We start from the raw sequence: 72,089 nt of genomic DNA on the forward strand, positions 1-72,089 counted from the left end.
ACCTCCATCCCACCTCCCCCCCCACCCTCAGCACACACTCTGAGGTCAAACTCCAAACCATCGTCAACACCTTCACTGAAGCGTATGAGAGCATGGGCCTTACACTAAACATCTGTAAGACAAAGGTCCTCTACCAACCTGTCCCACCACACAGTACAGCTCCCCAATTATCAAAATCCATGACGAGGCCTTGGACAACATGGACCACTTTCCATACCTCGGGAGCCTACTGTCAACAAAGGCAGACGTTGATGATGAAGTCCAACACCGCCTTCATTGTGCCAGTGCAGCCTTCGGTCGCTTGAGGAAGAGAGTGTTTGATGACCAGGACCTCAAACCCAGCACCAAGCGCATGGTCTACAGAGCAGTAGTGATACCCGCCCTGCTGTATGCCTCAGAGACATGGACCATGTACAGCAGGCATCTCAAAGCACTGGAGAGGTACCACCAATGCTGCCTCCGCAAGATCTTGCAAATCCATTGGCAGGATAGGCGCACCAACATCAGTGTTCTCGCTCAGGCCAACATCCCCAGCATCGAAGTTTTGACCACGCTTGCTCAGCTCTGATGGATGGGCTACATCGTCCGCTTTCCCAATATGAGACTCCCAAAACAAGCGCTCTACTCGGAGCTCCGACACGGCAAGAGAGCCCCAGGTGGGCAGAGGAAATGCTTCAAGGATACCCTCAAAGCCTCCTTGAAAAAGTGCAACATCCCCACCGGCACCTGGGAATCCCTGGCCCAAGACCGCACAAAGTGGAGGAGAAGCATCCGGGAAGGCGCCGAACACCTCGAGTCTCTTCGCCGGGAGCAAGCGGAAATCAAGTGCAAACAGTGGAAGTAGCACCCAAGCACCCCACTCACCCGCTCCTTCAACCACCGTCTGCCCCACCTGTGACAGAGACTGTAGGTCCCGCATTGGACTCATCAGTCACCTACGAACTCATTTTTAGTGTGGAAGCAAGTCATCCTCGGTTCCGAGGGACTGCCTAAGAAGAGAAGAAGAGATGTGGGTCCACTAATTTGTAAGTAACCAACAATCACCATGCTGAGTAACACATAAATTAAAAACTATTTAAATTTGAACCCTGGGCAGGAGGCTGCCTTAGTCATATGTTTATGGATCCAAAATGGCACTATTTTGAAGAAGAGTAGGGGAGTTATCCCTGGTGCCCTGGCCAATATTTCTCCCTCAGCCAACATAACAAAAACAGATTATCTGGTCATTTTCACATTGCTGCTTGTGGGAGCTTGCTGTGTGCAAATTGGCTGCCGCATTTCCCACATTACAACAGTGACTCCACTTCAAAAGTACTTCATTGGCTGTAAAGCGCTTTGAGATGTCCGGTGGTCGTGAAAGGCGCTATATAAATGCAAGTCTTTCTTTTCTTTTATGTTCCATAGGCAAAAAAATGTCGAACTACACATTTTCCTGCATGCAAATTGGTGATAAACTTTGCTTAAATAATGTCCAAGCTGCCACTTCAGAGCTTTGCTAATCATTCAATTCCTTAAATTTCAATAGTTAAGGAGATAGGCAATTGGTCCCATCATTCACCAAGGTCCCAGATTTCCTGTTGACCTCGCAATTCGCACTTCCAGAAATTTGTGGTGCAAAATTAATTGGAGCTGAAGGCTGAGCAAAAAAATCCAACTCACAGCACTCACTGCGAGATGCCTGCTCCTGCAATTGATGTGCCCAGGTGATCCAATGCACTCAGGTGCAGGACCTGGAAAATCTACCTCATAAGCCCCTAAATAAAAGTTGTGCCTGCCTATGGCATAGGTGCATTTGTACTGGCAGTGAGGAGGGCTGGAAATTGCAAGGCACGCTCCTTCTAATCTTAATAGGCTCCTGCTACTTGGGAAAGGGGTGCTGACAGCAAGGTTAGAAATGGGAGAGTGGAGTGGGTTTTTTGACAAGGCAGCAGGGGCTGCTGCCCACCCAGGAAGGGGCGTGCTGCTTTCTGGATTTACAGATTTTTTTTTTGCTGACACTGCAGTTGAACTAAATGAAAATGTGGGGGGGAAATGTCCCTTTTCAGGAAGACGCATTGGAGCTGCTAATATGGGAGGTGCAGCAAAGAAAAGGAAGGTCACCCTCCTGTGTAAGCTGCATGTTATGCTTTTGGGTGTCTTTAGCTCTAGATACTTCTGGCTGCTCTCATAGGTGAGCCAGCACTTCCTATATCCTCAATCATGTTTACATTTGCCATGATATCTCGGTAAGTTTGATAAGTTGCCCAAGATAATGAACAGAAAGTCTTCTTTTAGATTACTCCTCAACTTCAAGAAGTAGCAGAATTAAACTGCACTAGAAGTTGTTTTCGGCTTTAACTGTCAAACAAATTTATTGAACAGTAAATAAGCAAATAAATAACAAACTTAGCAGATACTTTTACAGTACTTGTTAAACTTTACTGACTCCTCATATAGCAGAATATAATAAATTGTTTGCCACTCTGTCCTAAACTAACTGTAATACACCTCCTTACATAGCAATTCTTCTCCCTTTTCATCAACTTATAGAAGTTATCTACCTTAAATAATACTTTGAAATTCCATATACATTGTCTTCAAAGGCTCCAGACAAAACTCTTTGATTTCAAGTCCAGGTTATTGGATCTTCCACCCCCAAACAAGATTTGTTAAATTTAAATAATTGGTAACAATCAGGCACTTAACTGACAAAAACCTCCCAGCGTGTTTGTATTTGAAATGAGTGGCTTGGCCTCTCCCAAAGACAAACTGCCTGGAGACAATCAATTAGTTGTTCAAATATTGGCCAGGAATTTCCTCGGAGTTGCTCCCGCTCTGCTGCCAATTAAATATTGGGAAGATCGAAACTATCGTCTTCAGCCCCTGCCACAAACTCCGTTCCCTAGCCACCGAATCCATCCCCCCTTCCTGGGCACTGTCTGCGGCTGAACCAGACTGCTCACAATCTCAGTGTCCTATTTGACCATGAGCTGAGCTTCTGACCACATATCTGACTGCATATCCTTTCACAGAATCACAGAATCACAGAAACCCCACAGTGCAGATAGAGGCCATTTCGGCCCATCGAGCCTGCACCAACACATATCCCACCCGATCCCCGTAACCCCACGTATTTAATCCCCCTAACACTAAGGGTCAATTTATCATAGCCAATCAACCTAACCTGCACATCTTTGGACTGTGGGAGGAAACCGGAGCACCCGGAGGAAACCCACGCAAACACGGGGAGAATGTGCAAACTCCACACAGACAGTCACCCGAGGCCGGATTTGAACCCGGGTCCCTGGCGCTGTGAGGCAACAGTGCTAACCACTATGCCACCGTGCCGCCCTTCCATCACCAAGACCGCTAACTTCCATGTTTGTAAATATTGCTTGTCTCCACCCCTGCCTCAGCCCATCCGCTGCTGAACCCCTCCTCCATGCCTTTGTTACCTCCAGACTCGACTATCGCAATGCTCTCCCAGCCGGCCTCTAATCTTCCACCCTCCGTAAACTTGAGCTCATCCCAAACTCTGCTGCCTATATCCTGACTCGCACCAAGTTCCATTCACCCCTATGCTCACTGACCTACATTGGCTCCCGGTTGAGTAACACCTCAAATTTAAAATTCTCATCCTTGTTTTCAAATCCCTCCATGGCTTTGTTTGCCCTATCCTTGTATCCTCTTCCTGCCCTACAATCCTCTGAGAAGTCTGCACTCCTCCAATTCTAGTCTCTTGTGCACAGCTGCCAATGCTGGGGCGATTTCCTTCACCCCACTATTGGTGGCCGTGTTTTCAGCTGTTTAGGCCCTAAGCTCTGGAATTCCCTCCCTAAACCTCTCTGCCACTGGAGTGGGGCTTGAACCCATGATCTTCTGACGTGGAGGTGAGAATACTACCACTGAGCCAAGGCTGATGCTAGTCAGTAGGGTTAATGTAACGAGTCTTGAGATCTACATACCCTATACTGTTGAGAATCCCATCATCAGGTGAAGTTCTGTGCCCTGTCCAGGTGATGAATCCTTTCTATGGGGAAAATGATGAACATGTTGCCCATATCACTTGTGCTACATTTGAGGTCTGCCTGCAGGCTGATCTAACAGATATCCATTGTGGTGGCTTGGATGGATCTGGTAACATAAAAGCTTAATGCTGTGGTAACTTTTACAGCTAATGGAAGAACTGTTCCTGTTCCTGTTATCTGCCAGTTAGCCTGAAGTAGATTGTGTAGCTCAGTGATGTTCTGTGACAGAGGGATGGCATGATGAGGAAGTGGTGAGCAATAGGGATCTGGAGTTTCATTCACTGGAATCAGAGTCTGATGAGGCGCTCATGGACAGCCAGTCTGGAACAGGGATTTTGCTGCCTGCCTCCTCCCTTCTTCCTCTTCCTCTTCCTCCTCCTCCTCTTCCTCTTTCTCTTCCTCTTACACTTCCTCCTCCTCTTCCTCTTCCTCCTACTCCTCTTCCTCCTCCTGAGATCATCCCGGAAACCCTGGTGGCAAGGGCTGCACCTTCATGATGGCCAAGTTGTGGAGCATGCAGCAGACCACCATGGAATGGGACACCCGCTCCGGCGAGTACTGGAGGGCTCCTCCCAAGAGGTCAAGGCAGTGGAACTGTTGCTTGAGCACCCTGATGGTTTGCACAATGATGTTCTTCGAGGCAGCATGGCTGTCATTATATGAGTGCTGGCCACGAGGGGTGGGGTTGCAGAGGGGAGTCATCAGCCAGGTGCAAAGCAGATAGCCCTTGTCGCTGAGCAGCCACCCTTGGGTTTGGTATGGTGACAGGAAGATTGCTGACACACCAGACTGGTGCAGGATGAAGGCATCATGACTGCTGCCAGGATAGCGGGCATTCACCATCATGATGCGCTGGGTGTGGTCGCACAACAACTGCACATTAAGAGAGTGTTTGAAGACCAGGGCCTCAAACCCGGCACTAAGCTCATGGTCTACAGAGCAGCAGTGATACCCGCCCTGCTGTATGCCTCAGAGACATGGGCCATGTACAGCAGGCACCTCAAAGCACTGGAGAGGTACCACCATCGCTGCCTCCGCAAGATCCTGCAAATCCATTGGCAGGATAGGCGCACCAACGTCCCCAGCATCGAAGCTTTGATCACGCTCGATCAGCTCCGATGGACGGGTCACATTGTCCACATGCCCGATACGAGACTCCCAAAACAAGCGCTCTACTCAGAGCTCCGGCACGTTCTCCACTTGCAGCAACACTCGCTGTGGCCTCAGCAACTTTAAACAACTTTAGAAAGCTCCAGAACAGTTGCCGAAACTTAGACAAAGCCAGTAGAACTGAAAAAACAAGTCACCAGCAAGTTGTTGATGATCCCTTTAAATAGCACTGGTGGGGGGTCCTTCCTGCTACTGAACACTTGGTCAGCTGGTTGTGATTAGGAGAGGGAGTTAAATATAGAAACATAGAAGATAGGAGCAGGAGTAGGCCATTCGGCCCCTCGAGCCTGCTCCGCCATTCAATGAGATCATGGCTGATCATCCAAATTCAGTACCCTATCCCTGCCTTCTCTCCATATCCCTTAATCCCTTTAGCCTTAAGAAATATATCCAACTCCTTCTTGAATATATTTAATGAATTAGCCTCTACTTCTTTGGCAGAGAATTCCACAGGTTCACCACTCTCTGGGTGAAGAAATTCCTCCTCATCTCTGTCCTAAATGGCTTACCCCTTATCCTTAGACTGTGAGCCCTGGTTCTGGACTCCCCGACCATTGGGAACATCCTTCCAGCATTTAGTCTGTCTAGTCCTGTTAGAATGTTATAAGTTTCAATGAGATCCCCTCTCATTCTTCTAAACTCCAGCGAGTACAAGCCCAATCGACACAATCTCTCCTCATACGTCATCCCTGCCATCCCAGGCATCAGCCTGGTGAATCTTCGCTGCACTCCTTCCATGGCAAGAACATCCCTCCTCAGATAAGGCGACCAAAACTGCACACAATACTCAAGATGTGGTCTCACCAAGGCCCTGTACAACTGCAGCAAAACATCCTTGTTCCTGTACTCAAACCCTCTCGCTACGAAGGCCAACATACCATTTGCCTTCTTAACCACCTGCTGCACCTGCATGCTTACTTTCAGCGACTGGTGCACAAGGATGCCCAGGTCTCGTTGCACTTCCCCTTCTCCCAATCTATTGCCATTTAGATAATAATCTGCCTTCCTGTTTTGACACCAAAGTGGATAACCTCGCATTTATCCACATTATATTGCATCTGCCATGCTTCTGCCCAATCACCCAACCTGTCCAAATCATACTGGAGTTTCTCGGCATCCTCCTCACAGCACACACACCCACCCAGCTTTGTGTCATCTGCAAACTTGGAGATATTACATCTAGTTCCCTCATCCAGATCATTAATATATATTGTGAATAGCTGGGGTCCAAGGACCGATCCCTACGGTACCCCACTAGTCACTGCCTGCCACTCGGAAAAAGAGCCGTTTATTCCAACTCTTTGCTTTCTGTCTGCCAACCAGTTCTCTATCCAAGTCAATACCTTGCCCCCAATCCCATGGAGCGGCGACGTCCAAAATGGAAGATCTTGCGTCTAATCAGCATTGTACATCTTATTGAAACATATAAGATTCTGAGGGGGCTTGACAGGGTAGATGCAGAGAGGATGTTTCCCCTCGTGGGGGAACCTAGAACTAGGGGGCATAGTTTCAGAATGAGGGGTCGCCCATTTAAAATGGAGATGAGGAGGAATTGTTTCTCAGAGGGTCATGAATCTTTGGAATTCTCTACCACAGAGAGCTGTGGAGGCGGAGTCATTGAATATATTCAAGACGGAGATAGACAGATTTTTGAAAAACTAGGGAATCAAGGATTATGGGGAGTGGGCAGGAGAGTGGAGTTGAGGCCAAGATCAGATCAGCCATGATCTTATTGAATGGTGAAGCAGGCTTGAGGGGCCGAATGGCCTACTCCTGCTCCTATTTCTTATGTTCTTATGTACACTCATTGACATCACGATCTGCTTAATCTAAATATCTGGAACGAGCACCAGAAATGGCAACGCTACCAAGCCATCGCGGGACCCACTGGAAGCGGGCGGAATCAAGTCAGCCGCCATTTTTTCATCAAAACGGGCCTTAACAGCTGGCGGTAAACCCCCGAATTTCACTGCCAAGGTAGTTCAGTTACTTCACTTATTAGCCTTTTCAAATCAGAATGTCACATCTGACTGTGATAAACTTACATACTTGCGAAGTTGTGGAATATGAAATACGGACAAGTGTAGAACATTTTATATTGGCCCAGAAATTTGGGTCGGGGGCTTCCCGCGGGTGCAAGCCCCCAACCTGCACTTACCTAGCGTGTCGGCCGTTGAGCTGTGGGCCCCCGTGGGTTTCCGATCCTGGGCCTCCTCCAACTGCCGGCGCGCAGTGCTTGCGTATCCCAGGGACACAGTTAGTTCGATGCATCCCCTGGGATCATGTGGGCCATGGAGAGCCAATGGTAGCAGGGAATGCTTCATTCATAAGTTTGACAGGAACAGCTGTCAAACCTATAAATACTATAAGCCCCAAAACATCACTAAAACTTCAAATAATTTTTTTTTTAAATCACATTTTTAAGATAACTATAAATTACATGAAATAACTATTTTAAACAATAATTTAAATTTTTGAAAAAATTAATTACAGTTTCTAATGGGGCTAAAAATAAACTTACCTTTCTTTAAAGTATTTAAAAATAATAAACCTGTGGAAAAAATGTTTTAATTTTAATTAATTCACCACTTACCTTGTTAAAAGCAGGCCTTGCGTCTGCTTTTTAAAAGTGTAACTGCTGGAGACTTACCCTCCCGGAGAAACCTGCAAAAAAAACATAAGTTCGATGTGCATGCGCTGCCTCTCCAGCGCACGCGTTCCACCTCTCAACCCCTTCTTTCAGGGGAACCGAAGTGCCGGTTTCCCGCGCATGCGCAGTGCATGCACAAAACCGGCACTTTCGTTGTGCCTACGGGTGAGTACCCCATGCGTACTCACGCATTGGGACCCGAATTTCTGGGCCATTATATTCACAACTCCAGAGTTGTATTTGTAATCAGCAGGTATTAGATACTATGTACATCTAGGTCAGAAACCAAAGAGTAGAAGTCAGAAGATCAGTTCTTATTGCACAAGTGTACATTTTACTTTTTCCCACGCCAACCATCTCTGGCTTGAGTGTGCCAATTTGGTGCCAGACTGTGGGCAGTTTCGCACCATGGGTCCAGTAGGAAGTGACTGGGTCTGACCAAACTCAGCAGATCTTTACAGCCAGCAGAGAGAGGGGAGGAGATTTTCATCTCACCAGCGAGACTTGAATTTGAAAATGTAACCATTATCTGAAAGGGCAACTTAAAAAATTTGCATAAAGTATGTGAAATTTCAGATCTTTTAGTCATTCTTAATGATATCCTTTTTTGATTCTTAATTTTTGCTTATTTAAGATTAGTTGTCTCATATTTTCTTTAATAATAAATGATCATTTTAAAAGTAATTTTTACACTCTCATTTTGATCTATTTGTGTATTACAATTATTACCTCTTACATCAGAAATGTAACGGAGTCTATGTTTCAGCTTTCTTTAGTTTGTATGTGAGGTACTGTGGTATGCTTGAGCAGGCTTTGTTGTGAAATGGAGGCCAAAAGGGCTGATTCCGAGTACTTTAATCAGCTTAGTCACCTATTTAAAAGTGGACCTTCCTCAGTCATGCACCATAATTAATAGCCAACTACTTGGGCTAAACCATTTTTCATCTATTTCAGGGAAATATTTTCATTCTGCTTTTTTTCTGTAGAAATGTTGAATTCACTGTAACAATGTACTTAACTAATCTTTTGTATTTCGTATAAACCATCAGAATCTAGTGCTTTTTCTCACAATATACCAATTTCAACAATAAATGATGAATTGTTAGACAGCCAATCAACATCTTAGTTTTTTTAACTGTCATTTAAGAATGAAATTTAAATCTGATACAATGAGAAAGTACCAATAATAAAAACACAAATAAGAATATTGTATCTACTAAACAGAACCAAACATAGGTTATTTACTGTTAAGTAATGAAACAATACCTCACTAAGTCCGCTCAACTGAAAACTAAGCTCTTCCCAGGGATACCTGAAGGTTACTTGACCTACAAATCTCAGCTAATCTCATGTAATCCTCTGTTACCAAACTGATTCCTCCATGGACTGAAATAGAAGATGTGTAGAAATAGGGACTAAAAGCTTTAGCTTTATTTGTGCCTAGTTTTGTTGACTTTGAACCATGTATCTGATTGCTGTCCTTTGCTTGTTGGCCACAATTTTTACAAAAGTATCTTCCTTCTGTCCTTCCCAGTGTACCTGCATTTTCCACGGTAGAAGTGATGGCTCTGGGACCAGGTAAGTCAATTAAAAATAGACAGCTGGATAGGAATAGTCCTATAGCTAGACAATGATTTGTAAAATGTGAAGTAGTGCACTAAATTTTGAAAAGATATATTTTTAAAATTATTTCTAGTAATCGCTATGTAATGTATATTCTTGATGCTCTCCAACAGTGTGAGTATATATTTAATTTTCATTCAGCAGCAAAGTGTCAATGAAGACAAAGTACATGTTACAAAGTGCTTGCATTGCAGGTTGTAGTAACTGATAGCACAATGTCAATAAGGCAGAAGTATATTTTCAAATCTGAGTGGCGTTGAGAGCACATTTGACTGTTTTACTGTACAGCACAGCCACAAAAAATGATTAAACGGGGAATGCAAACATCTCTCAGGGCTGAGAGTTATGCTGGAGAGGCTTTTTTCAGAAAGCTTGCTGTTACAAATGAGTTCCGTGCAGCCATACCAGTCAATACAATTAGCATTTATACCTCATATATATGATGTGCCATAGTGTACTCTATTTATATCCCACATAAAGAATCTGCTCAAAGGGTTCAGATGATGTCATAAACATGAGATATTAAATATGAAGATTAATTACAAATATATTTACATTAAATTTTTCCATTACTTTAATTTATTTTGTATAAATAGTGTACAGCTCTTTATGCTACAGTACTGTAAGACACGAGAACTAATTTTAAAAGTTGTGTTCCTGGCATGGAGTCTTGTCTACCGGAAGTGCAGATTGGGAATTTGGGCATGTGATCCCCATGACTTTTCCATCCATCAAAATTAATTAATTGAAAATTGTGGGGAGAATGTGTCTGAATTCCCGATTTATGCAGTGAGCAGGCAAAGCTCCATGTCAGGAGCACAAACCCATAAAATTAATTCTAAATTGTTTGCGGGCATCATGTCATTTCTTTGTTTACTGTTTTAGGAAAAATAGGAAAATAGATGAAACTTGTGCTTTTGTTTCAGTGGGGAAAAATCACTTTATTTTCCAGCTTTGGTATGTTTTTTCACACATCAATTTCAGCTTTCAGCCCTTGCTCTAATTCCACGACCCTGCTCTCCCAGCATGGAAGCTGCACTCGGAGGGAATGTGGGTTGGAGATATGGCTACACTGTGGCTCCAATTCTCCAACTAGAGCTCCTTACAAGCACAGCGCCCCACTGGGAGCATGGAAATAGCCTTTATGTATCCATTGGGGAAATCAGAGGACTGTTGTCACAGGGTGCTCGTGTTTAAAATTCTTGGCCGTGAAATTTCACCACTTACCGCCGGCTATTAAGGCCGGTTTTGGCATAAAAATAGTGGCCGCCTCGCTTCTGGCTACGTCGGGCGCATCCCGCTGCGGCTGCCATTTTGGGCAGGTCGGCAGCACTGCTGTTGCCTGCATTTGCAATAAAAATGGTAATGAGGCAGATAGTGACATCAATCAGCGTGCGATGCTGATTTGATGCACGACCTGCCATTATTGACGTTGCCACTCGATTCAATGCCCTCTCCAAAACACAACCAGCTGAACGAGTGTTCAGCTGCATGGGAGACCCGCCACCAGTGGTATTTAAAGGGATCGTCAACAACTTGCAGGTGACTTGCTTTTTGATTTCCACTGGCTCTGTGTAAGTTTGTGCAACTCTCTGGAGCGTTCCACAGTTATTTAAAGTTGGTGAGGTGACAGGGAGTGGTGCTGCAAGTGGAGAACGCCTTGTTTCTGATTTCAAGGTTTCTACTCAGACCACTTGCTCCCAGTAATGCAGGCTCTTTTTGCAGTACCCCTCGTGCTGGAGCATGACAGGGAGATGGAGCAAAGGCAGCAAAGAAGAGGACAAGATGCTCACTGAGGGAGGAGGAGGGGCAGGAGAGCTCTCAGCAGGAATCTTTACCCAACTAGGGTCTTCCGAGAGCACTTCTCCTACCTGCATTTAAACGACGAGCAGTATATTTGGAGGCTCTGCTTCATCAAGGAGGTGGTCACAGAAATAACAACAGAAAATGCTGGAAAAACTCAGCAAGTCAGGCAACATCCGTGGAGAGAAATTTGAGTTGACGTTTCGGGTTTGACCCTTCTTCAAAACTGGAGAGAAAAGGAACTAGATCGAAGGCAGGGCTGCGATCGGACAAAAGAATAAAAGAACCAAAAGAAGTAAAAGAGATTAGAAGCTAGACGAGATGGTAATAGGCTGTGATTAGGTGTAAAGTGTACTGGCAGGGCAAAAGATAGCTGCCAGGTGTGAGAGAGAAACAAAAGGAAAGGGGGGGGGGGGCGGAAAGGAAAGGAGTGGAAAAATATAAGTGAAAATGAAATAGGGGCCGAGGTTATGATCTGAAATTGTTGAACTCGATATTGAGACCGGAAGGCTGCAGAGTGCCTAATCGGAAGATGAGGTGCTGTTCTTCGAGTTTACGTTGAGCTTCCGTGGAACAGTACAAGAGGCCAAGGATGGTGAGGTCCGAGTGGGAATGGAGCGGTGAATTGAAATGACAGGCGACTGTTCCACGGAAGCTCAACGTAAACTCGAGGAACAGCAGCTCATCTTCCGATTAGGCACTCTGCAGCCTTCCGGTCTCAATATCGAGTTCAACAATTTCAGATCATAACCTCGGCCCCTATTTCATTTTCACTTATATTTTTCCACTCCTTTCCTTTCCGCCCCCCCCCTTTCCTTTTGTTTCTCTCTCACACCTGGCAGCTATCTTTTGCCCTGCCAGTACACTTTACACCTAATCACAGCCTATTACCATCTCGTCTAGCTTCTAATCTCTTTTACTTCTTTTGGTTCTTTTATTCTTTTGTCCGATCGCAGCCCTGCCTTCGATCTAGTTCCTTTTCTCTCCAGTTTTGAAGAAGGGTCAAACCCGAAACGTCAACTCAAATTTCTCTCCACGGATGTTGCCTGACTTGCTGAGTTTTTCCAGCATTTTCTGTTGTTATTTTGGATTTCCAACATCTGCAGTATTTTGCTATCGTACTAGTAGTAGGTGGTCACAGAACTCTGCCACCTCCTGCAACCAGACCTGCAGCCTCAGAGCAGGGAGATAATGGCTTTGCCAGTGGCTCTCAAGGCCACCGTGGCCTTCAATTTTTTCACCAGCTGATCCTTCCAGTCTGCAGCAGGAGACACAGCCTACATTCCCCAGTTCACCATCCATTGCTGCATCCGGGAGGTCACAGAGGCTCTGTGCTCCAGGAGAAGGGACTTCATTGTCTTCTCTCTGAACAGAGAGAAGCAGAAGGAGCGCGCATGTGTTCTGCACCTAGCTGATGACTCCCCTCCGCAACCCCACCACTCGTGGGCAGCACTCATATAATGAGAGCCATGCTGCCACGAGGAACCTTATTGAGCAGACCAGCGGGGTGCTAAAGCAACGGTTCCGCTGCCTTGACTGCTTGGGAGGAGCCCTCCAGTACTCGCCGGACCGGCTGTCCCATTTTGTGGTGATCTATTGCATCCTCCACAACTTGGCCACCATGAGGGTGCAGCCGTTGCCACCACGGGTTTCGCAACCACCTCAGGAGGAGGAGGAAGTAGAGGAAGAGGAGGAAGGGAAGAGGCAGGCAGCAAATCCCTGTACTGGACAGGCTGTTCGTGTGCACATCATCAGTAACCGGTTCCTCTGAATGAAACCCCAGAACCCCGTTGCTCACCACTTCTCCACCTTACCATTCCTCTATCACAGAACATCACATCTCTTGGGCACAAAGCTGAAATGAGAGCCACCACAAAACAAACATTTCAATAATAATTAATAAATGAATCAATGCAGATCTACACAACAACATAGGGCCAGAAATTCGGGTTGGAGGCTTCCCGCGGGTGCAAGCCTCCGACCTGCACTTACCTAGCGCGCCGGCCGTTGTGCTATGGGCATGCGTGGGCCAGGCTATGGGCCTGCTCCAACTGCCGGCGCGCAGTGCTTGCGTATCCCAGGGAAGCAGTTAGTTCGAAGCATCCCCTGGGATCACGTGGGCCATGGAGAGCCAATGGTAGCAGGGAATCTGTATACCTGTCAAATCTATGAATACAATTCAGCCCCAAAACATAACTAAAACTTCAAATATTTTTTTTTTTAAATCACATTTTTAAAATAACTATAAATTACATGAAATAACTATTTTAAACAATAATTTAAATTTTTGAAAAAATTAATTACAGTTTCTAACAGGGCTAAAAATAAACTTACCTTTCTTTAAAGTATTTAAAAATAATAAACCTGTGGAAAAAATGTTTTAATTTTACTTAATTCACCACTTACCTTGTTAAAAGCAGGCCTTGTGACTGCTTTTTATAAGCGTAGCTGCTGGAGACTTACCCTCCTGGAGAAACCCTGCAAAAAAAACGGAAGTTCCAGGCGTACGCGCTGCCTCTCCGGCACACGCGTTCGACCTGTGAACCCCTTCCTTCAAGGGAATGGAAGTTCTGGTTTCCCGCGCATGCGCAGTGCATGCACGAAACCGGCACTTTCGTTGGGCCTACGCGTGAGTACCCAGCGCGTACTCACTCGTGGGGACCCGAAGTTCTGGCCCAATATTAATTAATCAACCTTGTGCATTCCCTTAGGGTCTGTCTTTCGTGTTCCTTTTCCTACACTAGTGCTCCTACATAGTGGTACGCTGTGGCTGGTGGAAGGCAACTGATATTCAGTGGGGGAGACTGCAGATGGCCTTATAGGTCGACCTCAAGCAGCTGTAGGCCTAGAAGGCCTGGCTGTAGACTGCATCACCTCTGCATGGGCAACAGCAGTCTGGGCGGGCTGGACAGGCAGCAGCAAGGGCAAGGGCGGAGTGGTGGGAGTAGGAATGCTGTCATCCTGAGAAGGACAGCAGGTTCTTGCTCCACAAAACCACTGCTATTCCCCTGGGGCAGCGCCTCAGCATTCCTAGCAATCTATTGGAGGACAGATTGCTGGCCTGCTGTGACAGAACAATGTGTATGCTTACACCATCAGTAGCATGTAAGTGGGAAGAGATTGTTCGATGAGGTTACGAGCATTCCGTCATCAGCAATGCTTTCAACCTCGCCGCTTGCCATGGCCTCAGTGACAGCCCCTCCAATGATCTCCAGCACTGTCTCCTCCAGCTCAGTGAGGTTCTACAGTCGGGCATCCCCTCCGCTCATCTGCTGCTGCTCACGTCTGCTGTGTGCCACGTTTGCCTGCAAGAGAAAGGGAAGTGTGTCAGTGAGTGTGGTGCAATGTGTTTGGGTGACGTGCCTGCTATGGTTGAATAGCTGGCAGTGTGTTCAAGCTGTGAGATGTGGGTGAGAGTCTTGCAGCAGTGGTAAGTGTGTGAGGGTGAGGTGAAGCTATGATTGTGAGGTATGAGTCGTGATTGCTCGAGATTTTTGGTAGGTGAGTGATGGGGGTGTGATGCATTGAGCAGTGTGTGAGGATAGTGTTGCAGTTGGTGGGATATTGCATTTGAAGATGCAATCACTCACCTTGACCACTCGTGTGAGGTCATTAAACTTCTGAGGTACTGGATCACACGTGGCACTGTCGGCCTGTGCTATTTCCTCCCACCTCCTTCTGACGTGCTGCCTGGAAGGTCTCCTGCCACCCCCTGCGAGTAGAAGACCTGATGTCTTCTGTTTACCCCTTGGACCAATGCCTCTACTGCCACATCTGAGAACCTCCCGACCCTTTCTCCTCCCTGTTGGGCCATGGTTTTAGAGTGACAATGAGGTGCTTCTGCAACAAAGCACCTCCCCTTTAAGTAGTGCAGAGAGCCTAGGCAAAATGTTGTTGGCCAGTAGATTGCACCCGATATTGGCCCCCCTGTTGAGCACAAAGCCAACCAGCAGTGCGTTTAGTGCTGAGGTCAGCGCTCCAATTATGTTAATGAGCAGGCAGCACGAATTTTGCGTTCTGCCTGCATCACATTGAACGGGTGCTGGCAGATTGCGATTCGTGCTCCCCACGCCCATTTTCGGGACCAATCAAATTTCAAGGCTTGTATATTCTGTGTTAATTTTATTTTATTTATATGTTGGACTGCTCTTTCTGTATATCTGTTTCCCCTTTGTTTATTTTCAGTAACTCTTAAAATGATTTTGTTAGTTTCTGAAAAATGCTTTATTCTATATTCTTTGTAAAGAAATAACGGTACCATGAGTGTAAATCCATGGCCACTCATTCTGTTACACAGCATTTTGCACTATGGAGCTGTCTTGAGTATTTTTAATTAATCATAAAAAACCTAACTTATAGTTCACAGGTGAAGGAGGTTAAAAAGTGCAAGAGAAAGCAATAATTGCATTAAAAAAACATTACTCATAGCAGAATTAAAACAAAAACACATGCACTTTTATATTACAGATTTAAAATGTTAGTTTTATCATTGAGGTAAAGATGGAGGAAAAAGATAGCCGATCCAGTTTTGTTGTTAATAAACAGAAGATGCCACAAAACTTATAACAGATCCAGAAGCTGATAAATGCATAATGTATATTACTGTCCAGATTAAAGTCCTTTCTCTTTAATAGTTTATAATGGTGTTAACTGTTAATTGAAAGTGAAATAACATGAAGGATGTTCGAGAAAAAGAGAACCACCAAGTAAAGTGAACATTTTCTCTTTTTCAGGTCCGTATTATGCAATGACCCAGATATGTCTGAGATTCCTGTCAATGTTCCAGTGGACACGGTTAAACTTCGTGTTGAAAAAACTGTTGTTAGAAGACTTCCACGTGAAGCATTTTATTACCTTGTGGATTTACAATATCTCTGGTTAACGTATAATGCCATCAACACCATAGATCCTCGTAGCTTTTATAATTTAAAAGAACTCCATGAATTGCGCCTTGATGGAAACATGCTGTCTACCTTTCCTTGGGATTCGCTGCAGGAAATGCCAAATCTTCGAATTCTTGACTTGCACAATAACAAGCTGTCAACCATTCCTGCCAATGCAGCTCAGTATCTCAGAAATATAACCAACATAGATATATCTAGCAACAAACTTACCACACTGCCGTCTGACTTATTAGACATCTGGCCTGCTTACTCAAGATATCAAGTGTTCGACAACGATCCAATACAGAGAGTAATCCTAGGTAAGTATTAGTCAATGTCTTCTGATGACAGACCTAAACAACAACAATAACAACAACTTGCACTTATATAGCATCTTTAACATAGTAAAATGTCCCAAGGTGCTCCACAACAGGCCATGGAAAGACATGTAAATGAGCACAAAGATTTTGAAATCAATGCGCTGGGGATGGAAAGCCAATGGAATTGATGAGGACTGGTATAATAGATGAGCAGGATGTGGGTGATGGAGTTCGGGATGAGTTGGAATAAAATAATAATTAGAATTAAAATAACAATACTAGTATTAATGGACTTAGTAAACAACAATCAACAGAAGTTCAGAAAGGAAAGATCCTACCTGACCAAATTCCTTGACATCTTTGAGAAAGTGGCATCCCATGTGGATGACATATGACGCTGTGTATCTAAACCTCCAGAAGGCATTTTGCGAAGTTCCACAGGAAAGGCTAATCTGTTTTTAGTGGTGTTGGTTGAGGGATAAATGTTGGTCAGGACACCGGGGAGAACTCCCATGCTCCTCCTCGAATAGTGCCATGGGATCGGGTCCCAGTTTAACATTTCATCTGAAAGGTGCCCCTCTAACAATGCAGCACTCGCTCATTACTGCATTAAAATATCAGCCCAGATTATAGGGGAGATTTTCTTGGGTTTGTACACGGTGCATTGGATTGCCTGAGTGCAGCACATATTGGAATAGTGGGCAGGTTGGAGCGCACACCTGTATAGGAGCTAGCCTGATTTTCCTTCCAATTAAATTAAAAAATCATGAGGGTTACATAGAAACATAGAAGATAGGAGCAGGAGTAGGCCATTAGGCCCCTCGAGCCAGCTCCGCCATTCAATGAGATCATGGCTGATCATCCAAATTCAGTACCATGTTCCTGCCTTCTCCCCATATCCCCTGATCCCTTTAGCCTTAAGAAATATATCCAACTCCTTCTTGAATATATTTAATGAATTGGCCTCTACTGCCTTCTTTGGTAGAGAATTCCACAGGTTCACCACTCTCTGGGTGAAGAAATTCCTCCTCATCCCTGTCCTAAATGGCTTACCCCTTATCCTTAGACTGTGACCCCTGGTTCTGGACTTTCCGACCATCGGGAACATCCTTCCAGCATCTAGTCTGTCTAGTCCTGTTAGAATGCTATAAGTTTCGATGAGATCCCCTCTCATTCTTCTAAACTCCAGCGAGTACAAGCCCAATCGATCCAATCCCTCCTCGTACGTCATTCCTGCCATCCCAGGTATCAGCCTGGTGAATCTTCGCTGCACTCCTTCCATGGCAAGAACATCCTTCCTCAGATAAGGCGACCAAAACTGCACACAATACTCAAGATGTGGCCTCACCAAGGCCCTGTACAACTGCAGCAAGACATCCTTGTTCCTGTACTCAAACCCTCTCGCTACGAAGTCCAACATACCATTTGCCTTCTTAACTGCCTGCTGCACCTGCATGCTTACTTTCAGCGACTGGTGCACAAGGACGCCCAGGTCTCATTGCACTTCCCCTTTTCCCAATCTATTGCAATTCAGATAATACTCTGCCTTCCTGTTTTTGACACCAAAGTGGATAACCTCGCATTTATCCACATTATATTGCATCTGCCATGCTTCTGCCCAATCACCCAACCTGTCCAAATCATACTGGAGTTTCTCGGCATCCTCCTCACAGCACACACGCCCACCCAGCTTTGTGTCATCTGCAAACTTCCCTCATCCAGATCATTAATATATATTGTGAATAGCTGGGGTCCTAGGACCGATCCCTGCGGTACCCCACTAGTCACTGCCTGCCACTCGGAAAAAGAGCCGTTTATTCCAACTCTTTGCTTTCTGTCTGCCAACCAGTTCTCTATCCATGTCAATACCTTGCCCCCAATCCCATGTGCCTTAATTTTACACACTAATCTCTTATGCGGGACCTTATCGAAAGCCTTTTGAAAATCCAAATACACCACATCCACTGGTTCTCCCTTATCTATTTTACGAGTTACATCCTCAAAAAATTCCAGTAGATTAGTCAAGCACGATTTACCTTTTGTAAATCCATGTTGACTTTGTCCGATCCTGTCACTGTTTTCCAAGTGCTCAGCTATTACATCTTTTATAATGGACTCTAGCATTTTCCCCACTATCGATGTCAGGCTTACCGGTCTGTAATTCCCCGTTATCTCTCTACCACCCTTTTTGAACAGTGGGGTAACATTAGCTACCCGCCAATCCATGGATACTGTTCCAGAGTCTATCGAATTCTGGAAGATGACCAGCAATGCATCTACTATTTCTAGGGCCACTTCCTTAAGTACCCTAGGATGTAGATTATCAGGCCCTGGGGATTTATCGGCCCTCAATCCCATCAATTTTCCTAACACCATTTCCCTACAAATACTGATTTCTATCTGTTCCTCCCTGTCATTAGACCCTATGCTCCCCGACATCTCTGGGAGGTTATTTGTGTCCTCCTTTGTGAAGACAGAACCAAAGTATGTATTTAATTGATCTTCCATTTCTTTGTACCCCATTATAAATTCCCCTGATTCTGACAGCAAGGGACCTACGGTTGACTTCACCAATCTTTTTCTCTTCACATATCTATAAAAGCTTTTACAGTCAGTTTTTATGTTCCCTGCAAGCTTATTCTCATAATCTATTTTCCCCCTCTTAATTAATCCCTTTGTCCTCCTTTGCTGAATCCTAAACTGCTCCCAATCCTCAGGTTTACTGCTTTTTCTGGCCAATTTATATGTCCTCTCCTTGGATCTTATGCTATCCCTAATTTCCCTTGTTAGCCACAGTTGAGTCACTTTTTTGTTTTATTTTTATGCCAAACTGGGATGAACAAATTCTGTAGTTCACCCATGCGATCTTTGAATGTTTGCTATTGCCCATCCACCATCAACCCTTTGAGTGACATTCCCCAATCAATCCTACCCAACTCGCACCTCATACCATCGTAGTCTCCTTTATTTAAATTCAGGACCCTAGTCTCTGAGTCAACTATTTCACTCTCCATCTTAATGAAGAATTCTGTCATATTATGATTGCTCTGACCCGAGGGGCCTCGCACAACAAGATTGCTAATTAATCCTTTCTCATTACATAATACCCAGTCTAAGATGGCCTGATCTCTAGTTGGTTCCTCGACATATTGGTCCAGGAAACCATCCCGTATACACTCCAGGAATTCCTCCTCCATAGTATTGTTACTAATTTGGTTAGCCCAATCTTTATGTAGATTAATGTCACCCATGATAACTGCTGTGCCCTTATTGCACGCCTCTCTAATTTCCTGTTTAATGCCATCCCCGATCTCCGCATTACTGTTTGGAGGTCTATATACCACTCCCACTAACATTTTCTGCCCCTTGGTATTTTTCAGTTCTACCCATACAGATTCCACATCATCAGAGCTAATATCCTTCCTTTCAATTGTGTTAATCCCCTCTTTAACCAGCAATGCCACCCCACCTCCTTTTCCTTTTTGCCTATCTTTTCTGAATATTGAATACCCCTGGATGTTGAGTTCCCAGCCTTGGCCACCCTGGAGCCATGTTTCCGTAATCCCAATCATATCATATTCGTTTACCTCTATTTGTGCAGCTAATTCATCCATCTTATTACGAATGCTCCTCGCATTAAGACAAAAAGTCTTCAGGCTTGTTTTTTTAACGCTCTTAGATCTTTTAGAATTATTATTTACTGTGGCCATGTTTGATTTAAACCCTTGATCTCTCTGCCTTCCACTTTTGTTTTTCTCCTTCCTGTCTTTTGCTTTTATCCTTGTTTCCCTTTCCTCTGTCTCCCCGCTCAGGTTCCCAACCCCCTGCCATTTTAATTTAAACCCTCCCCCAGAGCATTAGCAAACACTCCCCCTAGGACGTTGGTCCTGGCGCTGCCCAGGTGCAAACCGTCCATTTCGTACTAGTCCCACCTCCCCTAGAACCGGTTCCAATGTCCCAGGAATTTGAATCCCTCCCCCTTGCACCATTCCTCTAGCCACGTATTCATCTGAAATATCTTTCTATTTCTACTCTGACTAGCATGTGGCACTGGTTCATTTACAGGGATGTGCTCTGTTCCACCCGATTATCCGATACTTGCTGCTCCGGGCAATCTAGTGCATTGGGCACAGACCCAGAAAAATCCACACTTACATGCTTAAGTTGTAGAGTGGGATTTAAACCCCTGGAGTTCTAACTCAGGAACAAGAGTGTTGCCAACTCAACCAAGCAGCTATTTGCCTAATGTGATGTTCTGCTTTAAAGTGAAGCATTTTTCTCATGATTTTTTAAAATATGGTCTGTACTGCCTTACCAATGGCATATGTGTACGTGTGTGTGTGTGTGCAAATGTGACTGACAGAAGACATAAGTCTAGAAAATTGGGTGAATGACGTTATCACATAAATACTTTAAACACTGGTTTCAAGTTTCTCACTCTGCTATTTTAATGGCAGCACTGGCACATTTAACATTAAGTTGTGGAGAGAAGTTTGATATGGCCACCTTAATCAGTCATATGATAGCATTGCTCATAGTAATATCTTCAACAAAGATCCTGGGGGTAATTTTCAACTTCGCCAACTGGGCAGTGACCTAGTGGAGCAGATCGTTCACCTGACCTAGAACCCACCCGCTGTCCTCGAACCCACCCGCTGTCCTCGAACCCACCCGCTGTCCTCGAACCCACCCGCTGTCCTCGAACCCACCCGCTGTCCTCGAACCCACCCGCTGTCCTCGAACCCACCCGCTGTCCTCGAACCCACCCGCTGTCCTCGAACCCACCCGCTGTCCTCGAACCCACCCGCTGTCCTCGAACCCACCCGCTGTCCTCGAACCCACCCGCTGTCCTCGAACCCACCCGCTGTCCTCGAACCCACCCGCTGTCCTCGAACCCACCCGCTGTCCTCGAACCCACCCGCTGTCCTCGAACCCACCCGCTGTCCTCGAACCCACCCGCTGTCCTCGAACCCACCCGCTGTCCTCGAACCCACCCGCTGTCCTCGAACCCACCCGCTGTCCTCGAACCCACCCGCTGTCCTCGAACCCACCCGCTGTCCTCGAACCCACCCGCTGTCCTCGAACCCACCCTCTGTCCTCGAACCCACCCGCTGTCCTCGAACCCACCCGCTGTCCACGAACCCACCCGCTGTCCTCGAACCCACCCGCTGTCCTCGAACCCACCCGCTGTCCTCGAACCCACCCGCTGTCCTCGAACCCACCCGCTGTCCTCGAACCCACCCGCTGTCCTCGAACCCACCCGCTGTCCTCGAACCCACCCGCTGTCCTCGAACCCACCCGCTGTCCTCGAACCCACCCGCTGTCCTCGAACCCACCCGCTGTCCTCGAACCCACCCGCTGTCCTCGAACCCACCCGCTGTCCTCGAACCCACCCGCTGTCCTCGAACCCACCCGCTGTCCTAGGACCCACCCGCTGTCCTAGGACCCACCCGCTGTCCTAGGACCCACCCGCTGTCCTAGGACCCACCCGCTGTCCTTGAACCCACCCGCTGTCCTAGAACCCACCCGCTGTCCTAGAACCCACCCGCTGTCCTAGAACCCACCCGCTGTCCTAGAACCCACCCGCTGTCCTAGAACCCACCCGCTGTCCTAGAACCCACCCGCTGTCCTAGAACCCACCCGCTGTCCTAGAACCCACCCGCTGTCCTAGAACCCACCCGCTGTCCTAGAACCCACCCGATGTCCTAGAACCCACACGCTGTCCTAGAGCCCACCCGCTGTCCTAGAACCCACCCGATGTCCTAGAGCCCACCCGCTGTCCTAGAACCCACCCGCTGTCCTCGAACCCACCCGCTGTCCTCGAACCCACCCGATGTCCTCGAGCCCACCCGCTGTCCTCGAACCCACCCGCTGTCCTCGAACCCACCCGCTGTCCTCGAACCCACCCGCTGTCCTCGAACCCACCCGATGTCCTAGAGCCCACCCGCTGTCCTAGACCCCACCCGCTGTCCTAGACCCCACCCGCTGTCCTAGAACCCACCCGCTGTCCTAGAACCCACCCGCTGTCCTCGAACCCACCCGCTGTCCTAGAACCCACCCGCTGTCCTCGAACCCACCCGCTGTCCTCGAACCCACCCGCTGTCCTCGAACCCACCCGCTGTCCTAGAACCCACCCGCTGTCCTAGAGCCCATCCGCTGTCCGTTCCATTGAAATTAATGGAATGAATATCAGTTGGATTCTAAAAAAGGCAGGTGTATCCACTCTGCCAGGTTGTGTAATTGAAAATGACCCCTGTTATTTGATGAGTTGTCACTTGATTTTATAGATTCAGTTCAAACATCAGGAACTTTTGACTTCAGAAAAGGTTAAAGGAAAATGGGGCTGTTGACTCTGAAATAATCCTGGGTATGAGATTTTCAGTTAAGTTTATGGAAGGTGTTGTCTTGTACTATAAACACAAACCTGTGCCTAGAAATTGGATATGGCCTGAAAGTGGGTGGTGTCATGGTCCAGCGCCATTTGGCTGTGTCTGTTGAAAGTGGTCCAGGCAGCACGCAAAATTAGTGCTGTCTGCTCGTTTACATGATTGTAGTGCTGATATCAGCAATAAACGTGCTGCCGATTGGCTTACCGCTCAACAGGTGGGCCAATATCGGGTGCAGTCTAATGGCCAGTAATGTTTAGCCAAGTCTTTCTTCACTACTTAAAGGGAAGTTGCTTTGATGCAGCAGCCCCTCATTGTCATTGGAGATATAGCTCAGCAGCAGCAAAGAGAACGAGCGAGAAGATTCTCCAATGCGGCTCTGGAGGTTCTCCGATGCTGCTCTGGAGGCATTGGTACTGGCAGTGGAGAGGAGACGGGCTGTCCTGTTTCAGTAGGGTGACAGGAAGCCATCAGCACACACTTCAAGAAGGCTATGGCAAGAGATAACTGGGTACGTCACGGACAATGGTGTCATATCGAGGACATAGCTCCAGTGCCGCAAGAAGTTTAATGACCTCATACAGCAAGCCAAGGTGAGTGAAGGCTTCAGCAAATGCCATATCCCACCATCTGCACCACAAGCCTCACACACTGCTCAATGCATCACACTCCCAGCACTCACCTACCAACAATCTCTACATTTCACCACTCAGACCTCACAATCATAACTTCACTTCACCCTTACAACCTTACCAATGCTGCAACACTCACACCCACATCTCACACCTTGCCCACACTGATAGCAATTAAATTATGGCAGTCACATCACCCAAACACATCGCACCACACTCACTCACACACTTCTCTTTCTCTTGCAGGCCAAGGTGTCTCACAACCATCGCGAGCAGTGGCAGATGGGAGGCAGCCAAGCCGCTTTACAGGTCTTGAGCCAATTGGAGGGGATAGTACTCAACATCATTGGAGGGAAAGTTACCGAGGCCGTGGCAAATGCGAATTTGAAGCCCTTGGGGACAATAACGGTTTGCTCATTCCTAATCCTTCTTCTCACATCCCACTTCCCCCTCATCCCACAATCTCTTCTCACTTACAAGCTGCTGATGCTGTATGCATGCATATCTTGCTTTCCCCCCCTTGCCTCATCATAACCTGACTCTTGTGCCTTTCTGTTTAAGATGACCAAGATCTGCCACCCACACAGCCGATCTCCAAAGTAAAGGAGGAGAGTGGTGATGAAGAAGAAGCCACACCGTCACTGCATCTGACACTCGCAGACACCAGCTCAGAAACTGGCACTGTGCGGAATGTAGAGGGTAGTATAGCTGTGGGAACTGCACATGATGAGGCACTGGGCATTAGTGGGCTGCAGCAAGGTTGGGGTAAAGCGTAGTTCAGGGGCCAGCTCCCCTGAGGGTGAGTTTGCGCACGAGTTCTGCTGCACAGGACTCAAATGATGACCTCGATGGGGCGGCCTTCAGAAGATGGGTGATGACCATGCACACCAAAATGCTTGGAGCAATGAGAGCTTGGCAATGTCAAGGAGCATGGAGGAGTCCAGTTCCAACATTGGACGGGGCTTTGCGCAGAGCCTAGGCTGGAAATAAAGGACAGCTCCAGGAGTGACCTTGTGGACCCAGCCATGATGCTACGTGTGATGGGTGATGTCGCGGCATCCATTGCAGCACAGGCGGAAGTGACCCAATGTCTCAGAAGCATAGACTGCTTTCCTGCAGGCTCAGCTTGCTGCCACACAAGATCAGACTGCTGCCATCATTACTGGGTTTACCAGTGTCGAAAGGGGCTTGCAGGGTGTCGCAGCAGGCCAGCAATCTGTCCTCCAACAGATTGCTAGTGATGCTGAGGCATTGCCCCGGGGGAGTGGCAGTGGGTCAGTGGAGCAGGAACCTGCTGTCCTTTCTCAGGATGACAGCATTCTTACTCCCACCACTGCCACTCTGCCATTGCCCTTGCCACTGCCTATCAGCCAGCCAGCCCAGACTGCAGTGGTGGTGCCGAGATAGTGCAGTCTACAGCCGGGCCTTCTAGGTCCATAGCTGGTCGAGATCGTCCTGCAAGGCCATCTGAAGTCTCCCACGCGGAAACTCAGCAGCCTTGCACCAGCCGTGCTGCAGCCACTGGGGGAGCACTGCGTAGGAGCACCAGAATAGGAAGGGACACACAAACGACAGGCATTAAGGGATTGCACAAGGGTGATTAGTTTGCATTGTAATGTACATTGAATAGTTATAAATTTAGTAATTTTGTTTGGAATGTTTGTTTTGTGGTGGCTCTCATTTCAGCTTTGTGCCCAGGAGGATGCTGTGATATTCTGTGACAGAGGGATGATATGATGGGGATGTGGTTGATCGGGATGTGGTGCGAAACGGGGATCTGGGGTTTCATTCACTTGAATCGGAGTCTGATGAGGCATTCACGGACAGCCCGTGCGGAAGGGAAAATTGCTGCTCGTCTACTCCCTTCCTCCTTGTCCTCCTCCTCTTCCTCTTCTTCTACTTGCTCCTCTCCCTCGTCCTCTTCCTGAGGTGGTCCCACAATCCCTGGTGGCAAGGGCTGGGCCCTCATGGTGGCCAAGTTGTGGAACATGCAGCAGACCACCACGAAATGGGACACCCGCTCCGTCGAGTACTGGAGGGTTCCTCCCGAGTGGTCAAGGCAGTGGAACGTTGCTTCAGCAGCCTGATGGTCTGCTCATTGATGTTGCTGGTGGCAGCATGCCTCTCATAATATGAGTGCTGGGCAGGATTGTAGGTTTTGTGGTGGGGAGTCATGAGCGAGGTGGAGAGTGGATAGCCCTTTTCTCCGAGCAGCCAACCTTGGGTTTGACATGGTGGCTGTGTGATGAAATATTTCCATTCATCACTGCCTGTGACTGAGATCAGTTTCAGTGTCATTTCCCTTCCCCCAGACCTCATTGTATTGTGTACTGGAATGTGCTGTATTGTATACTGGAATGTGCTGTGTGTAGGGCTCCGCCCATACCTGGCCCCGTTTGTAAGCTAACTTCAGTGTAGCCCCAATCTCCAGAAGGATGACATCTCTCTCGCTTACATGTTTCATTCTAAGTTAATAAAAGCCTTGTTTTGTTCTGCTACCTTCGAGTCTCGGAATTATTGAGGCACATCAATTTTATTAACTTATTTTTTCAACACTATGGATCAACTCCTGAAACCCGAACGTTTGGATTTGGATCAACATGCTCCGGACGCATCAGCACGCTTCGGACACTGGTTTGAGTGTATGGAATTCTTCCTGGACAATTCCGCAGCCGTCAAAGACGCTACGGACGCTGCAAGGATGAGACTCGGAATTCTGCGGAATTGGGTAAGCCACCGGGTTTACCCCCTCATCCAAGACGCCGAGACGTACCTGGCCGCCTGCGACATCTTAAAGGCGCATTACCAACAGCCTACGAATGAGGTGTGTGCTAGGCACCTGCTCGCTACCCGCGCACAGCGACCTGGGGAATCGGTGGAGGAGTTCCTAAGCACCCTGAAAATGCTTGGCAAAGACTGCAAGTGCCGAGATGTAAAAGCCGCGGTGTACACTGACGAGCTTGTTCGCGATGCCTTCATCACAGGCCTCAGCTCCACTTACATCCGGCAAAGACTGCTGGAAAAAACGGGGTTGGACCTGAAACAGGCTGCGGACACCGCGCGATCCCTGGATGTGGCCCAGAGAAACTCGGACGCCTACTCTTCAGCCCGCGCCGTCCACACCGCCACGTGTGCACCGAGGGCGCCGCCATCTTGGAAGGCATCTTCCCCGCCCGACAGCCCGACACCGGCTGGGCCCCGCTCTCCCCCCAGAAGCCCTACGACAGCCGCGACGCGTCAGGGACCCAACTGCTACTTCTGCGGGCAGCCAAAGCACACCAGAAACCTGTGCCCGGCGAAAGGCACCACCTGCTTTAAGTGCGGTAAGAAGGGGCACTTCGGGAAGGTGTGCAGAGGGAACCCCGCCAGAAAACCCACCACCGCCGCGTGTGCGCCGTGGGAGCGGCCATCTTGGACGCCATCTTGCCCGACCTCGTGGGGTCCGCCATCTTGTGAGCAGACAGCGTGGACGCCATCTTGTATCGATCAGGGCCCTACAGTGGCATCGGTCACAGTGGACCAGACCAGGCCGCACCCGCTATCCAGATCAATGGTGGACATCGAGGTAAACGGGTGCCGGGTTAAATGCTTAATTGACAGTGGAAGCACGGAGAGCTTTATCCACCCAGAACTGGCACAACAACTCTCCCTAAAGGTGGTCCCTACTCAGGGTACCATCTCTATGGCTGACAAAACCCAGACATCGACCATTCTGGGTTACTGCACGGTACAATTGTGCGTTAACGGAACTGTATATGATAATTTTAAAGTATTAATCATGAAGAACCTATGTGCGAGCGTGATCTTGGGCCTGGATTTCCAGTGCAACCACCAAAGCATCACGCTCAAGTACGGTGGGTCCCAGCCGCCCCTCACAGTGTGCGGTCTGGCTACCCTGAAGGTAGAGCCGCCTTCGCTATTCGCGAACCTTACCCCTAACTGCCGGCCAATAGTGACCAAAAGCAGGAGGTACAGCTGGGAGGACAGGCGGTTTATCGCGACCGAGGTAGACAGGCTCCTGAAAGAGCGCATTATTGAACGCAGCAACAGCCCGTGGCGCGCCCAAGTGGTGGTGGTAAGGGGTAGCGAGAAGAAACGGATGGTGATCGACTATAGTCAAACGATCAACAGGTACACCCTACTAGATGCCTACCCGCTACCCCGCATATCAGAAATGGTGAACCAAATCGCCCAATACCGGGTGTTCTCCACCATCGACCTCAAGTCAGCGTACCACCAGCTCCCTATCAGACCAGAGGACCGCCCGTACACCGCCTTCGAGGCGAACGGACGCCTCTACCAATTCCTCAGAGTCCCCTTTGGGGTGACGAATGGGGTCTCGGTCTTCCAGAGGGAGATGGACTGCATGGCCGATGACCACCACTTGCAGGCAACCTTCCCCTACCTCGACAACGTCACCATCTGCGGTCACAACCAGCAGGATCACGACTCGAACCTCGAGAGGTTCCTGAAAACCGCACAAAAACTCAACCTCACCTACAACGAGGACAAGTGCGTTTACAACACCACGCACCTCTGCATACTAGGCAGCGTGGTGGAGAATGGGGAAATCGGACCAGACCCCGACCGATTGCGCCCCCTACGGGAGCTGCCCCTGCCCAACACTCCCAAAGCCCTGAAAAGATGCCTGGGGTTATTTTCTTATTATTCCCAATGGGTCCCCAACTACTCCGACAAAGCCCGCCCCCTCTTGAAAGCATCCTCTTTCCCGCTCTCTGCTGAGGCCCACGCCACCTTCAAAAGCATTAAGCAGGATATTGAGCGGGCCACGCTACAGGCAGTGGACGAGAACACTCCATTTCAAGTGGAAAGTGATGCGTCTGACTTCGCCTTGGCGGCCACCCTCAACCAGGCGGGGCGGCCCGTAGCTTTCTTCTCGAGGACCCTCCAAGGGCCCGAGATCAGACACTCCTCCGTGGAAAAGGAGGCCCAAGCCATCGTGGAGGCAGTGCGCCACTGGCGCCACTACCTAGCCGGCAAACGCTTCACCCTACTTACCGACCAGCGGTCGGTAGCGTTTATGTTCAATAATAAACAGAGGGGGAAGATTAAAAATGATAAGATTCATAGGTGGCGGATCGAGCTCTCCACCTTCGAGTACGACATCATTTACCGGCCAGGGGCCCTTAACGAATCCCCTGACGCCCTCTCACGAGGGATGTGTGCCAGCACCACCGGGGATCGGCTACAGACCCTCCACAACGACCTCTGCCACCCAGGGGTCACGCGGCTGTTCCACTTCATAAAGTCCCGTAACTTACCCTACTCGATTGAGGAAGTTCGGTCCCTGACCAGGAACTGCCGCACTTGCGCTGAGTGCAAGCCTCGGTTCTACCGCCCAGATAGAGCCCACTTAATCAAAGCTACACAGCCCTTTGAGCGGCTCAGCTTAGATTTCAAGGGCCCCCTCCCGTCCGTCGACCGCAATGTTTACTTCCTGAACATTGTGGACGAATACTCCCGGTTCCCATTCGCCTTCCCCTGCCCAGACATGACCAGCGCCACGGTCATTAAATGCCTCAACAGCCTGTTCTGCCTGTTCGGTATGCCGAGCTACATCCATACGGATAGGGGGGCGTCCTTCATGAGTGAAGAGCTACGCCAGTACATGCTGTCCAGGGGGATCGCCACGAGCCGTACCACCAGCTACAACCCCCGGGGTAACGGCCAAGTGGAGCGAGAGAATGGGACAGTATGGAAAGCAGTCACTCTAGCTCTAAGGACCAAGGGCCTCCCTATCTCCCGCTGGCAGGAAGTCCTCTCGGATGTGCTCCATTCGATACGGTCGCTATTGTGTACGGCCACTAATACCACGCCTCATGAATGAATGTTTGTCTTTCCCCGGAAATCCACCTCAGGCGTATCCATGCCGTCATGGCTCTCCGCCCCAGGTCCGGTACTCGTGCGAAGGCATGTGAGGGGCCACAAGACGGACCCTCTCGTGGAGCCAGTACACCTACTCCACGCCAACCCCCAATACACGTATGTCCGGCACGCCGACGGAAGGGAGGACACCGTGTCCATAAAACACGTCGCCCCAGCCGGCATCGACAACAACCACGGCAATAGCGGCAACGATGATCACAGCAACTCTTACCCACCCACTACTCTTTCATCACCCCCGGAAGAACACCGACCAACGGCACCCCCACCAACTACCCCTTCAACAACCCTGGCGGCACCCCCGGCAGAGACCCAGGAGGCTACCGGGGACACCCAGCCGACACCCACGGCACCGCAACAGCCACGTCGGTCGCAGAGGACTATCAAACCCCCGAACAGACTAAATCTATAGAAGGGGTGAATGTGATGAAATATTTCCATTCATCACTGCCTGTGACTGAGATCGGTTTCAGTGTCATTTCCCTTCCCCCAGACCTCATTGTATTGTGTACTGGAATGTGCTGGAATGTGCTGTGTGTAGGGCTCCGCCCATACCTGGCCCCGTTTGTAAGCTAGCTTCAGTGTAGCCCCAATCTCCAGAAGGACGACATCTCTCTCGCTTACGTGTTTCGTTCTAAGTTAATAAAAGCCTTGTTTTGTTCTGCTACCTTCGAGTCTCGGAATTATTGAGGCACATCAGGCTGGAAGACTGCTGGCACACTGGACTGATGCAGGATGAAGGGATCATGGCTGCTGCCAGGATAGCAGGCATTGACCATCAGGAAGTGCTGGACGAGGTTGCACAACTGCACAATGAGTGAGTGGTAGCCTTTGTGGTTATGGAACAACTTAGGATTGTTATACGGTGCCCGCAAAGTCATGTGGGTGCAGTCGATGGCAGCCTGCACCATGGGGAAGCCCACTATCCTGGCAAAGCCACATGCGCACTCCTCCTGCTTCTGTCTGTTCAGTCTACTTTATTATTTTTATTTAATATGTTTTGAAAGTGACTTTCTGTCCTACCTGCTGAAGCTATTATATGGTAAAAACTGTAAATAGAGTTCAATGGAATAAGTACTGAACTAAATGCTTAAATAAATAGAAATGAAAATGCTGGAAATACTCAGGAGGTCAGGCAGCATCTGTGGAAAGAGAAACAGAGTTAATGTTTCAGGTCAATGACCTTAAATAAATACTTAGCTCTTTCTGACTGTCATTTGCTTGTAGGTTGTTGCTTTTTTTGGAACGGCTGGGAACATGGTAACTCAGAGTTTTGGGAGTCTTTACCTCGCTCCTGACCTTGTTGCGACTTACCTGCCAGCACTTCTAAGTGGTGGTGATGCTTTACGCAAATTTCCAGTCTACGATTCGTTGAGGCTTGCTGTATCCTAATTAGCAAGTCCGGGGGTTAGGGAAAACTCCCAGCATTCATCCATCTTTAATTTCAATCCCACTGGGGGGATGGGCTGCCTGTGCTTGTGCCTGAGAGTCTGGAAAATTGGGTGCCTGCTGTCAGTCCCTGGGAGGTGTCACATCCCCTCCCCTCCCCTCCGAAATACAGCCAAAGTGCCCATATCAGCCCCTTTGTAAAAAGGCTACACTTAAATAAAACATTTTAAAATCTGACTTTTTACTTTCGTGGGTTCAGGCCATGAGCCAGGCCTGGACCCCTAGTGGGACCTACAGTCACCATTTGACACTTGGGCTGGACTTTTCCTTACCTTGGCATGTCCAGTGTGCCCGGTGTCCATAGCGGGTCTCGACCCTGCTGCTGGCTCCATGCCACTGTACAAAATGAACTTACGTTAATGAGGCCTATTAAGCCCACCCAGCGTGCTACCAAGCCCAATTAGATGGAGCGGGTCTGGTGACATCATTCATGTTTTAAGCCGGGATTTTTAAAGGGACCCTGGCCACATAGTGAGTGTTGAATCTTTACAATAATATAATAAAAGTTATATGTGAATGACAAAGAAATATTTAAATATCATTATCATTAAGCAATATGACTCCATTTACAAATACGATCAAGAACATAATTAAAAAAGTACATTAATTGGGAAGTTGTTGGTGGTTTGGTCACAAATCTATAGGGGGCGAAATTTGGCTCCTTTGTGCCTGCCGTTACTGCCTCCAGGGGGTGTTAACCGGGCGCAAAGGGGTTATCGCCTGGGGGGGTGGGGGGGAAACGCCTTCCGCGAAATTCGGCGGGGTGTTACTGAGGTGCTACCCGATAGCGCCATGCCCTGCCGGTAGCATCCTGCGCCGCCGCACCTCCCCATGATGACATCATCACTGCGCGCGGTGACCCTTTAATGCTCCGCGGGTCACCTTACCGCCCCATGCCAGAAATTCGGCTGGGCCCCACGAGGCTGCCGCGGGCGGTGTCAGCGCCAGTGTTGTGGGTTGTGAATCGGGCCGACCTCCACTCACGGGGCGGTAGTTAAAGGGGAGGTGCGGCCACGACCCGCGCCGCCATTTTCTGTTTTTTGGCCGACCTGCAGGTCGGCCCTCCGTGATGTGCTGTGGCGTGGTCCTGGCCACCATTGTGCAGCCCGGCACTGCGTCTCGGTGCCAGGCTGCAGCCATGGCACTATGCCGCCCGGCTAGCCTATATGGGGCCATTGGAGGCCCTGCAGAGTGAGCAGCGGCCCTCCACTTTAACTGAAGGGGAGGGGCGTTGAAACGCGGCAGCGTACTGCGGAGCGCTGCCGATCGCGCCTCGACATCACCTCGGTTACCGCTCCACCAGGAACTGGAGTGCCCGACATTGTGCTCCACTTCCTGGGCGTGGCAGTAAGGTGAATTTCGTAACCAGGGCGGGACTTCTTCGCTGGGTGCAGGTGTCTCGCCTCGCCAGCATTACTGCCCTGAAACAGGGTGCTACCGAATTTTGCGCCCATAGACTTTTGTATCAGTAACTGGTACAAATAAAAGATGTGTGTATTGGTAATATATAACATTAAGCAGATTTTAAATGTAATTTTAAAGGGGTGGATTTACAATCATACGCAAGTTCAGCAGAAGAGCTGCGGAATCCCTGACAAACAGTGTAAGTGGTGCTTACAATGTGTTTCTGGGATTTCTGCAGCTCTTACATTGAAGTTAACAATGGACAAATGAGAGAACCTCCACAGAAATTCACCCCCAAAGCCTTAGACTGAAAAATTAAATTAGTTATATTCAGGGGATGAAAGCAAATTGAACTCGTGGAATGAGTGATGAGAATGAAATTGTTATGGTTGATGGCTTGATTTAATCAGTAACTGGACAATCACAGTATACTGTGAGAAAAACCTGACCAGAAACAACACAAAAATTTATTTAAATGGTATTTGTAATTTTTTATAGTGCAGATCAATTCACTGCAATTACTGTTGAGCTGGAAGGCAACAGCCGAAAATTGCCAGTGAAAAATGTATTTCCCTCACCATTTACACTTCAGGAATTTATGAATTAACATTTACCAGTAGCTTTTCAAGTAGAACAGAATCTCCATCAATCTGTTAGCTGATGTAATCAACATGTTTTTATTTTGGTTTGCTTTTCATGCTGTCAAGTAATCAGCTGGAGCAATGACCACGGAACTCATGCCTCAGGTTGACAGACGTGGTTCCCGAGCTGTGTGAATCCCGTGGCCATGCAGGGAAATTTAAAAATAGAGGGGAAAAGTCTCTTATGTGCCTGTAAAGTACCTAATAATGATTTCAATTGGGTCCCCCACCATTGCAGGTCAGTCAGCTCTGCGATGACAGATGCGCCTGTGAGAAAGGCACGTGGGAGCGAGAGCACAGCGGGTTCCTGACCCGCTGTCAAAATAAACAACTTTCCTACCTGACCCGCCACCGATCGTGCTCGCTACCACCTTGGTTTCACTTGGCATACTGGTCGCCAAAGATCCACAAGGCCACTGAGAGGCTGGGACAGTGGGAACTCGAGGTGTTGAGAGTCCCTGACCACAGGCCTGCTCCCCTCCTGACCTTGTTTGCTGCAGATGGAAGCTCTGCTCCTTACAAGGCTTCATAAACTCCTCAACGTAAGGCCAGGACCTGAGGCCTGGCCTAAATTACAGCCCTTCTGGCACAAGCCCGCCAGAACTACAACAGAGTGCACTAGAAGGACACAGATTTTCACTTCCATCATAGCGATTATTATTACTTTAAATTCAAATATAAGTGAAACTCTACAAAGGGTATATTTGCTGGGCTGCTTCGGAGGAATGAAGAAAGCATTTAATTTCAAAAAAGTATTGTTGGATGGTCCTGTACAGAGATTTGGGGATTTATTACATGCAATAGCCAAATGTAACAAGTGCACTTTTTGATTGGGCAGTCTAGAACCTCTGGAAAGGTAGATAATAAAACTGTACACATGATAATTAAGTATTTTTACTGAAGGATTTTTATTTTAATAACAAGTTTTGGTTTGAGTAATTATTTTTGGGAATGTGTCACAAAACAAGGATTTTATTGACTTCAGAGAAAATCCATGTGATAGTTTTATTTATTTAAAAAAAAGCAATGGCCTTAAATGTTTTTCTCTTCTTTAGGTTTCCAAGACAACCCATGGTTCTGTGACTGTAGGATATCGAAGCTACTTGAACTTTCTAAGTCAGAAGAAACGTCTGTTATTCTCATGGATCCACTCGTAACGTGTAGTGGGCCTGAAAATATTGCCGGTGTTTTATTCCAGAGAGTTGAACTTGAAAAGTGCCTCAAACCATCAGTCATGACTTCAGCAACCAAAATTACATCGTCACTTGGAAGTAATGTTTTGCTCCGCTGTGATTCAACAGGATATCCAACCCCATTGCTTGTCTGGTTCAGAGCAGATGGCTTACCAGTTAATTATACAGGTAATTCACTCAACAACTTGCATTTATATAGCACCTTTAACATAGTAAAATGTCCCAAGGCACTTCACAGGAGTGTTATCAAAAAAAAATTGACACTGAGCCACATAAGCAGAAATTAGTACAGGTGACCAAAAACTTGGTTAAGGAGGTAGGTTTTAAGGAGCGTCCTAAAGGAGGAGAGGTAGAGAGGTGGAAAGGCTTAGTGAGGGAATTCCAGAGCTTAGGGCCCAGGCGGCTGAAGGCATGGGCGCCAATGGTGGAGCGATTAAAATCTGGGATGCGCAAGAGGCCAGATTTGGAGGAGCGTAGAGATTTCGGAGGGTTATAGGGCTGGAGGAGGTTACACAGATAGGGAGGGGCAAAGCCATGGAGGGATTTGAAAACAAGGATGAGAATTTTAAAATCGAGGCATTGCTTAACCAGGAGCCAATGTAGGCCAGCGAACACAGGGGTGATGGGTGAATGGGACTTGGTGCGAGCTAGGATACGGGCAGCAGAGTTTTGGATGACTTCAAGTTTATGGAGGGTGGAGAGTGGGAGGTCAGCCAGGAGAACATTGGAATAGCCAAGTCTAGAGGTAACACAGGCATGGAGGAGGGTTTCAGCAGCAGATGAGTTGAGGCAGGGGCGGAGACAGGCAATGTTATGGAGGTGGAAATAGGTGGTCTTGGTGATGGAGTGGATATATAGTTAGAAGCTCATTTCAGTGTCAACTAGGACGCCAAGCTTGCAAACAGTCTGGTTCAGTGTCAAATAGTGGTCAGGGAGAGGGATGGAGTCAGTGGCTAGGGAACAGAGTTTGTAGTGTGGACCGAAGATGAAGGCTTCGGTCTACTCAATATTTAGTTGCTGGAAATTTTTGCTCATTCAGGACTGGATGTTGGACAAGCAGCATGACAAATCAGAGATGGTGGAGGGGTTGAGAGAGGTCAACGTACATGTGGAACCTGTGTTGTGCTTTCGGATGATGTCGTCAAGGGACAGCATGTAGATGAGAATTAGGAGGGGGGCAAGGCTAGATCCTTGGAGGACTCCAGAGATAACGGTGTGGTAAGAGAAGCTAGTGCAGGAGCGTTTCAGGCTACAACTGGATAGATAAAATTGGAACCAGACGAGGACATTCCTCACCCGCCTCCCCTCCCACCAGCTGGATGACGGAGGAGAGGCGTTGGAGGAGCATGGTGTGGTCAACTGTATCAAAGACAGCAGACAGGTCAAGAAGGATAGTTTACCACGGTCAAAGTCACATAGAATGCCATTTGTGACTTTGATAAAGGCCATTACAGTGCTGTGGCAGGGGCGGAAACCTGATTGGAGGGGTTCAAACATGGTGTTGCGGGAAAGATGGGCATGGATTTGGGAGTTGACAACATGTTCAAGGATATATGCCAGGAAGGGCAAGTTGCAGATGGAGTGGCATTTTAAATATACACTTAGAGCATACAAGCCAAAATGACCAACAACTTGCAGTTAATGTAGCAAAATGTCCGAAGGTGCTTGTAATCAGATTGTAATCAAGAAACTGAAGGATTGTAATCAGACAACAATTGACACCGAACCAAAGAAGGAGATATTAGGACAGGTAAAAAATGCTTTGTCAAGGAGTTAAGTTTCAAGGAGCGCCTTAAAGGAGGAGAGAAGTGGAGAGGTGGAGGGATTTAGGTAGGGAATTCCAGAGCTTAGTTTCTAGACAGTTGAAGGCACAGCTTCCAATCGTGACGCAAAGGAAGTGGGAGATGCAGAAGAGGCCAGAGTTGAGAATGAAATGAATCTGTTGGAGCACCAATGCTATAAGGTTGTGAATGCAGATTCTACTGAATTTCCAATCTTCAATGTGGAGAGGTATTGAAAGGAAACCAGGCATCTCCAGAATGGAAAGATCAAAAAAAAAGGTCAACCATAGGTCCTCTTACATATCACTTGAATGCTGGTACAAAGAAGTATTGGAGGATGCCCAGGAGTAATTCATTAGCCTGCATCTAGTCTGTCTAGTCCTGTTAGAAATGTATAAGTTTCAATGAGATCCCCTCTCATTCATCTAAACTCCAGCGAGTATAAGCCCAATCGACCCAATCTCTCCTCATACTTCATTCCTGCCATCCCAGGTATCAGTCTGGTGAATCTTCGCTGCACTCCCTCCATGGCAAGAACATCCTTCCTCAGATAAGGTGACCAAAACTGCACACAATACTCAAGCAACGGTCTCACCAAGGTCTTGTACAACTGCAGCAAGACATCTTTGTTCCTGTACTCGAATCCTCTCGCTACGAAGGCCAACATACCATTTGCCTTCTTAACCACCTGCTGCACCTGCATGCTTACTTTCAGCGACTGGTGCACAAGGACACCCAGGTCTCGTTGCACTTCCCCTTCTCCCAATCTATTGCCGTTCAGATAATAATCTGCCTTCCTGTTTTTGCCACCAAAGTGAATAGCCTCACATTTATCCACATTATACTGCATCTGCCATGCATCTGCCCAATCACCCAACCTGTCCAAATCATACTGGAGTTTCTCGGCATCCTCCTCACAGCACACACGCCCACCCAGCGTTATGTCGTCTGCAAGCTTGGTGATATTACATCTAGTTCCCTCGTCTAGATCATTAATATATATTGTGAATAGCTGGGGTCCTAGCACCGATCCCTGCGGTACCCCACTAGTCACTGCTTGCCACTCGGAAAAAGACCCATTTATTCCAACTCTGCTTCCTGTCTGCCAACCAGTTCTCTATCCAAGTCAGTACCTTGCCCCCAATCCCTTGTGCTTTAACTTTACATGCTAATCTCTTATGAGGGACCTTATAGAAAGCCTTCTGAAAGTTCAAATACACCACATCCACTGGTTCTCCCTTATCTACTCTACCAGTTACATCCTCAAAAAATTACAGTAGATTAGTCAAGCATGATTTACCTTTTGTAAATCCATGTTGACTTTGTCCGATCCTGTCACTGTTTTCCAAGTGCTCTGCTATTACATCTTTTATAATGGACTCTCTCATTTTCCCCACTACCAATGTCAGGCTTACCGGTCTATAATTCCCCGTTTTCTCTCTACCACCTTTTTTGAATAGTGGGGTAACAGTAGCTACCCTCCAATCCATGGGAACTGTTCCAGAGTCTGTAGAAATTTGGAAGATGACCAGCAATGCATCTATTATTTCTAGGGCCACTTCCTTAAGTACCCTAGGATGTAGATTATCAGGCCCTGGGGATTTATCAGCTTTCAATCCCATCAATTTTGCTAACACCATTTCCCTACAAATACTGATTTCTTTCAGTTCCTCCCTCTCATTAGACCCCGACATCTCTGGGAGGTTATTTGTGTCCTCCTTTGTGAAGACAGAACCAAAGTATGTATTTAATTGGTCTGCCATTTCTTTGTTCCCCATTATAAAGTCCCCTGATTCTGACGGCAAGGGACCTATGCTTGACTTCACCAATCTTTTTCTCTTCACATATCTATAGAAGCTTTTATAGTCCGTTTTTATGTTCCCCACAAGCTTACACTCATACTCTATTTTCCCCCTCTTAATTAATCTCTTTGTCCTCCTTTGCTGAATCCTAAACTGCCCCCAATCCTCAGGTTTGCTGCTTTTTCTGGCCAATTTATATGTCCTCTCCTTGGATCTTATGTTATCCCTAATTTCCCTTGTTAGCCACAGTTGAGTCACCTTTTTTGTTTTATTTTTATGCCAAGCAGGGATGAACAAATTCTGTAGTTCATCCATGCGATCTTTAAATGTGTGCCATTGCCTATCCACCGTCAACCCTTTAAGTAACGTTCCCCAATCCATCCTACCCAACTTGCGCCTCATACTGTCGTAGTTTCCTTTATTTAAATTCAGGACCCTAGTCTCTGAGTCAAATACTTCCCTCTCCATCTTAATGAAGAATTCTGTAATATTATGTTCGCTCCGCCCAAAGTGGCCTCGCACAACAAGATTGTTAATTAATCCTTTCTCATTACATAATACCCAGTCTAAGATAGCCTGATCTCTAGTTGGTTCCTTGACATATTGGTCCAGGAAACCATCCCGTATACACTGTGGGAATTCCTCCTCCACAGTATTATTACTAATTTGGTTAGCCCAATCTATATGTAGATTAAAGTCACCCATGATAACTGCTGTGCCCTTATTGCACGCGTCTCTAATTTCCCATTTAATGCCATCCCCAACCTCAGCATTACTGTTTGGGGGTCTGTATACAACTCCCACTAACATTTTCTGCCCCTTGATATTTCTCAGCTCTACCCATACAGATTCCACATCATCAGAGCTAATATCCTTCCTTATTATTGTGTTAATCTCTTTAACCAGCAATGCTACCCCACCTCCTTTTCCTTTTTGCCTGTCTTTCCTGAATATTGAATACCCCTGGATGTTGAGTTCCCAGCCTTGGTCATCCTGGAGCCATGTTTCCATAATCCCAATCATATCATATCTGTTTACATCTATTTGCGCAGCTAATTCATCCACCTTATTACGAATGCTCCTCGCATTAAGACACAAGGTCTTCAGGCTTGTTTGTTTAACACTCTTAGACCTTTTAGAATTATTATTTACTGTGGCCATGTTTGATTTAAACCCTTGATTTCTTTGACTGCCACTTTTGCTTTTTTCCTTCCTGTCTTTTGCTTCTAACCTTGTTTCCCTTTCCTCTGTCTCCCTGCACAGGTTCCCAACCCCCTGCCATTTTAGTTTAAACCCTCCCCAACAGCACTAGCAAACACTCCCCCAAGGACATCGATCCCGGTCCTGCCCAGGTGCAAACCGTCCAGTTTGTACTGGTCCCACCTCCCCCAGAACCGGTTCCAATGTCCCAGGAATTTGAATCCCTCCCCCTTGCACCATTCCTCTAGCCACGTATTCATCTGAAATAGCCTTCTATTTCTACTCTGACTAGCACGTGGCAGTGGTAGCATTCCTGAGATTGCTACCTTTGAGGTCCTATTTTTTAATTTACCTCCTAACTCCCTATATTCAGCTTTTAGGACCTCATCCTGGTTTTTACCTATATCGTTGGTACCTATATGCACCATGACAACTGGCTGTTCACCCTCCCCCCCCCAGAATGCCCTGCAGCTGCTCCGAGACATCCTGACCCTTGCACCAATGAGGCAACATACCATCCTGGAGTCTCGTTTGTTGCCGCAGAAATGCCTATCTATTCCCCTTACAATAGAATCCCCTATTACAATAGTGCTCCCACTCTTTTTCCTCCTGTCCTGTGCAGCAGAACCACCCACGGTGCCAGGAAGTTGGCTGCTGCTGCCTTCCCCCAATAAGCCATTTCACTCAACAATATCCAAAGCGGTATATCTGTTTGAGAGGGGGATGTCCACAGGGGACCCCTGCACTACTTTCCTGCGCCTACTACTCTGCCTGGCAGTCACCCATTCCCTTCCTGCCTGTGCAGCCTTTACCTGCGGTGTGACCAACTGATTAAATGTGATATCCACGATGTCCTCAGCATCGCAAATGCTCCAGTATGTATCCATTCGCAGCTCCAGCGCCGCAATGCGGTCTGCCAGTAGCTGCAGCTGGATACACTTCCCGCACACATGGTTGTCAGGGACACAGGAAGCGTCCCTGATTTCCCACATAATGCAGGAGGAGCATGCCACGGGGCCGAGCTGTCCTGTCATGACTTACCCTTTAATTAATTCAAATTAAATTAAATCAAATCAATACCTTGGGGAGATTAAAATATTAAAATAAAATTAGAAATATAATAAGATAAAGTAATGTAAAACTCACTAATTAATGCCGCATCTCATATGTTAAGTCCTATCTGATTCTTGCTTTAATGAAGCAATCTGGACAAACTGCACAAACCCATTCTTTGTTGGTTGAAAGAATATATTTTGACACTGGTTTTTAGAGATGTGAGCACTGGCTCCATAAATAATTGTTAGTCAATGAAGGTAGACAAAACTGATAAGTTTATTTGAGAAGAATGAGAAATAATATTAGAAAATAAGGAAACTAGAGAATAGGGACAGATTTTTTTAATGTTTTTACAATTGTTTATTTCAATATATTTATATATATATTTCATTTATATATCACAATAATAAAGTTGGCCCTAACAATTCAGTAGAATTATGATTATGGTATTAAATGACTCGAACCTCACAGTATGTGAGCTGAAATGTTTAAAAATGTCTGGTCATAGAGTACAAAATTGTCTGGCGATACCTGTACTGTAAGGGTTACCATGCCACTTTACTAGTTTACAACCTAATAAGAAATATTTTGGTGTTAAATCAATTTAGGGAGTTAACGAAAAACTGGCAATAGCTAATCGGCAGCCTGAAGTTAATGGGAAAGAAAATCGGGCAGGGTGTAAAACAGGCTGCCGATTTGCTATCGCATGTTTTCCATTACCTTCGAAGACCAGTTTTACCTGATTTATGTTTAGTTTTCCTATCGCAATTCTGTGGAGACTTGCTGTTTCCAGGCTGAAAGTTGCAGTGAACTGCACAGCTGGTGAGAGATTTGTCAACTAGAAATTCTCATAGAAGGAATCAGCAATTTTAAAATTTAGAACTCACCGGGTGTGTAGTTGAGCAGCTCCGCTGACTATCCTGTTCAAAATTTGAATCTCCATGGAAATAAGGGTAAGAAATTGAAAATGAAATTTCTCCCAGAATCATAGAATCATAGAATTCTTACAGCACAGAAGGAGTCCATTCGGCCCGTACCAGCTCTCTACACTTAAGCTAGTCCCACTCACCCGCCCTTTCCCTGTAGCCCTGCAAAAAAAATTTCCTTCAGGTACTTATCCAATTCCCTTTTGAAAGCCACAATTGAATCTGCCTCCACCACCCTCTCAGGCAGTGCATTCCAGATCCTAACCACTCGCTGTGTAAAAAAGGTTTTCCTCATGTTGCCTTTAGTTCTTCTGCCAATCACCTTAAATCTGTGTCCACTGGTTCTCGACCCTTCCGCCAATGAGAATAGTTTCTCTCCATCTCCTCTGTCTAGATCCCTCATGATTTTGAACACCTGGACCAAATCTCCTCTCAACCTTCTCTGCTCTATGGAGAACAAACCCAGCTTCTCTAGTTTATCCACATATTTGAAGTCCCTTGTCCCTGGAATCATTCTTGTAAATCTTTACTGCTTCCTCTCTAAGGCCTTCACATCCTTCCTAAAGTGCGGTGTCCAGAATTGGACACAATACTTCAATTGAGGCTGAACCAGTGTTTTATAAAGGTTCATCATAACTTCTTTGCTTTTGTACTCTATGCCTCTATATATGAAGCCCAGGATCCTGTATGCTTTTTTAACCGTTTTCTCAACCTGCCCTGCCACCTTCAACGATTTGTGCACACATAACCCCCAGGTCTCTCTGTTCATGCACCTGCTTTAGGATTGCACCCTTTAGTTTATATTGCCTCTCCTCATTCTTCCTACCAAAATGTATCACTTCGCACTTTTCTGCGGTAAATTTCATCTGCCACATGTCCGCCCATTTCACCAGCTTGAAGTCTATCACTATTCTCCTCACTGTTCACTATACTTCCAAGTTTTCTGTCATCTGCAAATTTTGAAATTGTGCCCTGTACACCCAAGTCCAAATCATTAATATATATCAAGAAAAGCAGTGGTCCTAGTACTGACCCCTGGGGAACACCACTTCTCAACCTTCCTCCAGTCTGAAAAACAACTATTCTCGATTACTCGCTGTTTCTGTCAATTAGCCAATTTTGTATCCATGCTGCCACTGTCCCTTTTATTCCATGGGCTTCAACTTTGCTGGCAAGCCTATTATGTGGCACTTTATCAAATGCCTTTTGGAAGTCCATGTACACCACATCAACCGCATTGCCCTCATCCACCCTCTCTGTTACCTCATCAAAAAACTCGATCAAGTTAGTTAAACATGATTTGCCATTAACAAATCTGTGCTGGTGTTCCTTAATTAATCCACACTTGTCCAAGTGACTGTTAACTTTGTCCCTGATTATCATTTCAAAAAGCTTCCCCACCACCGAGGTTAAACTGACTGGCCTGTAGTTGTTGGGTTTATCCTTACACTCTGTTTTGAACAAGGGTGTAACATTTGCAATTCTCCAGTCCTCTGGCACCACCCCCCATATCTAAGGAGGATTGGAAGATTATGGCCAGTACTTCCACGATTTCCTCCTTAATGTCCCTCAGCATCCAAGATGCATCCTATCTGGTCCTGGTGACTTATCTGCTTTAAGTACAGACAGCCTTTCAATACTCCGCTTTATCAAGATTTATCTCATCCAGTATCTCCAGTAACTCCTCTTTCACTATGATTTTGGCAGCACCTTCCTCCTTGGTGAAGACAGATGCAAAGTACTCATTTAGTACCTCAGCCATGCCCTCTGCCTCCATGCATAGGTCTCCTTTTTGGTCCCGAATCATCTCCACCCCTCTTTTTACTACCCATTTATTATTTATTAGCCTATGTAAGACTTTTGAATCTCCTTTTATGTTAGCTGCCAATCTATTCTCATACTCTCTCTTTGCCCCATTTATTTTCTTTTTCACTTCCTCTCTGATCTTTCTATATTCAGCCTGATTCTCACTTGTATTCTCAACCTGACATCTGTCATACGCGCTCTTTTTCTGCTTCATCTTACTCTCTATCTCTTTCATCATCCAGGGAGCTCTGGCTTTAGTTGCCCTACATTTCCCCCTCGTGGGAATGTATCTCGACTGTACCCAAACCATCTCCTCTTTAAAAACAGCCCATTGTTCGATTACAGATTTTTCTGCCAATCTTTGATTCCAATTTACTCGGGCCAGATCCATTCTCAATCCACTGAAATTTGCCTTTCTCCAATTAAGTATATTTACTCTAGATTACTCTCTGTCCTTTTCCATAGCTAATCTAACCCTTATACACTGTGATCACTGTTCCCTATATGTTCCCCGACTGACACTTGCTCCACTTGCACCATCTCATTCCCCAGAACTAGATCCAGCAACGCCTCCTTCCTCATTGGGTCAAAAACGTACTGATCAAGAAAGTTCTCCTGAACACACTTCAGAAATTCTTCCCCCTCTCTGCCCTTTACACTATTACTACCCCAGTCTATGTTAGGATAGTTGAAGTCCCCCATTATCACTACTCTATATTTCTTGCATCACTCTGTAATTTCCCAGCAAATTTGCTCCTCTATATCCTTCCCACTAGTTGGTGGAATATAGAATACTCCTCCTAGTGTAATGGTACCTCTACTATTTCTTATCGCTAACCAAATAGATTCTGTCCTTAACCCCTCCAAGACATCCTCTCTCTCCAGCACTGTAACATTCTCCTTAACTAATACTGCCACCCCACCTCCTTTCTTTCCTTCCCTATCTTTCCTGAACACCTTATATCCAGGAATATTTAAAACCCTTTTTGAGCCAGGTCTCTGTTATCACCATGGCATCATATTCCCATGTGGCTATTTGCGTCTGCAGCTCACCAACCTTATTTACCACACTTCATGCATTCACACACACACTGTAAACCTATCTTAGACCTTCTTGTATTCGTTCTTACTCTGACTCCACCTAATACCTTACTATTTCTTACTCTATTGCTATCTGTCTCTCCCAATCCTTTGTGTACTTTGTTTCTCCTTTCTAATGTTACATCCTGGTGTCCAGCCCCCTGCCAAATTTGTTTAAACCCTCCCCAACAGCACTAGGAACCCATCCCCCCCCCCCCCACAAAGACATTGGTTCCGGCTCTGTTGAGGTGCAATCAGTCCGGCCTGTAAAGGTCCCGCCTCCCCCAGAACTGGTCCAGATAGAAAAGTGTCAAATTTTTGTACTAACTAAAAATAATAATACTTTACAACAAATATATCCTTTGTTTATTAATGTTCCCTTATAAGCTGTTTATTATCCGAAGTCTTTACATCCGACTTCATTTGCCATAACTTTTGTTTTACATGAGTCCACTTGTTATCAACAACTTACACATAAAGCTTTTCGCATAAAAAATGTCCCAAAGCACTTTTCAGGAGATCACCAAGCAGGAAGTGAGAACGACATTAGGAAAAGTGGCTAAAAGTTTGGCTACAGAAGTAAGTTTTGAGAAAGTTTTTGAAGGTAGGGAGAGAAGAAGCAAGGCAGTGGTGGCTTAAGAAGAAACCCAAAGTGTAGGGACATGCTGGCTGAAGGCTCTGCGGAGGGCAGGAGATACAGCCATAGTTATTCAAATTTTGAGAGCAGGGTGTATGTTCTGGGACATAGGTCTGCAGGTAATGCGGAGCTAAGTCATGGAGGGATTTGAAAACACAATGAGGATTTGAAAGTCCATGCCATATGCTGGATTCCGGAGAGAGGCACTGACCGGAAGGGGCCAAACAGCACTGCTAGGTTTGGGAGGTGGGTATATGCCCAGCACATTCCCACTGAGATACGCCAACAGCACTTGCTGAGTGTTTTATTCCCATGACCCCACTGGCAGATCAGCCGTTTCGATGCCAACGGGATTTTCAGAGGGGAGTGATTTTCATTATTAAAGCTCACATCACTTATCTATGTCTCTGTGCTGGGTTTGCGGTGGGGGGGGCGGCAATTAGGCATTGGAGCAATTCTTTTCTGTAAAGAGCTGCTCCATGGGGCATATGAATTTAGGAAGTGGGCCAGATATGGTCTGCAGGGTAGGGGATATTATAATTGTGGTATTAAATGACTCTTGAATCTCACAGTATGTGAGCTGAAATGTTGCACACTCCTTCTTTGCTCCTATCTGAACTTATTCCACAATAACTGCAACAATATTTTTGTCTTCAGAATGTCTATAATTATTTTATTATTTCATTCCGTTGTATTTCCAACTTAGAATTGTTTTAACACTAGAAATTCTGTAGGCTAAATAATGAGATTCTAGTATCGGACAAGACCCAATATTTGTTTATTAATGAATAAGTATAATTTCAGTTTCTGTTCAGTTGTATTTAATTAATTATTATGAAAATATTAAAACCCTTCGATTGAAAACCTCAATTAAAGGTATTTTTGGACAGAGTAATATTATGCTGCACGAATTAATGTTTCTACTGCGTTAAAATGTCATTTCTTTCAGTCATACAAGAATCACCAGCAGATGGGATCCGATGGTCAATAATAAGTTTGATGGGAATTTCCTATAAGGATGCTGGTGAATACAGATGTAGAGCAAAAAATTTGGCAGGTGCGTCAGTAGCTTCTATCACTCTCACCGTTGTAGGAATCGTTACTACAGCTCCCCCCCAGAGGAGGAACTTTTTAAAGAAATCAAGTACAGAACAAAAAAATTCAACCCAAGTGAATATGGAACAACAGATGGAAAGTTTGACAACTGAAACACCATCGTCTATCTCCACCACAGCATCAGCTAAGAAAAAGGTCGCACATGTTGATCAAGCCAAGCCTGTGGCAGATGAAAAAATGCTTACCAAAGTGCAAGTAGAGGGAAATTCAAACAAAGTAACTCCACAAGTCAATGGGGACAAGAAAGAAGTTTTATCTTTAAATACAACTCCAACACCAGAGCAAAATGTTATTATTAAGAATCTAAAAGTTATCAATGAGACGGATCAGAGAGTCTTTGTGACCTGGAAGATTTCAGATTATAGAAGTGACACTGCCTTAAATGTACTCTACTCAAAGTATGGCGAAAAAGATGTGCAGAAAATCAATATAGACCCTAGCAAAAGCAAAATCTCAATAGGCGGATTGACGCCAAACACAAAATATATGGCATGCATATGCCCAAAGGGAATCCAACCTAAAAGAGAACAATGTGTAGTTTTCTCAACAGAGGGCGAAACCAACACAAGTAGCCATCAAACTCTATCGATTATTATTGTTGTTAGTATAGGGTGTGTTATTGCGGGAGGACTCCTTTTTATGCTGGGCTATGTGGTTGTCAAAGTGCACTGCAAAAAGAAAGAAACTGGAGAACAGGAGCTAATCAAAGATTCTTATGTAAAATTTGAAACAGTGTCACTCAGACCACAGCCAGTGAGGAGAGGGAATGATCTGTGGACACGACGAGATACTGAATCCCAAAGAGCACTATTATGCTCAAGACCCAGCATAGCTTCACAGATGACCTTCAGAAGTGACAGTTCTAGGTCTGAGTATCTTTGCTAATTTGTGCAGCACACTGACCAATCTACAATGAAATGACATCTTTGTGAAGTCTGCAGATTGTTTTTTATATGTTAATGTGTATATGTACAGTGAGAAACACCCATTTATATAACATCATTTTTCAAATCATATTCAATATATAAAGTGTTATTTCATACTGAATGCAAAGCTTCATAAGGTACATCTTTATAATAAAATTGCTTGCGTCTGTTGTGACCATCATCTACATTGTGAGTGTCAAGAATAACTGTCAATTTTCTTCTTCCTCACTGGTTATTTCATTAAGGGGGAAGAATTTGTGTTCGCCAGCAAAGTTGCCGGTAACTGCAGTTAACTGCAGAGAAAAAGATTGGTGAAGTAAAGCGTAGGTCCCTTGCAGTCAGAATCAGGGGAATTTATAATGGGGAACAAAGAAATGGCAGACCAATTAAATACATACTTTGGTTCTGTCTTCACAAAGGAGGACACAAATAACCTCCCAGAGATGTCAGGGAACATAGGGTCTAATGAGAGGGAGGAACTGAAAGAAATCAGTATTTGTAGGGAAATGGTGTTGGGGAAATTTACAGGATTGAAGACCGATAAATCCCCAGGGCATGATAATCTACATCCTAGGGTATTTAAGGAAGTGGCCCTAGAAATAGTAGATGCATTGCTGATCATCTTCCAAAATTCGATAGACTCTGGAACAGTACCCATGGATTGGAGGGTAGCTAATGTTACAATATTCAAAAAAGGTGGTAGAGAGAAAACGGGGAATTATAGACCGATAAGCCTGACATTGGTAGTGGGGAAAATGCTAGAGTCCATTATAAAAGATGTAACAGCAGAGCACTTGGAAAACAGTGACAGGATCGGACAAAGTCAACATGGATTTACAAAAGGTAAATCGTGCCTTTCTAATCTACTGGAATTTTTTGAGGATGTAACTGGTAAAATAAATAAAGGAGAACCAGTGGATGTGGTGTATTTGGACTTTCAGAAGGCTTTCGATAAGGTCCTGCGTAAGAGATTAGCGTGTAAAGTTAAGGCACATGGGATTGGGGGCCAGGTATTGACTTAGATAGAGAACTGGTTGGCAGACAGAATGCAAAGAGTTGGAATAAACGGCTCTTTTTCCGAGTGGCAGGCAGTGACTAGTGGGGTACCGCAGGGATTGGTCCTAGGACCCCAGCTATTCACAATATATATTAATGATCTAGACGAGGGAACTAGATGTAATATCTCCAAGTTTGCAGACGATACAAAGCTGGGTGGGCGTGTGTGCTGTGAGGAGGATGCCGAAAAACTCCAGTATGATTTGGACAGGTTGGCTGATTGGGCAGAAGCATGGCAGATGCAATATAACATGGATAAATGCGAGGTTATCCACTTTGGTGGCAAAAACAGGAAAGCAGACTATTATCTGAATGGCAATAGATTGGGAGAAGGGGAAGTGTAACGAGACCTGGGTGTCCTTGTGCACTAGTCGCTGAAGGTAACCATGCAGGTGCAGCAGGCGGTTGAGAAGGCAAATGGTATGTTGGCCTTCGTAGCGAGAGGGTTCGAGTACAGGAACAAGGATGTCTTGCTGCAGTTGTACAGGGCCTTGGTGAGACCACATCTTGAGTATTGTGTGCAGTTTTGGTCGCCTTATCTGAGGAAGGATGTTCTTGCCATGGAAGGAGTTCAGCGAAGATTCACCAGGCTGATACCTGGGATGGCAGGAATGATGTACGAGGAGAGATTGGGTCGATTGGGCTTGTACTCGCTGGAGTTTAGAAGAATGAGAGGGGATCTCATTGAAACTTATAAAATTCTAACAGGACTAGACAGACTAGATGCAGGAAGGATGTTCCCGATGGCGGGGGAGTCCAGGACCAGGGGTCACAGTCTAAGGATAAGGGGTAAGCCATTTAGGACAGAGATGAGGAGGAATTTCTTCACCCAGAGAGTGGTGAACCTGTGGAATTCTCTACCACAGAAGGCAGTAGAGGCCAAATCATTAAATATATTCAAGACGGAGTTAGATATATTTCTTAAGACTAAAGGGATCAAGGTATATTGGGAGAAAGCAGGGACAGGGTACTGAATTTGGATGATCAGCCATGATCTCATTGAATGGCGGAGCAGGCTCGAGGGGCCGAATGGCCTACTCCTGCTCCTATCTTCTATATTTCTATGTTAACGGCCACGGGAAATGGCCGCAATGCTAAGCGAGTGAAATTGGTCTGGGGGACATGGAGATAAGTGGCGCAGCGCTCACCTTCCATGCAATGCTGTCCTGGTGGCGTTGCTGGATTGATCCGGGATGAAGTTCCTGTCCAGGTCCGGTGTTACAGCTTCCCACAGCCTCTGTGACTGAAGCTGTGGAGCTCGCAAGGAATTGTGGGCAATGAAGAGGAATGAGAATTAAAGGGGCCATGCACACTGAAGCAATACAAAATAAAATGCAGTGAATCAATACATTTTTAAATCCTTTCTGCCTTTTAAGAAATATTCAATGTTTAAAAGAAGTTTCAAATGTGAATATTAAGAACATAAGAACATAAGAAATAGGAGCAGGAGTAGGCCAATCGGCCCCTCGAGCCTGCTCCGCCATTCAATAAGATCATGGCTGATCTGATCCTAACCGCCAATCCACTATTACAGAACCATCTCCTGAATCTAACAGAATTAGACACACGAAATAGGAGCAGGATCAGGCTACACGGCCCCTGGGCCCGCTCCGCTACCCACAGGGCCATGACCGATCCGAACCTAGACTCCTGTCCAAATTCCTGCCCGCTCCCCGTAACCCTTAATTCCCTTTACTTCTAGGAAACTGTCTATTTCTGTTTTAAATTTATGTAATGATGTAGCTTCTGCTGTTAAAGCTGAATTACCTTCCTAACCTCAACAAATGGGAAAACTGTCTCAGCAGTAACACAAATGGCTCAGCAAGCCAGGGAAGGAACACCAAGGGTCTCACATGCAGCACTCCAGCTTTGTGCAGGGGGTCAACACTGCACGAGCTGCCCTCTACCCACAGGGGCCAGGAGGCCCTCCAGAAAGAACGACGTGTGAGTACATCACAGAGGCCGTCACTACCAGCAGTGTCAGTCCCACCACCTGATTCCAGTGCCCAAAGAAGCTTCATGACCTCAGATCGCTGTTCAAGGTCAGTGAATGCATCTTTAAAAGCCGTCTCCTACCAACTGCATCACTAGCCTCACACACTGCTCAATCCAGGGCCCCCACCCCCAATCACTCACCTACCAGCAATCTGCACCAATCACAAGACATATCTCCCATTCCTAGCCTCACCTCACCCTCTTGGCAGCGACAGTGGCCAGCAGCAGGGCTGAAGGATAAAAGATGCTGGTATCCTCATATGTTATCCTCCTTCTGGCATGCACCTCTTGCTTTCTGCCCTCTGCTCATCACAATTCTGCCCTTGTGCCTTCCTCATTTCACACACCAAAGAAATGCAGCCTGCCCAGCCAGTGGCTGACCAAGAAGATGGACAGGAGAGTGAAGAAGAGGAGGAAGAAGAAGATTGAGTTGACACTCCCAGCCACCAGCTCCTCAAGGTCAACCAGCAAGGCCATTTGTAGTGTCCCCCACTGAAAGTCAGCAGCCTTCCACCAGCCATGCTGCAATCACTGGGGTAGCACCACTTGACATCACTAGGATAGGCAAAGGCACACACAAGACACTCACTAAGAGAATGCATAAGGGTGATGAGTTGATTTCTTGATGTCATATTGGATGGATAGATGTATAAAGTTGGACTGGAAAGTTTGCTTTCTGGTGGCTTTTATTTCAGTATCGTGGCTAAGAGGACGCTGTGATGGTCAGTAACAGAGGGAAGGTAAGATATGGGACTAATGTTGAAAGGGGAATTGGGGTTGTGGTCACTGGTACCGCAGGCAGATGATTCAATCACAGATATCCCAGCCAGAAAGGAGCTCTCTGGGTTTCATCCTTCCTTCTACTTCCTCCTCTTCAGCATCTTACTCTCTTCTTCTTCCCTCTGCGAGCGGATGCTTTAACTCTGAAAGTACAGCATAAAATGCTGGAAATACTCAACAGGTCAGGCAGCATCTTGACCTGAGACGTGAGCTCTGTTTCTCTCTCCATGGATGTTGCCTGCCCTGCTGAGTATTTGCAGCATTTTCTGTTGTCAGAGGCCTTTGTTTGCCACCTGAGGCCTTGCAAGCATCCATCAGCACTCCCTACACACTTAAAAAACATTAAACATCTATTGCAGCAAGCCACTACTTCACTAAAATAAAAAAAACAGTCCAAAAGCTTAATTGCAAACTTACCTGAAAGATGTGTGTATCCCTTTAAGAAGTGTTGACATCGCCTCTGTCAGCCCCTGGCGTGCTTATGGGCCAGCGGTGAATTCAGTGCTAGGGTCAAAGTTCGCGTTGGTGACATTAAGTCGGCGTTGCATGCCGATTGACATCACCACGCCGCCATTTTTACTTTCAGGGTGCTGCCAGTTACTGGCAGGGCAAAGAGGGAATTGAATATGGCGGCTGCCACGGGACCCGCCACCAGCTGGCGAAAGAGCAGTGGCCGCCATTTTAACAATATTTCATGGCGCTATGGAGTGGCGCTCAGCAGATGAATTTTTAGCCCTAAGTCTCTGACCTTGAAAATGCGCAGGATAACTCTACCAGTGTAAGTGCCAATGAGCGTCTGCCGGTGATCTCCACTTCTAACCCTGCCAAAGTACCCGGAGTCAGGGGAGCTCACTTAGTTTAAATATCACTGATAGTGCCCATGCTGCTATGGGTGCATCGTTGGAACCTGTTAGAAAGGGTGGGTGGAAAGTGGTGCTGACCAGCCACTAGTGCAGCTGCTGGTGCCACTGGCTAAAAAAAGATTTTCTTTTGCTCTGCACCATCAACACTCTTTATAAGGAGGTCAATCTAACAATTAGAACTGTCAGTTTGCTTGAGGCCTGGGCTAGGACACAAGTTTTGACCCCTAGATGGGCCCCACATCTGTCGTTCCGAGCACCGGTACGTTGGTTTCCTGGATATAGGATGTTTGGTGGGAAGGAGGTCGGGAAAGAGGAAATTCCGCAGCCCGCTTCTACCTCCTTCCCAAGATCCACAAACAGGACTGCCCTGGTAGACCCATTGCTTCAGCATGTTCTTGTCCCACGGAACTTATCTCTTCCTATCTTAACTCTATTTTTTCTCCCCTTGTCCAGTCTCTTCCCACCTACATCCGCGATTCTTGCGACGCCCTCCGCCACTTTAATAGTTTCCAGTTTCCTGGCCCCAACCGCCTCCTTTTCACTATGGACGTACAATCCCTCTACACCTCTGTCCCCCACCAGGATGGCCTGAGGGCGCTCCGCTTCTTCCTTGAACAGAGGCCCAACAAGTCCCCATCCATCACCACCCTCCTCCGCCTGGCTGAACTTGTTCTCACATTGAACAACTTCTCCTTTGACTCCACTCACTTCCTCGAAATCAAAGGTGTTGTTATGGGTACCCGCATGGGTCCTAGCTATGCCTGCCTTTTCGTGAGATATGTGGAACACTCTTTGTTCCAGTCCTACTCAGGTCCTCTCCCTCACCTCTTTTTCTGGTACATTGATGACTGTATCGGTGCTGTTTCCTGCTCTTGCCCTGAACTAGATAATTTCATTCACTTTGCTTCCAATTTCCACCCTTCCCTCACCTTCACATGGTCCATCTCCGACTCTTCCCTTCCCTTCCTCGACTTCTCCATCTCCATCTCTGGGGATAGGTTATTGACAAACATTCACTACAAGCCCACTGACTCCCACAGCTACCTGGACTACACTTCCTCCCACCCCGCCTCCTGTAAGGACTCTATTCCAATCTCCCAGTTTCTCCATCTCCGCCGCATCTGCTCTGACGATGTCACCTTCCATACCAGTGCTTCCGACATGTCTTCCTTTATCCTCAACCGAGGATTCCCCTCTACCATGGTTGACACGGTCCTTGACCGTGTCCGTTCTATTTCCCGCACTTCTGCCCTCACCCCTGCCCCTCCCTCCCGGAACCATGATAGAGTTCCCCTTGTCCTCACCTTTCACCCCACCAGGCTCCACATTCAACGGATCATCCTCCGCCATTTCCGCCACCTCCAGCATGATCCCACCACCACACGCATCTTCTCCTCACCTCCCCTTTCAGCATTCCATAGGGACCACTCCCTCCGCGACATCCTAGTACACTCCTCTATCACCCCCAACACCCCTTCCCTTCGCCCGGCACCTTTCCGTGCAAGCGCAGGAGATGCAACACATGCCCTTATACCTCCCCCCTTCCCACTGTCCAGGGCCCCAAACACCCCTTCCAGGTGAAACAGTGATTTACTTGTACTTCTTGCAATCTAGTATACTGTATTCGCTGCTCACGATGTGGTCTCCTCTACATTGGGGAGACCAAATGCAGATTTGGTGACTGCTTTGCGGAACACCTCCGTTCAGTCCATAAGGGGGACCCCAAGCTTCCGGTCACCCATCAATTTAATTCACCGCTCCACTCCCACTCAGATCTCACCGTCCGCGGCCTCTTGCATTGTTCCATGGACGCTCAGTGTAAGCTTGAGGAACAGCACCTCATCTTCCGATTAGGCACTTTACGGACTTCTGGACTCAACATAGAGTTCAACAATTTCAGATCATAACCTGGCCCCTATCATATATATATTTTTTATCCACACTTTTTGTTTGTGCCTTCTGTTCTTCTCTCCCACATGGCAGCTGTCTTTCATTCTGCCAGCGCAATTTACACTGCATCTAGAGCCATCCTTTGTTTCTTAACCTGTCCCATTATCATCTCCTTTTGCCCTGAATTTCTCTTAATGTCCCTTAACTTCTCCTGCCTTCTATCCTATCACAGTCCTTCCCTTTTGTTCTTTCATTCCCTCCCCCTTTCCCAGCCCCTACACTTGCTTAAAAATCTGACCCATTTCCTGCTTTTTTCCAGTTCTGACGAAAGGTCATCGACCTGAAACGTTAACTCTGTTTCACTCTTCACAGATGCTGCCTGACCTGCTGAGTATCTCCAGCATTTTCTGTTTTTATTTCTGGAATTTTCTTTACCTGGACGGGTCGGGTGCGGGCGGTCAGCATGGCAGGTTGCGACCCTGTTCTTGCTTCCATCCTGCTGCAGAATTTGACTTTGAGCTAATGGGGCCTATTCAGCCCGCCCTGCATGTTACCCGGCCCTATTAAATGGTGCGGTTCTGATGACATCAGCGATGATGCATTTTCAGCTGGGATATTTAAAGGAGCCATGGCCACATTGCATTTGAAGTTTCATCTAGGAGTGTTCAATCACTGCACTGGAGGTTTTGATTGCTCCAAACACTAGAGACATGACTGCTCAGAGGCAGGGGGCTGCACCCAGCTTCTCCAAAGACTCCCTCCATATGTTTGCGGAGGGAGTCAGAGCACATAGGGAGGTCCTCTTCCCTTCCAATGGGTGGAAGAGACTTCCCCAGGAGACTAAAAGAGCCTGGCTCCAAATTGCAGAGGAGGTGAACAGCAGGGATGTATTCAGGAGGACCTGGGTGCTGTGCTGGAAACATTTCAATTATCTCATTAGATCGGGAAAGGTAAGTGTCAAACCACACTCAACCTCATCCGGCTGTGCCTCTCATCACATCCCCATCACTCTGCCTTCTCAACCCTACTCCTGCACATCCTTACTCACACCAACACACCTTGCACCTCCACCCACCCCTCTCTCTCTATCCGCATTATGACATCCCCAGCTTACTAGCCACCCCTCACATTCATCCTCATCTTGAGGCAATCATACCAACTAACAACACACAAGTTGGCCACTTGGCATTGCCACCCCAATCCATCATAGTCTCCCTCTAAAGATGTAACCCATCCATTCCTTGCACTCATTCCATCACTCTCACTCAACCTTCTCTTCTTTACTTCCTTGCAGGAAAAGACAGTGCACAATAAGAGGGAGAGGGAGGGAACTGGAGGTGGGCCTCCATCATTTGCCACCCTCACAACAGCAAAGGCGGCTGTGTTAGAAATATCGGGAGTGGCCGAGCAGCTGGAGGTGGGAGACGGAGAGAGGGTAACATCTCAGCAACATTACATCTCATACAGCTACATGGCATACATCAGTCACTCCTATGGGGACTGATGTCATCAGCCACTGAATGATTATCATGTGCATAATGGTATCTGTACCCATTGTTCATATGGCATATCTAACTCATCTCTTTACTCTCCCACAGGTCCATCAAGAGAACCCCCCACTGTCCAGGAGGAAGAGGAAGACGACTCCTCAGAGGAGCCTCCAGATGCTCTCCAGCTCCTTGCTAGCAGGGAAGTGTGGGCGGCCCATGAGAAGGATGACGGTGAGAGGGGACCTGGAAGTGTAGACTCCTCTCAAAGTGCTTACACTTTTCCCCCATTGCCACCCCCTCAGTTAGAGCCCCAGATGCCTTCTTGGACAGCGATGGCAGAGTCTGCCCCTGCACAGTCGCAGGAGGAGCAGACATTGACGGGTCCATCACAGGCTCCAAAACCCAGAAGATGTCCGCCAAGAGTGTCTAAGCAGTCGCAGCAGTAAAGTGAGCAGGCGGCCTCTACCTCTGCTGAAGCACGCGTAAGAGAAAGATGACACACAAGTAGATTCACAAGGATAGCCACTTGGGTGTTTTATTCAATGTTAATGTCAAGTTTCTGTTAATGTGATGTCGACCACAAAAATCTTTATTTTCACCACTTTCCGGTCTTGGTCAAACTTGTGCGCATCTTTGGAATGGCTTAGTGAGTTGCAGTGAATGGTGAGACATAACAGTACCTCCAGCAATCAGTGTAAAAGGAATGGTTTGGTCATTGTAGGGATCCTTTATGGTGTTGCTGTGGGGTGGTGCCAACCTGGCGCAGCATGTGGCAACCATATGGGTACACTGCATAAAGTTAAGTAAATTTGGCCATAATGAGGCCAGCCCTGGCCTCCCAGGCAGCAATGTACTCGGGTGCTGGTGGGATCTGGGTTGCAGGTTCCTGCAGCTCCTGCTCCTCCTCGTCTTCCAGCTGATCCTCCTCCTCCTCGACTATCTTGTTAGCCACTGTTGGACCATTTTTCCTGTGGTGTTTTTATTCCTTAAGGGAATGTATATTCGTTGCGAATTATGAATTATTTCACGACTTCCCAAAGCGTTTTACAGCCAATTAAGTACTTTTGAAATGTACTCACTGTTGTAATGTAGAAAATCTAAAGAGACATCAGATACATTGTTGTGTTATGTGGAGAGAAATGGGTAGTAATTGGATAGTGCTGGTCTGCAGGCATGACCTGGGCACAAGGAATGATCCCTGCGCTGGAACTGGTAGGTCTGAGACCTGATCAAAATTGAGCCTTGGACCTCATTTAAATTATACTGGCAAGCTGTGTACACCTGGTGCACGTCCCCAGGCAGCTCGCTGGAGAAGCAGATATCAATTGCGATCAGGAGGGGGCTGATCGTGGGATGGCAACAGTCTTCAGGACTGATGTGGAGCCGGGAGGACTCCTGCTCCTCCTGGATCCACATTCAGGTAAGAATTTTTTTAAGAAACTTTTTGGTGGCAGCCTCCAACAGGTCCCTTAAGCCGCATGTAGACATGGTAATCCTGAATGCAGCAGGCTCAGCATCGACTGCGTTCAGGGTAGCCCAATTTCAGGAACGGGTCCTAAAACAGGCATTAAGCCTCCTCATTAACATATGCAAGGGGCCCAATGCCTATTTTAGGCGTGTGCCCAGGACTGACTGCAGACCGTTCCTCTGCTAAATTGGTATGTTCAGGCATAAAACGGGTGCAATACATGCTAATTTCTATCTCATAGAATCTCTTAAGTGGGGGAAGACCCTGTTAAATGAAGGGTTGGAGAGAGCGCCTGTTGAAGCAGGAAGAGACAAACACACACTGTTGATTGGAACAGGCCCATCTCTCATTCTGCCAAGAGCGAGAGGGATGGTTGCTATCAAGGCTGAGTGAGCCCACATTATAAAATGGAGCATCCTCTGACTCACTGTGAGTTACAGCACTGGAAATCCACTAGCATCAATAATTTTTGGATGTTTAATTTTATAACACAATATGAGGGCGCCATGGTACCTTTGTAAATACGGACCCCAAAAGGAGCGTGACGAGTTAGGGACAGTCTGTTAGAACTTCAGAATATGTATGATAACTAACCCCCTTAATGTTTTTTGATCACATAGCTGCCTTCAAATTGAGCGTTAAAATTTCCAAGAACCAGCGCCACCGCCAGGGCCTCAGATGCAGTGGGTGGCTTATGGGATGGCTCCCCTTTGGGACTGTGGGATTGGTGAATTAATCCAGCTTGTCCCAACTTTGAAAGAATAAATGATCTGGAGTTAGGAGTCACAGGCACAATGGCTAAATTTGCAGATGATACAAAACTAATGCAGGTGGTAGGCTCCAAAGCAGGATAAGTTACATTGTGGTGGTACCACTGGTTGTCCCTTACATTGAGATACATAATTCCCTTTAACTTACCTTACTGTATGTTTAACTTAACTTTTGGGGCCGTTGCCCTTTTAACTTTTATAAGTATATCAAAAGGAAAAGACTGGTGAAAACCAAAGTTGGTCCATTGCAGTCAGATACGGGGGAATATATAATGGGAAATAAGGAAATGGCAGATCAACTAAATGCATACTTTGGGTCAGTCTTTACGAAGGAAGACACAAAAAACCTCCCTGGGATATCGGGAAAAATAGGGACATTGGCAAAGGAGGAACTGACGCAAATCAATATCTCTAAGGATATGGTGTTAAGGAAGCTAAAGGGATTGAAGGTGGACAAATCCCCAGGGCCTGATAACATGCATCCTAGGGTACTGAAGGAGGTGGCCCTAGAGATAGCGGATGCACTAAGGATGATTTTTCAGAATTCATTAGACTCGGGAACAGTGCCGATGGATTGGAGGGTAGCTAACGTTACCCCACTATTCAAAAAGGGGGGTAGGGAAAAAGCAGGTAATTACAGACCTGTAAGCCTTACATCAGTTGTGGGCAAAATGCTGGAGTCCATCATTAAGGATGAAATAGCGGAGCACTTAGCAAATGGGGACAGGATAGGACAGAGTCAACATGGATTTACAAAGGGTAAATCGTGCTTGACTAATCTATTGGAATTTTTTGAGGGAGTAACTGGTAGAATAGATGGGGGAGAGCCAGTAGATGTGGTGTACCTGGACTTCCAAAAGGCCTTCGATAAGGTCCCACATAAAAGATTAGCATGGAAAATTGAGGCTCATGGGATAAAGGGGAAAGTTTTGGCGTGGATAGGGAACTGGCTGTCAGATAGAAAACAGAGAGTTGGAATAAACGGCTCATTTTCTGAATGGCAGGCAGTAACAAGTGGGGTACCACAGGGATCTGTCCTGGGCCCCCAGCTGTTCACAATTTACATTAATGACCTGGATCAGGGAGTCGGATGCAGCATTTCCAAATTTGCAGACGACACTAAACTAGGAGGGGGGGTGGGCTCAGAGGAAGAGACCAGGAAGCTCCAGAGCGATTTGGACAGACTGGGCGATTGGGCGGATAAATGGCAGATGCACTATAATGTGGACAAGTGCGAAGTTATCCACCTTGGGTGCAGGAACGGGAGGGCAAATTATTATTTAAATGGCAATAGATTGGGAGAGGGGGAAGTACAGAGAGACCTGGGTGTTCTTGTACACCAGTCACTGAAGGCGAGCATGCAGGTGCAACAGGCGGTCAAGAAGGCAAACGGTATGCTGGCCTTCATAGCAAAAGGGTTAGAATACAGGAACAGGGATACCTTGCTGCAGCTGTACAGGGCACTGGTGAGACCACACCTCGAGTACTGTGTACAGTTTTGGTCGCCTCATCTGAGGAAGGATGTTCTTGCCATGGAGGGGGTGCAGCGGCGATTCACCAGGCTGATACCAGGAATGGCGGGAATGACCTATGAGGAGAGACTATGTAGTTTAGGGATGTACACACTGGAGTTTAGAAGATTGAGAGGGGACCTCATAGAAGTGTATAAAATTCTGACAGGTCTAGACAGACTGGATGCAGAAGGAATGTTTCCCTTGGCGGGTGAGAACAGAACTAGAGGACATAATTTAAGGATAAGGGCTAAACCATTTAGGACAGAGATGAGGGGGAATTTCTTCACTCAGAGAGTGGTGAACCTGTGGAACTCATTGCCACAGAGGGCAGTGTACGCCAGCTCATTAAATATATTTAAGAGGGAATTAGATATATTTCTACGGGCAAAAGGGGTTAAGGGTTACGGAGAGAAGGCGGGGACGGGATACTGAATTAAAGGATCAGCCATGATCTCATCGAATGGCAGAGCAGGCACGAAGGGCCGAATGGCCTACTCCTGCTCCTATCTTCTATGTATCTATGTATCTAACTTACCTGTTGGGGCCATTGCCCCTTTAAGACGCGCCCTAGCGTGCTGACGTCATGTCACGTACGACGTGATGCGCGTGCGGCGGCTGCCGGCCCGACTCGGCCTTCCAGGACGGCCGCTGGCACAGCCCAGCCTAGCGTCTTCGGCCGCAACGACCAGCCGACGGGAGCGACGCGATCTTTCGCTCCCGCGGCAAGCACCGGCACAGCCCGGCCTCGCGACCTCGGTCTCAATGGCCAGCCTCCATACCGGGAAGAGGCACCGACGCAACGGCACAGGTCACGTGACCGCCTAAGCGCACGCGAGCGTGATGACGTTATCACGCTCTCCACAGGACTGTGAACTCAGTCCTCGTGGAGTCCCCACTGGGACAAGACCTACACCACGGTGCTCCTACAGTCAGCCATCTTACCTGCCAACTTACCTACTGTAATTAGTCTGTTCCTGTAAATAAACAACTTATTTATAGTTCGTCGAAGTCAAACTCTCTTATTTAGTGGCGATCTACACGAACTGCTACATTGGTGACCCAACGACGTGAGTACAGGAGCTCATCAATTCCTACGCTACAATTGGTGAACCCGTATCCGTGAACGATTTTCACGGTAGCAACGCGCAGCCTGACCCTCGTCTTCCCACAAGACGACCAACGCACAACCGACGAACAACCACGGAACAGCAACCGCCTAACACCGATTCCACCAAAAGCGACCCCGTCTTTGCGAACGTCTTCGCAAAGGAAGCGCAGCTTGGAGGTAAGCCCGTTTTTCACGAACGATTTCACAGAGGTAGAGCATGACCAACGGCAACCGTCATCCACCAGCGCTACAATTGGTGGGTTTGTGAACGTCTTTCACAAACAAAGCACGCTATGGAAGCATCAGCCGTTCTGCTGTCGCTACCGCGATCCAGGGAGCCACGGTCTCCCTCGTGCTTTATGCAGGTAGAAGCCCTGTTCGCCGAGAACATCGATGTGGCACAGACCACGCACGTGCTCACGGTCTCCGTTTTCGACTCTTCTACCGCCACACGGATCGTCCGCCTCTACGTCCACAGCGACAGCAAGTATACATCTCTCCAAGCGTGGGGTACAGCATGTTCGGGCCCACAAAATCGGAGCGCGCCCTGCGGGGATACCACGAGGACTCACCCCCGCAAAACACGAGGGTGCACTCATCGCGCACGAGGACCCATCCCTCGTGAACCACGAGAACCCATCCCTCGTGAACACCGATGACTCCTTCTCCGCCGACGACGCACCAGCCCTTCAGCCTGCTGGTTGTGTTACCTACTACACGATTCGGTGTGAACAAAAGCGTGCCACCCTCCCGGCTGTTTTCTCCTAAATCTACAACTGTTACAAGTGTTGCTGCCCTCCAGGCAGAGTTAACCCCTCCTGAAAGGAACAACAACCTGGACCGTTGCCACCCTTTCTCCAGTTTTCCCTTTAACAAACGCAAACGTCTACTGAAGCTGCACACATCGAGGACGGGTCCAACGGGCATCCTGCGGCCGCGATCAGCCACGTGAAAGTTGCTAGCCTCACCGATCACTGATCAATGCAGCAACTCTTCACCCTCCATTGTGTTCACGTTGTAGCACTATGGCACGCACCGTTCCGTGCGTTCCAGCCTCCCGAAGGTTTCGCTCACCCATCAACGGAGACATCGCCCGCGTCCGCCCAACCTGCCCGTCACTCTGACAAGGCCTGCTGTTTCGCACAACTCCACGGTCATTCGCCTGATGGATACGTTTTATTCGCCACGACGCGTGTAAGGATCCGCTCACGAGCAGCATCTTCATACCTCGCCTACCAAGTCGAGACAGCACGACCACCGTGACCACCAGCTCGTCAGACCATCTCATCCTTGGATTTTCGTTAAAGCGAATTCTGGGGGGGCCTATGTGGCGGTACCACTGGTTGTCCCTTACATTGAGATACATAATTCCCTTTAACTTACCTTACTGTATGTTTAACTTACCTTTTGGGGCCGTTGCCCTTTTAACTTACCTGTTCGGGCCATTGCCCCTTTAAGACACGCCCTAGCATGCTGACGTCATGTCACGTACGACGTGATGCGCGTGCGGCAGCTGCCAGCCCGACTCGGCCTTCCAGGACGGCCGCTGGCACAGCCCGGCCTAGCATCTTCGGCCGCAATGACCAGCCGACGGGAGCGACGCGATCTTTCGCTCCCGCGGCAAGCACCGGCACAGCCCGGCCTCGCGACCTCGGTCTCAATGGCCAGCCTCCATACCGGGAAGAGGCACCGACGCAACGGCGCAGGTCACATGACCGCCTAAGCGCACGCGAGCGTGATGACGTTATCACGCTCTCCACAGGACTGCGAACTCAGTCCTCGTGGCGTCCCTGCTGGGACAAGACCTACACCACGGTGCTCCTACAGTCAGCCATCTTACCTGCCATCTTACCTGCTGTAATTAGTCTGTTCCTGTAAATAAACAACTTATTTATAGTTCGTCGAAGTCAAACTCTCTTATTTAGTGGCGATCTACACGAACCGCTGCAACATAAGGATTTGAAATTACTTGAAAATTGGGCAGATGCAATTCAATGTAGAGAAATGCAAAGTGCTTCATATGAGGACAAAAAAGTCCAGGAAGGGACTATTACTAAAATGGAAAGAAATGGGTAGAGTTTCCGTTTTGAGTGCAATTGGCGATCCGGGCGCAAATTGTGCCCAAAATTGCACCCGTTTTGAAAAGTGTTTCTTTACCCAAAGTTTCCACTCGAACTCATTTGCATATCACCGCACGCAAGATCTCCCATGAACCAGCGCAATCCGGCAACATTTTAAAACGTAATTTCTTCTTTAAAATGTTGCTTTAAAAAATATTCCGTGATATTTTTACGAGTGGTAACTTGGTTCAGTTTGATTAATACAGCCGAAAATGGGTTTATCACAAAGAAATAAGCATTTTTAATCACAATGTTAATCCACCACTCACCTGATGATAAATTACTGAAAATTACTTAAAAAAAATATATAAAACTATTTTCTAGTTATATTGGGCTACAGTAATCAGTTTCTCAGTAAATGTAAAAAAACTATATTCAAAGCCTTTCAAAATGTATCTATTAGTGTCTTTGCGCCCAAAAGATCCAGCTTAATTTTTAGAACCTCTTCCAAGGCCTGCAAACGAGTGTAATTAGCACAAACCCGCCATGGTGATGAACTCACCCTGGGGGCATGGTCTGCTTTGTGGGTGACGCCGGCTTCTAGCACAATGTTTTTAATACTAGCGCGAAAGATCGCGGAAACTCGCATTACACTGGATTCAATTTGCGCTTAATATTTTGTGATCTTTTGCGCTGGTTACACCGATTTTGGGTGAATTGCGCCAAAAAAAAACAGCGCAATCAAGCGGAAACTGGAAGCCATTGTGTATGGAAAATGAAAGAGATCTCAGGTTCCTGATTGACAGTAAATTTAAGCTATTGCAATAATGCTCGGTGGCAGTGATTAAAATAAATCAGATGTTGGGATATATCACTATCAATAAATCACTTGGCATAACTGCCCTTAAGTGCAAAAAAACTGTATATCTATGCTTAAAAAAAGAGAAAGATAATCATTTAATATTGGGAGCTTCTGACCAGCAGTCTGAAACTGATGAACATTATTCAAGATACACATTTCCTTCACTACACAATTAAACTTGAATTAGACATTGCGGCCTTTAATGAAATACGACAATAACAACAACAACTTCTTGTATTTATATAGCGCTTTTAACGTAGTAAAACGTCCCAAGATGCTTCACTGGAGCATTATCAAACAAAATTTGACACCGAGCCACATAAGGAGAAATTAGGGCAGATGGCCAAAAGCTTGGTGAAATAGGTAGGTTGTAAGGAGCATCTTAAAGGAGGAAAGAGAGTTAGAGAGGCGGAGAGGTTTAGGGAGGGAATTCCAGAGCATAGAGCTTTGGCAGCTGAAGGCACGGCCACCAATGGTTGAGCGATTAAAATCAGGGATTTGAAAACAAGGATGAGAATTTTAAAATTGAGGCGTTGTTTAACCGGGAGCCAATGTAGGTCAGCGAGCACAGGGGTGATGGGTGAATGGGACTTGGTGCGAGTTAGGACACGGGCAGCAGAGTTTTGGATGACCTCAAGTTTACGTAGGGTAGAACGTGGGAGGCCAGCCAAGAGTGGATTGGAATAGTCAAGTCTCGAGGTAACAAAGGCAGGGATGAGGGTTTCAGCAGGAGATGAGCTGAGGCAGGGACGGAGTCGGTGATGTTACAGAGGTGGAAATAGGCGGTCTTAGTTATGGCGCGGATATGTGGAAGCTAATTTCAGGGTCAAATATGACACCAAGGTTGCGAATAGTTTGGTTCAGCCTCCGACAGATGCTTGGGAAAGGGATGGAGTTGGTGGCTAGGGAACAGAGATTGTGGCAGGGACTGAAGACAATGGCTTCGGTCTTCCCAATATTTAGTTGGAGGAAATTTCTGCTCATCCAGTACTGGATGTCGGACAAGCAGTCTGACAATTTAGAGACCGTGGAAGGGTCAAGAGAAGTGGTGGTGAGGTAGAGCTGGGTGTTGTCAGCGTACATGTGGAAACTGGTGTTATGCTTTCAGATGATGTCGCCAAGGGGCAGCATATAGATGAGAAATAAGAGGGGCCAAGGATAGATCCTCCTTACAGCTAAAAACATCTTCTCCTTAGCGGCAGAATAATACATGGTACATTGCTATGTTTGACACTGCTTTCTTTATAAAACCTCTTACCATGTCATGTCACTTACCATGAGTAATATCACAGGAGATTGCAGGGATGTCCAAACTTTTGACTTTATGGGCTACATAGATGTATACCATGGAGCCTCCTGGGCCAGATATAGGTCTGAAAATTCTGCAGGGGTTCTCCCAATCACCTGGTGTAACTTCAGTTGGATATCGGCAGAACCCCCAGAGAAACAGTGCAAATGAACGTTCTCAGCTTTTTATGCCATTTCTCTTGGGGTTTCACTGGTCTCCCACTGAAGTTATTCTAGGAGATCCATGCAGAATTTCAAGACCATAAAGTTTACATCTATGTTAATTCAATTAAAAAAACCCACAGAGGTAACAGATAGGAAGAGGAGGGGGGGGAATAGGGAGAAGGGTTGAGGGTGAAGGGGCCTCTGGCCTCACGCCATTTTCCCGTGGGGGAGCGAGTGGGAATAGGGAGGACTAGATGCAGCATTAAGGGTAAGGTGAATTACAGCAGAGTAAAGGGAAAGGGAAGGTACAGGGGGTGAGTGGCCAGTTCAAAGGGGAAGAGGTGGGGTAAGGGATGGGTGTGAGGGGGCGGTAGGAAGGAGAATGGGTAGTGGGAAGGCGAAGCAATAGGGAACACAGTGGGGGTGAGAGAGTGGGGCATACTTGATTAGCAGAAGGAATGGAAAGGAAGCCACCAAGGGCCACATTTTCCTCATAAACACCAAACCAAATGCAGCTTGCAGCCATTGGTGGCTCCTTTCCCTGCCACACCACACCACACCACACCATACCACACCACACCACACCACACACCATACCACACCACACCACACCACACCACACACCACACACCACACCACACCACACCACACCACACCACACACCACACACCATACCACACCACACCACACCACACCATACCACACCATACCACCTCCCACCCAAAAGAAAAGAAGAAAATGACATTGAGAGCAGCGGAAAGAAGAGTTAAAGGGAGGCAAGCTCAAGAGAAGAAAAGATAGATAGAAGCAGAGGAGGACGACTGAGAGTGAAATAGAAACATGAAGACAACAGGTAGAGAGTGACCATATTCTCTAATTTACCTTGTGCAACACCTCAGAAGATAGACTAATAGTGCAGGTTTAGCCATCACACTTTGTATGTCACACTTCCTGTGTCATATCTGTGAATAGGCAAATTTCTGTGTCTCACACATCTAATTGGCTCAAATTTTTTATTCCTAAAACAGTGACAAGTCAGTACTTAACTGGTAAAGAACATTTCACATAACAAGAAGGAACAAAAAATCCAATCAAAAAATAGCTACCAAGGCAAGGAGCAGAGAAAATCATTCCAACTATTTTTTGAAAATCCTTTCAGCCATCATTTTGCTAGTTATTTGGGGCTTAGCAGTAGCTGGAGGGGGGCCGTTGTGGTGTATAACAGCAGTTATGGGAGTTACTGGTGCTTTGCTAGCATTGCGGAGTTGTCCCAGTGTATGAGACTACTGCAGAGAGGATTCTGGGGTTTGGTAGCACTGGGGGAGCTTGGATACCAGATGATTCCAGAGATCTGGCAGGAGCAGGTGGAAAGATATTCCAGGATTTGGCGGCAGTGGAGGAGAGGTACCAGGATCTATCAACACTGGTGGCAGAGGGACCTAGGGATGTATCAGTACTGCAAAAACCCACTTTTACTGTACTTTCTATATGGCCAAACATAGCCACCAATAATTTCTGTGGGAGCTAATCAATTGTCAACCGTACCTTCAGTGGAAGATTGTCGAAAGCCACTGACGTTTGACTGAAATGGCCATGGGAGATCAGGGGGACACCCAGCCCCCGACACCCCACCCCACCCCCGCAGAAATTCTGCCTCAGTATCTTTAATGCTTTTCGCATTTAAAATCGGCTTGAAGCTGGGACCATGGTTGAGAGTACGACATCCTGCTGGGGCAGGCATACCAGATGATTGGGAACAGGTCAGGGGTGGGTTGAGATTGGACTGATGTCTGGAGTGGAACGCAACACATCACATTCTATCCAACTTCTCTTTCTCTCTGTCTTTAAAGCACTTATTGCATGTTTACGACCTTAGCGGAAACACAGAGGGGATAATTTTTAACTACCACCCACCCGTTTCTCCAGTGAAACTTGGGAGGCACCTTGGCTGTCCCTTGGACACCCAAGGTCCACCTGGTGCAACTTTCAGGCGAGCCTCTAAATGAGCACAACCAAATGTTTTGGGTGGGAAGTTGTTTATGTATATCGGGGTCCTATGCTGTTGTAGGACTCTGATCGCAATTTTGAAGAAAAAATGTTTGGAACAGCCTAACCAGCAGTCCTTAAAGGGACCACAAAAATACAGCCGCTTGCTGCCCCCCTTTCCAGGATCGGCTCCCCTTTCCCCCCACCCAGGCCCAACATAGGAGCCGGCTGATTTCCCGTCCTCCTACCTCCAGCGAGCAGCAGTGGAGTGCCAGTTTGGCACATTACAGCTCGTCGGCTGCCTTTGAATGAACCTGAAAAAAGTGCGGACCGCCTGATCCAGGCTTCGGGTGGGCATTGTGGCCACTCTGCCAACTTTGCATCCATTTGGTGGGGGAAGTCAAAAATCCCAGCCCCCCCAGTGAGTGCTTTAAAGAATTTAAAGCAGGTTTCTGGTTCATGGCTAGAAATACGACTTTCCTCAGGGATGGGTCAGCAGTGGAGAGTAAGATATGGGAGCTTGGGGCAATAAGCGACAGCAAGGAGTAGGTGGAGAGGAAGGTCCAACAATGCTTGGGGGGGGGGGGGCTGTCAGGAGAAGGAGAGGCAGCAGGAGCGAATGGAAATTAGATGCTTTGGGCAAGATTTTACAGGCCTCAGGCACTATGGAGAACAGTGCCACCCACCATAGAGTTGTAACAGAGAAGACGCAATCAGAGGTACGTTTAATAAATTACTAAGTTTAAGTACTGCACACATGCATTATGGAAATAGTGACAGAAAAAGCATGACCATAAAGTGCTGCAGGAAATAACTGTTACACTTACAGGAAGTACGCACTATAGGTATAACTTTTACGATATTATGGATCGCTGTACTTTTGACTCAATTCATAATTATAGAGCTTCTAAGAATAGTGTGATGAAATATGCCATTCATCAGGCACTCTGTATTCTCTGTGTTTGATTGTGCCTGTGACTGTGACAAGCAGGGGAGTTTAGTTTCAGTTTCATTTCCTTACCTGTATTGTACTGTGTGTAGGGCTCCGCCCATACCTGGCCCCTACTTAAGCAGGCCCCAGCGTGTCTCACAGGCAGTACAGCAGATCTCTGGATGAGAGACACTTCTCCACTGTGTATTACTTTCTGAGTTAATAAAAGCCTTGCTTTGCTCCGTTAACGTCGAGTCTCGGATTCATTGAGGCACATCAATTTTATTAACACAATTTTCAACGCAATGGATCAACTCTTGAAACCCGAACGTTTGGATTTGGACCCGCATGCTTCGGACGCATCGGCACGATTCGGACACTGGTTTAAGTGTATGGAATTCTTCCTGGACAATTCCGCAGCCATCACAGACGCTACGGACGCTGAAAGTATGAAACTCGGAATTCTGCGGAATTGGGTAAGCCACCGGGTTTACCCCCTCATCCAAGACGCCGACACGTACCCGGCCGCCTGCGACATCCTAAAGGCACATTACCAGCAGCCTACGAATGAGGTGTACGCTAGGCATCTGCTCGCTACTCGCACACAGCGACCTGGGGAATCGCTGGATGAGTTCCTAGTCACCCTGAAAACGCTTGGCAAAGACTGCAAGTGCCAAGATGTAAAAGCCGCAGTGTACACTGACGAGCTTGTTCGTGATGCCTTTATCACAGGCCTCAGCTCCACTTACATCCGGCAGAGACTACTGGAAAAAACGGGATTGGACCTGAAACAGGCTGTGGACACAGCGCGATCCCTAGATGTGGCCCAGAGAAACTCGGACGCCTACACTTCAGCCCGCGCCGCCCACGCCGCCACGTGTGCACCAAGTGCACCGCCATCTTGGAAGGCATCTTCCCCGCTCGGCAGCCCGACACCGTCGGGGCCCCGCTCTCCCCCCAGAAGCCCTACGACAGCCGCGACGCGTCGGGGCCCCAACTACTACTTCTGCGGGCAGCCGAAGCACACCAAACCTGTGCCCGGCAAAAGGCACCACCTGCTTTAAGTGCGGTAAGAAGGGGCACTTCGGGAAGGTGTGCAGAGGGAACCCCGCTGGAAAACCCGCCACCGCCGCGTGTGCGCCGTGGCTGCGGCCATCTTGGACGCCATCTTGCCTGACCTCGTGGGGTCCGCCATCTTGTGAGCAGACAGCATGGACGCCATCTTGTCTCGATCAGGGCCCTACAGTGGCATCGGTCACAGTGGACCAGACCAGACCGCACCCGCTATCCAAATCAATGGTGGACATCGAGGTAAACGGGTGCGGGGTTAAATGTTTAATTGACAGTGGAAGCACGGAGAGTTTTATCCACCCTGGACTAGCACAACAACTCTCTCTAATGGTGGTCCCTGCTCGGGGCACCATCTCTATGGCTGATAAAACCCAGACATCGACCATTATGGGTTACTGCGCGGTACAATTGTCCGTTAACGGAACTGTATACGATAATTTTAAATTACTAATCATGAAGAGTCTATGTGCGAGCGTGATCTTGGGCCTGGATTTCCAGTGCCACCACCAAAGCATCACGCTCAATTACGGTGGGTCCCAGCCGCCCCTCACAGTGTGCGGCCTGGCTACCCTGAAGGTAAAGCCGCCTTCGCTATTCGCGAACCTTACTCCCAACTGCCGGCCAATAGCGACCAAAAGCAGGAGGTACAGCTGGGAGGACAGGCGGTTTATCGCGACCAAGGTGGACAGGCTGCTGAGGGAGCGGGTTATTGAATGCAGCAACAGCCCGTGGCGCGCCCAAGTGGTGGTGGTGAGGGGTAGCGAGAAGAAACGGATGGTGATCGACTATAGCCAAACGATCAACATGTACACCCAACTAGACGCCTACCCGCTACCCCGCATATCAGAAATGGTGAACCAAATTGCCCAATACCGGGTGTTCTCCACCATCGACCTCAAGTCAGCGTACCACCAGCTCCCTATCAGACCAGAGGACCGCCCGTACACCGCATTCGAGGCGAACGGACGCCTCTACCAATTCCTCAGAGTCCCCTTTGGGGTGACGAATAGGGTCTCGGTCTTCCAGAGGGAGATGGACCGCATGGTCGATGACCACCACTTGCAGGCAACCTTCCCCTACCTCGACAACATCACCATCTGCGGTCACAACCAGCAGGATCACGACTCGAACCTCGAGAGGTTCCTGAAAACCGCACAAAAACTCAACCTCACTTACAACGAGGACAAGTGCGTTTTCAACACCACGCGCCTCTGCATGCTAGGCAGCGTGGTGGAGAATGGGGAAATCGGACCAGACCCTGACTGATTGCGCCCCCTACGGGAGCTGCCCCTGCCCAACACTCCCAAAGCCCTGAAAAGGTGCCTGGGGTTATTTTCTTATTATGCCCAATGGGTCCCCAACTATTCCGACAAAGCCCGCCCCCTCTTGAAAGCATCCTCTTTTCCGCTCTCTGCTGAGGCCCACGCCGCCTTCAAAAGCATTAAGCGGGATATTGAGTGGGCCACGCTACAGGCAGTGGACGAGAACACTCCCTTTCAAGTGGAAAGTGATGCGTCTGACTTTGCCTTGGCGGCCACCCTCAACCAGGCGGGGCGGCCCGTAGCTTTCTTCTCAAGGACACTCCAAGGGCCCGAGATCAGACACTCCTCCGTGGAAAAGGAGGCCCAAGCCATCGTGGAGGCAGTGCGCCACTGGTGGCACTACCTAGCTGGCAAACGCTTCACCCTACTTACCGACCAGCGGTCGGTAGCGTTTATGTTCAATAATAAACAGAGGGGAAAGATTAAAAATGATAAGATTCTTAGGTGGCGGATCGAGCTCTCCACCTTCGAGTATGACATCATTTACCGGCCAGGGGCCCTTAACGAATCCCCCGACGCCCTCTCACGAGGGATGTGTGCCAGCGCCACCGGGGATCGGCTACAGACCCTCCACAACGACCTCTGCCACCCAGGGGTCACACGGCTGTTCCACGTCATAAAGTCCCGCAACTTACCCTACTCGATTGAGGAAGTTCGGTCTCTGACCAGGAACTGCCGCACTTGCGCTGAGTGCAAGCCTCGGCCCTACCGCCCAGATAGAGCCCACTTAATCAAAGCTACACGGCCCTTTGAGCGGCTCAGCTTAGATTTCAAGAGCCCCCTCCCGTCAGTCGACCGCAATGTTTACTTCCTGAACATTGTGGACGAATACTCCCGTTTCCCATTCGCCTTCCCCTGCCCAGACATGACCAGCGCCACGGTCATTAAATGCCTCAACAGCCTGTTCTGCCTGTTCGGTATGCCGAGCTACATCCATATGGATAGGGGGGGCGTCCTTCATGAGTGAAGAGCTACGCCAGTACATGCTGTCCAGGGGGATCGCCACGAGCCGTACCACCAGCTACAACCCCCAGGGTAACGGCCAGGTGGAGCGAGAGAACGGGACAGTATGGAAAGCAGTCACTCTAGCTCTAAGGACCAAGGGCCTCCCTATCTCCCACTGGCAGGAAGTCCTCCCAGATGTGCTCCATTCGATACGGTCGCTATTGTGTACTGCCCCTAATGCCACGCCTCATGAACGAATGTTTGTCTTTCCCTGGAAATCCACCTCAGGCGTATCCATGCCATCATGGCTCTCCACCCCAGGTCCAGTATTTGTACGAAGGCATGTGAGGGGCCACAAGACGGACCCTCTCGTGGAGTCAGTGCACCTACTCCACGCCAACCCCCAATACACGTATGTCCGGCACGCCGACAGAAGGGAGGACACCGTGTCCATAAAAGACATCGCCCCAGCCGGTAACGACAACAACCACGTTGTTCGGGGGCGGCAGCAGAGAGGTGAGGCCGGGATAAAAACCGGCGCGAAGACCGAGGCCCGACCAGTTCGGGGGCGGCAGCAGAGAGGTGAGGCCGGGATAAAAACCGGCGCGAAGACCGAGGCCCGACCAGTTCGGGGGCGGCAGCAGAGAGGTGAGGCCGGGATAAAAACCGGCGCGAAGACCGAGGCCCGACCAGTTCGGGGGCAGCAGCAGAGAGGTGAGGCCGGGATAAAAACCAGCGCGAAGACCGAGGCCCGACCAGTTCGGGGGCGGCAGCAGAGAGGTGAGGCCGGGATAAAAACTGGCGCGAAGACCGAGGCCCGACCAGTTCGGGGGCGGCAGCAGAGAGGTGAGGCTTACCAACTCAGCAGCGGGGAGAGAGGTAAAAAGTAATCAGAGTGTGACGTCACCAGGGAGCAGGTAAGTGATTGGTTGGTGAGTATTTCTCTTTTTTAAACTTTAACTCTGTAGTTTATAGTTACTAGGGTCTTTTCTGGTGTAGCAGGGACTGTTGGTAGACTATACAAGCACCTCAGAGCAGCGGCGGCAGGTAGCGAGAGCGGCGGACCTGTGGGAGACTCGGCGGCGGCGGCGGCGGCGAGGTAATAAAAGCAGCAGCAGGGCCAGGAGAGGCATACCAAACTCCAGTCTGCGAGCTCAGAGGGTAGCAGAGAGGTAAAAAGTATTTGGGGTGTGACGTCACCAGGGAGCAGGTAAGTGATTGGTTGGTGAGTATTTCTCTCTTTTCAATACAAGCTTGAATTCTGTGGTGTTAAATTTCTAGGGTCTCTGTGTTGTAGTGGGGACAGTTGGTAAATAAAGCGCCCTAGAGTATACCTGTAACTGGGGTATTGAATACATTTTTAAATTAATTAAAGGAGTAAGTTATGGCAGGAGAGTTCAGACCCGTGTTCTGCTCCTCTTGCTCCATGTGGGAAGTCAGGGACGCTGCCAGTGTCCCTGGCGACCATGTGTGCAGGAAATGCATCCAGCTGCAGCTACTTGTAGACCGCATTGCGGCGCTCGAGCTGCGGGTGGATGAGTTTTGGAGCATGCGCGATGCTGAGAGGGTCGTGGATAGCACGTTTAGCGAGTTGTTCACACCGCAGGGTAGGGCTGCACAGGCAGAAAGAACTTGGGTGACCATCAGGCGGAGCAACAGAGACAGGCAGGAAGTGCAGGGGCCCCCTGCGAACATCCCCCTTTCAAACAGGTATACCAAGTTGGATACTGTTGAGGGGGATGACTCACCAGGGGAAGGCAGCAGCAGCCAGCTTCCTGGCACCAGGGACGCTTCTGCTGCTCAGAAAGGGAGGAAAAAGAGTGGGAGAGCAATAGTGGTAGGGGATTCTATTGTAAGGGGAACAGATAGGCATTTCTGTGGCCGCAAACATGACTCCAGGATGGTTTGTTGCCTCCCTGGGGCCAGGGTCATGGATGTCACTGAGCGGCTACAGGGCATTCTTAAGGGGGAGGGTGAGCAGGCAGAGGTCGTGGTCCACATTGGGACCAACGACATAGGTAGGAAGGGGGATGAGGTCCTGCATCAAGAATTTAGGGAGCTAGGTAGCAGATTAAAAAACAGGACCTCAAAGGTTGTAATCTCTGGATTACTCCCAGTGCCACGTGCTAGT

General features: G+C 47.6%; 1 protein-coding gene across 2 annotated transcripts; it reads left to right on the top strand.

Moving 5' to 3' along the window:
* The first annotated feature begins 767 nt into the window (after positions 1 to 767).
* On the top strand, positions 768 to 46,576 carry LOC147122924 (leucine-rich repeat, immunoglobulin-like domain and transmembrane domain-containing protein 3). 2 transcript variants are annotated; one of them, XM_085962212.1, is made up of 5 exons: positions 768 to 1,025; positions 9,362 to 9,405; positions 15,987 to 16,456; positions 33,928 to 34,233; positions 45,303 to 46,576. In XM_085962212.1, the coding sequence occupies exons 3-5, from the start codon at positions 16,012 to 16,014 to the stop codon at positions 46,352 to 46,354; spliced, it is 1,803 nt and encodes a 600-aa protein (XP_085818338.1). In that variant the 5' UTR covers positions 768 to 1,025; positions 9,362 to 9,405; positions 15,987 to 16,011; the 3' UTR covers positions 46,355 to 46,576. The 2 variants fall into 2 exon arrangements, with proteins under 2 accessions (XP_085818338.1, XP_085818337.1); XM_085962211.1 differs by lacking the exon at positions 768 to 1,025 and having other exon boundaries at positions 8,486 to 9,405.
* Positions 46,577 to 72,089: the final 25,513 nt, after the last annotated feature.

Source organism: Somniosus microcephalus, chromosome 2 (genome assembly GCF_052327205.1).
Source record: "Somniosus microcephalus isolate GS21.2 chromosome 2, FLI_Smic_1.0, whole genome shotgun sequence".
Lineage (NCBI taxonomy): Eukaryota > Metazoa > Chordata > Chondrichthyes > Squaliformes > Somniosidae > Somniosus > Somniosus microcephalus.

What these genes read in the sequence shown, in the direction of transcription:
- LOC147122924 (XM_085962211.1), top strand. Translation starts at nt 9,290, where the DNA reads ATGTATCTGATTGCTGTCCTTTGCTTGTTGGCCACAATTTTTACAAAA. An exon ending in AGTGATGGCTCTGGGACCAG is followed by an intron (nt 9,406 to 15,986) that starts GTAAGTCAATTA and finishes TCTCTTTTTCAG; the next exon opens with GTCCGTATTATGCAATGACC. An exon ending in CTTACCAGTTAATTATACAG is followed by an intron (nt 34,234 to 45,302) that starts GTAATTCACTCA and finishes CATTTCTTTCAG; the next exon opens with TCATACAAGAATCACCAGCA.